This window comes from Lactuca virosa, chromosome 7, assembly GCF_052849685.1.
Source record: "Lactuca virosa cultivar CGN04683 chromosome 7, Lactuca_virosa_CGN04683_v6, whole genome shotgun sequence".
Taxonomy (NCBI): Eukaryota; Viridiplantae; Streptophyta; class Magnoliopsida; order Asterales; family Asteraceae; genus Lactuca; species Lactuca virosa.
Genome location: NC_136432.1, coordinates 121748271 through 121820359, shown reverse-complemented (window position 1 = coordinate 121820359; position 72089 = coordinate 121748271). Strand labels below are relative to the sequence as shown.

Below are 72089 nucleotides of genomic sequence, written 5' to 3'. Positions count from 1 at the left end.
ATAATTATCTTCAATTAAATACATAATAAAAATAATTCAAATTTAATCCTAATCCTTTAACCTTTCTAATTTTTGAAAAATAGGGATAAGGGTTACAAAGTTTTAATTATCCAAATTTTAAGGCATTTAATAATGTAATTAAGGAAACTAAAACACTAAGGGAAACCCTAGCATTGTCAAAATTAAGGGTGAAGGCTAGGGTCTCAAGAACCCTAGCCATTTAGGAAAATTTAAAGCCTCTAAGGTTTAATTTCCATAAACCCTAATTTTGATCAATTCACTTTTATACACAATCAAATAAAAAACTAAGGCTCTAATACAACTGATGGGATTTCTAGGTTATAAAAATTGCATATGAGCGGAAAAACACTTAACCCTTAATATCAAACACAACCTAGTTTGTATCTATATTTTCTCTATTGCTAGCAATAAACAATGAATATCAAGAAACCCTAGAGAGAGGCTATAAAAATCAAAAATTACATAAAGATTAGGGTTACATACCTCTTGACAATTATAACATATAACCAAATTGATTCCTTTTGTAGTTCCTTGGAAAGCAAGCACCAAAATCTTGGATCTAATGGCTTGTACCTACAACTCTAATAACCAAAAGACTCGAGGAGAGGGGAGGGTAGAGCAAAATTTCAGATCTTGAGAGTGTGAAGGAGTAAATGAAATTAAGAGACCCTAGGGGTCCTATTTATAGCTGATAAGGAAGCCTTGCATAACGCTAACTTGAATATAATAATAATATCTTGAATTAGGTAATTATCCAACTCCATAATTATCAAATTGGATTAATCTAGAAACCCTAAAAGCCCTATCCAAAACCGGCCATGGTTAGAAGGTTATAGAAACCCTATTGTGTTCAACTATTGAACAATTACAGCTTAGCCCCTCCACGTCCAGTTAACTCTAATTAACCTGGAATTAGTTCCAATTAATTTCAAATTAATTCTTACTTAATTATTACTATTTCTAATTATTATATTAATAAATCATTTGTTTCAATTTGCTAATCATACAAAAAAAATTAACAAATCAGTCTTCTCTTCAAAAGTCATTCTATTTAGTTACCGGTTATGAGGGTAACCTAAAAAGGACTTTGCTTCTAATTCAAGAATATATCAATTTAGTTATTGGCTTTGACACCATAATCCAACATCCATGGCATGGCCTTTAGGCTGCCATGACGTGGGGACTGGGGAGATTTTGACTGTATTGTCCTTACGTTGCTACGGTGTGGCCAATAGGAGGCCACGATGTGGCGACTCGTTGAAATGAGTTGTTGCGCTTTCTCTTTACCGTTAACTGTAGGGGTTGACTTTAAATTAGTTGACTTTTTAGTCAACTTATGGTCTAGTCTTTAGGTTGAGGCTGTGTTTCCTTTTGTCTTATAGGTGACTCATGGTGTCGATCTTGATCTTGGGGGAGCTGTTGTATTTCCAGCTAGTTTTTGTGGTGAATTTTATCACTATGCTTTTGGGTCTAAGGCACCAAGGCTGGTCCACCTGATTATGTTATGTATTTGTGTGTATAGGATGTATTATACAGTAACAATATGTTACGAAGGTAGAATTGTATAATCACCTACGTTCGCCTATTATTGTTTATATGTATATGTCGACATGTTGGGGTTGGGTGACGCAGTTAAGTTGTGTGCTGAAGGCCAAGAGGCCCTGGTGGTCAAGGTGATAATGTAGGCCCAAGGTGAGCACTCCACCTACTGTGGGCCTTATGAGGTAGGCAAGTGGACTATAGGCTCGGGAGAGCAGTCTAGGAATACTATAGGCCTTGCAAGGCTGTCCAGGCAGACTGAAGGCTCATGCTTGCGTGCATTGTGTTTGTAATGTTGTGTGTGTGGTATTTTGGGGAACTCGCTAAGAATTGGCTTATAGTTGTAGATTTTAATGTTTCGGGTACTTCTGACGATCGAGGGAAAGCGGTGACATGATCATACACATCATCCCATTGACTTTTATATTTTGAGAGATATATTAATACTCTTATTTGTCTTGATGTTTTGGAAAACAATGTATGATTGACTTACGGTTGTATGAAAATTGTTTTGAAAATCAAAAATTTTACTATGGTTTTTGAGATGTTACAAGTTGGTATCAGACCCTTGGTTTGAGAGAATTGAATGAACTCTCATGGCATTCTAGACGCAAACTAAGGATCTTAAAAATATTTTCCAAAATTGTTTTCAAATAACCAAAAAAGGAGGATGTTATGTGTATGATCAGCTGGGGCTCTATAGAAAGTCCCCCCGAATACCCACACCTGCATTATATATACATATGTGATTAGTTATATGATAGAATCGCATCCTAGTATTGAGTCTAAAGAATCTTCGGAAATTATATGCTAGAATTTCCTGATTTATGATGCCTAATAGCCTAGGGGTTACTTTGCGGGATTGTCATTATAGTTGTGGTAACTGAGTGTATGCATTATATTTGTACATGATTAGGGTTTTATAAACTTAGAATGTTTAATTTAGCCTTAGTTCTTGTTCCTTGTTTGGTTTTGAGCTTAGGGTAACATTATCTATTCGACTGTCTATCGGATTATACATTATGTAAGAAAAGCATACACATGGCGATCGTAGTTATATGCAAGGTTACACAGTGAGTAATGTGTTTGATGGAGTCGTAGGAGGAGCTAGGAGTTAGTGGTCACTCTTAGGAGTGGATAGGGAGTGTGTGCACACCTAGTTATGGTGGGCCTAGTGGTTTGAGGATCTCATGACGCTCTTGAGGTAAAGAAGGGTAGGCATGGTAGGTAGTATGGGCCCGTACTACTGAAAGCACAAGACTCGTACGCATGTCAAGGAAGTCATGAGTTATGTATAGAGTATGGTTGAGTGTTTTGAAGTTGTGTTGTCTATGATTCTGACTTGTCCCTTGTTTATTTTCAGTATGGCGATGACTAGAGGTTCTAGTTCAGGTGTTGGGGATCCCGAGAGATTCAGATTGAGCGATGATGAGATTCGAGGGTTGACCTCCACTTAAATGACTGTAGAAATATAGGAGGCGATTCCAGAGTTGTACGGGTCTATCAAGACCACAATGATCGAGCTATTTGATGAGCGCTATGCCACCGTCACTAAGACTGTTGTTGCTACAGTCACTACAGCCGTTGTTGTGGCTAGACATCAGGGAGGAGGGTTGATATAGTATTGGGAGTTCTGTAACATGAAGCCCACTGAATTTAATGGGGTCAAGGACCCAATTGTGACTATGAGGTGGATCGTTGATTTCGAAGGTTGTTTCTTTACTTGTTCTTACCCTGAGAATTTGAAGGTCAAATTTACATTGAACCTTCTTCATTGGGGAACGAAATATTGGTGGCAGTTAGCGACTCAGGCTTATTCTAATGCAGAGAAATTAGCTGTGACATGGGAGCAGTTTCTAGAGATGTTTCGAGATGAGTATATTCCATTGATAGAGAGGGAGAGGTTAGCCCAGGAGTATTTGTCGCTGAAGTAGATGACGGAATCGGTGACAAAGATCACCAAGATGTTTACTGAGAGAGCCCTTTACTGCCCTGAGTATGCTGCTTCAGACCACGTGCAAATGTCATGCTACTTGAGCATGCTCAAGACTAGGATTCATGAGTTTTTGTCGAGCCAGCAGTACCATACCCTCTACAAGCTTCAAATGGCTTCATGGAGACGCGAGATTGAGAATAAGACCTAGACAAGAAAGTGGAGGTAGGCCCCGGTTCAGACCCAGCTGGAAGCCAAACGGTTCAAACCTGTTGATTCCCGATCTGGAGGACAGAGAGGCCACACTTGTGGCAAGTGCGGGAAGGTATATTAGGGTACATGTCGATCTGCTACTGGTGCTATAAATATGGCAAAGAGGGTCATTATTGATGGGTTTTGAGCATTCTAACACTCCTATGGTGTGCATGCAACCCTATGTGCCTTGGATCTATGTTTTCACTATTATACATGCAAATAGACAAAATTCCAAAGCATCATCCTAACTAGCATATTATGGAGCAACTATACTACAAAAGTCTAGTTAGATGGCATACCTTTTGATGGAGCTTGATGTCTTGAACCTTTAAGAGCTTAGCCCCAATAGCGTGGAAGCCTCAAATGGAATCACACGACACCACCAACAAATGGAATAACTTGAGAAGAAGGTTACTTTGGTTATCCCTATGAAATCGGCCCTTGTCCTCACTATGTGTATCCACTAGTGTCATTTCATGAACCATGGGATCCTTTATATAGTGTGGCTCATTAGGGTTAAACCATGTAAACCCTAATGTGCATGACTTTTCATTTCCTTCATGATCTATGGGTTTTAACCTCAATGGAGTATCCATGGGTTACCACATGGGTTAAGCCCAACATGAAGGACAATGGATCACAAGCCCACATATATAAGAATGAATGGTTTACATAATCAATCCCCATATATTTAATTAGTCTCTTTTGATCACAAAATTAATTCCAAATTAATTCTTGATCAATACTAATTAAATAATATGATTTCATATTAATATATTAGAACCTATAATATATTAATATAAATCATAAATAACCTTTTCTCACTTGTCTATCCAATTGTTCCGATGCCATGTAACCCAAATGGACCATGCTACTCTCGGGTTGAGTACATACCAATAATAGTTATGAACTTAGACATCTAATCCAATAGTCTCCCACTTGGATAAGTCTAAAACTATTATTCAAGTATGACTCCAAGATCCCGACTAGCATTCGTAGCTCTTAAAGCCACTGTCGAACTCTGACCTAGTCAAATGACGTGTCCATTAGATAAGGGATCATATATTCCTCCATTCTAGATATCATATGGACTGAGACATGGATTATAATCATTATCTCTGTCCATTTGTTGTTTCCCGATTTCTAATTTATGACGACTGACTAATTGAACAAATCAAATCAGTCGAGGCTTGGCCAAGCACTTAGGGGTGTCATCACTAAATCATCGAGGGGCCCACATATATCGCTTTTATCCCTCCAAGGGTAAAGGAATGGATAAACTTCGACCCAAATGCTCACTTGTACTTACTCATCAAATCACACACAACGATATGTTTTATAACAACCAAGTTACTGGTTGCGTTTACATATGTCAATGTGCAACCAACTCGCAACTACAACTCACACGTCTCCGTTTGAATAATATAAGATATTATCGTCTCATGATCACTCGTGATAAAATCCATGAAGTGATTCAAATGAGCGTGGGTTGAATCCAATACTCGAGTCTCATTCCAGGAGCACTCATGAACACTGCAGCCACTTTGTCCCAGACAAACTACAGACCCATTCATGATAGTCTTTCCTCAATACCTACTTCCAAAGTATGATCGACTGTGGATGGTTTGAATAACTTAGTTATTCGGGAAGTCAAAACATGCAAAGTGAAACACAAGAATAATCAAATCCAATATGGTCTCAGAACTTATGAATATAAATAAAACACCTTTTATTTAATCACCATATTGATTACACATTATTCATTGCATAATGTTTCAAATAATCAACTTAATACTTGAACTGAAACAATAGTCATGTCATGCTCCAAGCATGCACACTATGTTTGTCCAAAGAATAGTTATGCCATACTCCAAGTATGCACACTATGTTTATCTATGATCCTTACTTTGTGAAATAGACCAATTGAACATGATTCCAATGATGCTCATTTCACAATCCCAAATCCTTACCGTAAATGTAAGAATACCAAATTCTTGTCATTTATTGTAATTTGTTAGATTTTAAACTCATATGCATTGATCCTCTTGTAATGACTGTGCACAAAAGTCACAAAGACTTGGCAACAGACATTACAAAGTATTCCAATGGAGATTAATTCCATGGAAACGAAGTCTAACATCCAAAGTACATTCCTTTAAACATCCTTCTTGCATTAAGTTTTTCTAATCTTACACAGATTTTGAAGAATAACTTCCTCCTATGGAACCATTTCCATATTCCCATTTTGACTCTTACTTCTGAACAAGAGTTGCCTTTTTTTCAGAATATGTCAATATGGTACCTCTCCAAAATTTTACACCATACTTCCAACTGTCCATGAGAAACCAATCTTAGGTAAACCTCGGATTGTCCTCGACAATTTCTTAATCATTTCAGTCATATCCGGTTCTCTTCCTTTTTCCCTCTTAATGCCCTAGGCATTTGGAAAATTTAGAACAGATAAGCATTATAGCACATGAAATCGATCCTATATCTGAAGCATACAAGACACGATTCATGATGTCTCACATAAAGACATGATACTTGACCAGCCATTTGCTACAATATTTCTTATAATTTGCCATGTTCTCATAATTCGAATTATGAAAAGGGATGCCGTAATCATAATCGAATTTTAGAACGCAAATAATGTAATCATGACTAAATTTGATTAAAATCTCACAATCTAAGCTTTTAGATTTGAAATGAAGTATAATTTCCTCTCCCTTAATTATAGCAAAACAACTTTTTCAACCCCTGCAACTTCACAAATTGAAACTTTTGTTTTCTATAATTAACATTGCTAACTTGCAATATTTACCATAATTAATTATGCTCCCACTAGCATAATAATTATTATCTTACCAGCATAACACTTATGCTCCCACTAGCTCTCACATGTACTCAGAAATCAGCTGGACTTCTAGAAATCGATGCTTCATTGACTTTCATTACCAAAGTTCAGATTTTTGATATGAGTTGCTTCGATAAAACTTTATCTAAGCTTCTCAAAATCATACACCTTTCCTTAGATAGCTCACATGTGTGTCTAAACAATTATAAAGAGGGATGTCGTAATCATAATGTTTAGACCTTTTGCCATTCTCACAATTCAAACCATGAAGAGGGATGCCGTAATCATGATCGAATTTGAGAATGAAAACATCACAATTGCTATCTCCTTAAAATCTTCTTAGTGAAAGCGTTTCCTCACCATCATTTTCATGAATCGAAGAGAAACCTTATGACACTTAGATTTTATGGTGTATGTGTTCTTATCCATGTGAATTTGTCAAAACCATAATCACAAGACAAGGTTAGTGACAAATTCAAACTCATATGGACTGAACTTGTTCAATCTTAATTTCATGCCACCTGGCAGCACAAGGGCCTACCATTGCTTCCAAGTTGTTATGCACACAATTGAGAACTCATAGAACTCGCATACATAGTCAATTTTACCAGAATAGGCACAGAAACAAGAATTATGTCAGCACGATAGGTTACAAACCTCAATTCGTGTGCTAGTGATAAACTACAGGTTTTATTCTTGATTAGTTCTTGAAACTCTTTCAGGATCTTTAAGACTCCCACTGACCTCTTGACATATAAGTTTCTCTTTGTCAAATACCATTACTTGCAACAAATATTCAAGAGTTAGTGTGGATTTTTATCAAGAAAAACATCACAACTTACCAATTTCAAATGTACAAGAGTAGGAAACATTTTACTCTTACATTTGACAAGTGTTATAAACCTTCTTTAAATATGTCACTCAAGTTACAATCTTGGAGTATGACTCTAATAATTGTTTTAGAATGAAGTATGACTCATCTTCTTGATTTAACCACTTCAATAATTCATGACTCCTCTTCTTAGCCATGCGAATGTACTAAGATGTCCTTATAGGATCAATTGTGATATGGTTTCATAATCATTAAGATGATCATAAAACATGATACTAAAGTACTCTCCCATCTATTCAGATTTGAGAAACTTTTATCTTTCTGCCTAATTTGATTCTTCTCATTCGTTCTGCCATACATTGAAACTTTTGCAATGTTTCAGAATTATACTTAAACTTGTAAGTATAACCATATTTACTAAACTTTAGTAAATCATGACGAATAGTCTTATCGATCTTTGTTGTGGACTTGACCAGTGCACATGAACGTGTACTTGATCCCTTAGTCCTTCACTTGACTCACATATATATGTGAACAAGGAATTAGTCTTAATTTTCCAAAGATGAAAATTCTCATTCATCATACAATACAACTTGCATGATTCCAAGTTTCTGTCCAATTGAAACTTGGGTGATGAGAGTCTTTCCTTATTTGGTAAATTTAGACATTGTCACAAATGAAAGAATCAAATTTATATTTCCAATATTGCTAGAAACATACAAACATCAATTTTTCATAAATGCCATTGCAAGGAGATATAAAACAAAAACAAAATTTTATTTATTTATAAAATGCGGAAAAACTTTTCATTATAATGCAATTACAAGTGAAAAACTATGCTATTACATATTTCCTAACAATCTATCATAACTCCCAAGCAGTAGCTCAAAAATCCGATCTTCGAACCATGCGATTGAAATCCATCTTCGCGATCAGATTCAACATACTCTTCTTTTAAGCTTCCTTCCCTTTGTTTGATCCTGCCAAACATCAAAATGCAACCTAGTCACATCATGTATTAAGAATCAACAATTAGAAACTTAACAGAGTTAGATAGTGTACTTACCTGAACCAAGTCAAACATTTTGTCTCTACTTTCTTTCAGATCTTTCAGGTAGTCAGGGCAGCTTCGCTTTCAATGTCCCTTCTCTTGACAGTAAAAACATATAGACTCTTTGGGAATGGTACACAGGACTATCACAGACTTAGCCTTTCTCTCTACCATTTGATAAACTGGGTTGACCATGGCCAATCCCTATCCTTTGGGAAGAGAAACTTTTTGTGGAATTCTAATGTTACCATTGTCAATGTCCATGGAAGTTTGAGAAGTAGATCTTCCACCCAAATTTACTTTTCCAATGCGCCAAAACATTGTTGATTCAGCAGCAACAAGCAAATAGGTAAGAACAATAAGGGTCATGTAGTGGTCTGTCACATAGTAGTCTTTAATGAACTCACTATATGACTCAGGAAGTGATTGAAGAACCCAGTCAACAGCCAACTTCCTTGAGACTTCGACACCCAACACTCTCGGTCTGTCGATATGTGACTTCATTTCCAAGACGTGAGTACACACATGCCTTCCATCTTCATGTTTCATTGCAAGTAGGGCTTGAGTGACCTTGAATTTTTCAAGTCTTCGAGCTTGTGGGTCAGGGAATAATTGGAGGAGGTGGAGGAAGAGAAGTATGATTTCCATGATCCAACCGCGGGACATCATCTTCATTAGGAAAGCTTGTTCCAAGGGATTTGGGAAGACCATAGTTGTCTGAACCAGACATCTACAATGGGAAAAATTCAAGTTAGTTGATTTAAGTCCTTGATATAACACCCAATATGAAATATTAAGGCTAGGACCCAACACAATATTTTATAACTTGGAAGAGGGATGCCGTAATCCAAGCTATAAAATATTTGAAGGTAGGCAAATGATGATTCACCAATTTCCACCATGAAAACGAAATAGGTATTTGGTTTTAATTGGATTGAAACTCCTAGATCTTTTGAGATTCATTGAAATTTTCAATGGCATGTTTAAATCTCGTTTGTGCCCTCTCAAGTTTGTGACTGAGATGCCGAGGATCACAAACAAGGTGTGAATAACCATGCAAGTTAACTTGGTACCCTTAACTTTATCACCTAATCGATGTGCCGGTTAACCACACACGCTCCACCAATCTATGATAAACATTAAGTTACCCTTTGCCACTCTTACTAGTCCATGTTAGTGTGTCGGTTAACCACACACGCTCCACCAACGACTTGGTAAGGTATAAAGTGTAATTTCATGGGTTAGCACCATATTCACATTTTCGTAAAGTAACTAAGATTGGGAATTTATAAGTGTTTAGTTACTTTATATTTATCATTATACTTTTAATGAAGGGAGAATTAGAGTCCTATCCTACCCGTTCGGCTAACGACCCTCCACTAGTCAAGGAAGCGGTGGGTGAGAGTGGACACCCATTAAACTGCCATTTTATAGGCAGTAACCTTATACCCCCCTTATAGACCGGCTTCGTGAATGAGGCCTACTAACGATAAGATTGACTTTTACTCTTATACATATATATATATATATATATATATATATATATATATATATATATATATATATATATATATATATATATATATATATATATATATATATATATATGTGACAACCCGAAATTTTTTTGCTTTGAAAGCTCAGTCAGTCAACTCAACTGAGTGTCAGACTCATTGGTAATGAGTTCTAGCCTAGTTAAAGGTCATTCTAAGGAGTTTTAAGCCTAATACACTCAAGGAATGAGTGTTAGGAAGTACCTGATAGAACCACAGTGTAGCATGCAAACCTTAAACTCCATCAAGAGGAGTTTACGGCCAAGTTACCAAGAGTTTACAGCCGTAAATTCAAGGGGGCCGTAAACTCACATCTATATATATAAGTCTTGGCCATTTCTTCCATTCTTTCCTTTCCTTGGCCGATTTTCTTCAAATCCTCTCAAGTATCATCCAACTTTTCATCCTAGATCTTCAAAAGTTGTAAGTGTTCTTCTTTGATTAGTTGATACATCTCTTAATCTAGCTTCATCCATTGATTTCATCCATAGAAATCAACTTTTCTTAGATCTTCAAGAAACACCAAGAGCACCAAGAACACACACTAGTGTTCTTAGCCAAAATCAACCATTTCAAGCCTCTATATCGTAATTACTCTTCCCTACACTTGATATCTAGTTAGGACTCATGCTTAGAGCCTTGAAAACATCAAAAACACAAGGACAAAAGGAGTTTACGGCCAAACCATCTCCCATGGCCGTAAACCCCTTTAAGGGTGCCATTTTGGCCATAAACCCTCCTAGATGCAAAGCTTGTGACCTAGAACCCTTCCTTGATGGAAATAGGACCTTAAACTACTCTCAAATGCATAATGACCACGATTTTACGGCTGTAAACTCCTTTTGGCCTTAAACTCATCAAAAGCATCCATTGGTTTGGTCTTTCTCATCCTTGTGTAGAGCAAAAGTCCCTCAAACTTCCCTAACCTTCAAACAAACACTTATGCATGTTTGACCATGAGTTTACGGCCGTAAACTCCCTTTGGCCGTAAACCCATGGTAGTAAACTCTTGTTAGTGCCATTCCACACTCCTTAGTCCAATCACATGTGATTCCAACACTCGGTCAAAGTGTTTCCTAGTCCCGGAAGTTTTTCCTTTCATAAAGTTGCTTATAAACACTATATTCATGCCAATATATGTCATTTAGGACTTATTGTGTCTCGGGACTTCACTCGTGGAACTTCTCATCCTTACGCGCATATTCGTTGAATCACCCACATCAGGTGAGTTCATACCCCGTAATGAATCTTTTAACTGTTTTAAATGCTTTTAAAAGGGGGGAATACAAGTTGAACACAATGATAATTGTGTAAATGTTTGTTATATATACATTGCTTATGTCTTCTATAAGTGATCAAAACATTTCAAAAACTCTTTTAAAGTTATGTTACTTCATAGTTTAACAAAACTCCATTTTTAAAGTACAAGCAGAACTTAGTAGATAAATGAGTCTTTTCAGTAACAGTTCAAGTGAAACATAAGTAAACTATAATGGGTATAGTTTAGAGATTCAGTTCATACTAGATACAATACACGATAACAGAACGAACAAACTATATGAGAAACAGAACGAACATAATAAGTTGCTATAGCATGGAACTACTACAAGATCTAATTATACCAATGAATCACTAACTCATTGTTCTAAACAAAAGGTGATAGTTATATTGGGTATACATGATCATATAACTTTAATGTGAATTACACGGCTTGCAATTGATTGCAGAGGTCGTGTTTGGTTCCCTAAATCTCCTGGCAAGGAGAGCGTATAGTAGGGGTACTAGCCTTCACATTATGACCAGTATAAAACAAACATGTTTTAAGGTCATCAGTACATCTGTATGTCATTTTAAACGACAACTGTGTACTTACATTTCTCATTACTTTCATAAAGTGACAGTACCACTTGAAAGTCAAATGCAAACTATTTTCGAGTTAAGATAGTTATAAACTAGGGAGAACTTACATTTTACAAACGACAAACAGAACAGTCGGGTCTAGTACATTCAGTAGAAAGGGACCATAATGCTAACCTTATGATTCTTTAATGTATACATCAAGGGCTATACATATATTAATAGGATCCGACAGATAATAAGATGTGTGCTTTCCGCTTCATTTCCTGTTCCTTGTTTGGTTGTGGGCTTAGAGCAGATTCACCCAGCCTATTATCTATTCGATCTTAGTTATATATAGGTTCCGTATACATTAAGTCATCATAAGGGGTACCAGGTATGGGTCAAGTCATAGGACACAAATTCAATGCACAGTTTTCTAGTACAAAGCATACTTTTCAAATCAGAACGTTTGGTATACAAAACTAGAAACTTACCACTAAAGGGTTTAATCCATTTTATTAAACTAGTATAAACTTAAAGGACTTTAGGTGATTGACTCTATAATACCTTAGTTTATACATCATGGTTATATATCATTAATACCCAACAGGTAGTTGGATGTGTGCTTTCCGCCTTACTTCCTGTTCCTTGTTTCGTTGTGGGCTTAGGGCAGATTCACCCAATTAACTATCTATTCGATATTAGATCATATATAGCCAGTATAAACTAAGTGATTATAGAAGTAATCACTGTGGTCACCATTTTATTATAAGAAATAAGGGTTTTCTTAAAGAATCTTTTTATTAAATATAAAGGAACTATTACAATTAACTCCATGAGTAACAAGTGAGTACGCCAGGGTTATATACAATAATGATCTAACAAACAATGGGATGTGTGCTATCCGCCTTACTTCCTGTTCCTTGTTTGGTTGTGGGCTTAGGGCAGATGCGCACAGTCGATTGTTTGTTTGCTCTGAGTTTTATATAACTTGTATCCATTTAGTACTCATAGAAAGGATTGTAGAATCATTTTTACGTATCTTTCATCAAAGTAGGAAATATAGGATTTTCTAGAGGAACATGCGAACTTTTCTAAAACAGAACTTATAACTTAATACATTTCAACTACATTTTTCAAACAACTTTCTGCAACTTACTTACGTCACTAAAATCTTATGAACTCACCAGCTTAATTGCTGATCAACTCTTTCAAATAACTTATATTCTCAGGAAACTAGTAGACAAGTACTCGCTCTGGGAAATCAGAAGATGGAGCAGTATAGCTTCAAGTCTTGTTTTGTTATTTGCATATGTATTCTATGTTTTATGAAAATACACATTGTAAACACTTTCTTTCTATTGAAATGGTTGTTCATTACTTGCTTACTATGATACATGTCTTGTGATACTAAACATGACGTCCTCCACCCCTGAACGTTTCCGCCGTTCCGGTTTTGGGGTGTGACAGATTGGTATCAGAGCATTGTTTATAGTGAACTAAGTATATCAACCGATAAAAGATATACAATTATAAATACAATGGGGTTTAAGTGCTCTGGATAATGATATATTTTAAGAATATAACGATAAGTTATAAAAATATACCTACTTGCTTATACATGTAGACCAGGTATCACAGGAAAAACAGAACTAAAGTATTTAAAAGTTGAACATTGTCGTCAAACCTGAACAGTTATGTAATCATAGCTAGAATCAATATATCCTGATCAACTATATTCATTGGAGATGTGACCGACATGTGTTTGGGAGTGATGTGGTGTTGCAACAGTCTTAAAACTTACCTAACACCAGTCAAGAGAATACTAGATCAAGTACATTACATTAAAGTACTATAGGAGTATGTTAGACCATGTAAACAACTTATGTGATAACTTAAAAGACCCTTATGGATAGGTCTATAATCTTGCAATGTATACTCCCAAGGTTATATATAATTGAGGTTTTATAGACTTAAAATTTGTGATCTACACTTCACTACCTGTTCCTTGTTTGGTTGTGGTTTTGGAATAGGATCACTTATTCGAAGGTCTATTTAATCTTGAATTATATACAACTTGTATACATTGTACAATTATAGAAGGACTCTGTAAGGATCACCCCATAAAGTTACCCTAACTCTCATAGATTCTCTAGTCACGTCCATTCTCGCACGACAAACCCAGATAGATGTAACCATTTCCTCAGAGTAGACAACAAAAGAGTCAGGGAGGAACAAGGGCAAGTTCATGAGAGGTTTTCAAAGAAGGATCAACCGAAGTAACCAAAACGTCATATGCGTCAAACTAATAAATAATAATATTGGTTAACTTAAGGAGTTAGTGGAAACACTGCTCGCATTACGTGTTAGGATTATTTTCTTACATGCAGCTGGTAACAGATATTCAGGTAACAGATATTCATTTGAGGATAGCCATTTCTAATTCATAAAGTTTATTTGGTATAGACTTTTTATGAATTGTTTCCAGAATCCTGTGGAAGTCAGGATCAGATACACTCAGAACTAGGATAACCTTGTCTTTCAGCTTTCAGCTTATCTCCACTGCTATAGACTTATTCCCATCTCATCTTTGTACTCTTTTAGCAAAGATGCCTCCTCGCAGATCAAACAGACGCACTACTCCGGTAACTCCAACACCTTCTCCACAAATCGATGCGACAACTCTAAATGTTGCAGTAGCTGCGGCTGTGGCAACCGCCATGGCTCAATATCATCCTACCAGTTCCAGCAGAGGTGGAACACCTGTTCATTCTACTCAAAGTGAGGTCCCTATGCGCTCGAGAGAGTGCTCCTACAAGGACTTCACCAACAGCAAACCCCTTTCCTTTAATGGAAATGGTGGAGTCATCGCTCTGATGCGATGGTTCGAGAAAACAGATTCGGTCTTCGCAATCTGTTCGTGCCTAGAAGGGAGCAAAGTGAAGTTTGCTGCCTGCACCTTCTCCAACCGAGCCCTGACATGGTGGAACAGCCATGTTAAGTCACTAACCCTATCAGTGGCTAACTCAATAGGTTGGGAAAACCTAAAAGAGTTAATGCTGGAAGAGTACTGCCCAAGGGGCGAAGTACAAAAGCTAGAACAAGAACTATGGGAGCTCAAGATGGTCGGCTCAGACTTAGTGGCCTACACTGACAGGTTTAGTGACCTGGCAGCATTATGCCCCGGGATGGTTACCCCGGAGAGCAAGAAGATAGAAATATACATTTGGGGTCTAACTGCCCCGACCCAAGGAGATGTACTGTCTTCTAACCTAGCCACATTTGATAGCGCTAAACGCCTGGCCCAGCGACTCATTGACCATGGAGTCCGCCATGGTGTAGAAGTCCTCATTCCCGAGCCATCAAAGGGAAATGTCTATAAACAGAAGTCAGGGAATAAGAGGAAGAAGAAGCGAACAACGCAGGAACCCCGCAAGAGCAACAAGCGAGTACTATGTACGCCGCTACAACGCCTGCTGCTCCAGCACCTGCCAGTCGATATGCTGGAACCCTCCCGAAGTGTGGAAAGTGCAACTATCACCACACTGGAGTATGCCGGGTAATGCAGTGTCTGAACTGCCATAGAAAGGGACATACAGTCCGTTTCTGCAGGGCACCGGCTCAATCGATCTCCCAAGTCCCCGGAGCTGAAGAAAACCAAGCCTGTTATGGCTGTGGTGAGACTGGACACTATCAGGGGGACTGCCCGATAACAAAGAATTTAGGCGCGGATGGACGCATTCTGATGATCACCGCCGGAGAGTCAACCTCAGAGTCGTCAACGAGCAGCGATACGTTTTCGAAATAGTAATTACTTTAAAAATTAATTTATATTTATATAAGATTAAAACTTGGGGGAAAACACTTAAAAGTAATTTTAATCACTCACTTATTGGAAAAGATCACAGTACCCAAGAGAACTAAAAGATTCGTTTAGAGAAGCTATGATGGCTTAGCATATACATCAGGGTTGTGCATAACTAAGATGTTGCAGACGTAGAGTGAGTGATTCCTCCTTATTTCCTGTTCCTTGTTTGGTTGTGGATTTGAGGCAGAGTTACTCAGTCGACTGTCTTATTCATCTTAAATATTCATAACTTGTATATGACAAACGATCGTAGTGGTACCGAGGAGGATCATGATATAAAGTATCATCACCAGTTATCAAAGCACTTTCATTTGTATGTATGCGCACATAGCGGTACGATACGTAGGAGTGTTAACGTCAAGGGAAAACAGAAAGCACTAGAACATGTACAAAGAGTACATTTTCGAACACACTAGGAGTACATTGTCGAACATACTAGGGGTACATCATCGTATAACAGACGTTTCTTTCAAATTGGCCAAAACTTTGTTCAGTAAAGAGTCCGTTACTATCATTCGTCATGAATTGGCATGGTCCTCACCATACTAAGTTCATATGTTCCTATCGCCTCGATCGGCAAGTTCTCGAAACTTTCTTCATTCGTATCGACAGTCCGACCTAAACCTTAGTTTTATCTTTCGTATTCTAAACCCCGAAGTACTCGTGCGAAGAGTACTTTGTCCTCCGAAGCCTTGTCGTCATATGTCCGCAGACCGTCACGAAATACCACTCGTCCAGCAGACCAAGTTCGAGCACAGAGGCTAAGGACGAATACAGCCCACCTATCACTATTCAGTGTATATGCCAGAGTGGTATATGATTATGATTACGCAGATCTAGTATGTGTGTTTCCGCCCTATCTCCTTTTCCTTGTTTGGTTGTGGACCTGGGGCAGAGTCGCACATCCGACCGTCTTATTAACCCTAATCATATACAACTTGTATACACGAGGTAATGATAGATGGACCGAGTATGAAATCCTGTGATGAACACTAAGGAAAAGTTTCCAGGTCTATGAGTGGGTATTCTGCAAATCAGAGGAGCGCAACCCCAGTAGTACTGCTAAGAAAGCTAATTTCGGGACGAAATTCCATCTAACGGGGGGATGATGTGACAACCCGAAATATTTTTGCTTTGAAAGCTCATTCACTCAAGTCAACTGAGTGTCAGACTCATTGGTAATGAGTTCTAGCCTGGTTAAAGGTCATTCTAAGGAGTTTTAAGCCTAATACACTCAAGGAATGAGTGTTAGGAAGTACCTGATAGAACCACAATATAGCATGCAAACCTTAAAATCCATCAAGAGGAGTTTACGGCCAAGTTACCAAGAGTTTACGACCGTAAACTCAAGGGGGCCGTAAACTCACCTCTATATATATAAGTCTTGGCCATTTCTTCCATTCTTTCCTTTCCTTGGCCGATTTTCTTCAAATCCTCTCAAGTATCATCCAACTTTTCATCCTAGATCTTCAAAAGTTGTAAGTGTTCTTCTTTGATTATTTGATACATCTCTTAATCTAGCTTCATCCATTGATTTCATCCATAGAAATCAACTTTTCTTAGATCTTCAAGAAACACCAAGCACACCAAGAACACACACTAGTGTTCTTGGCTAAAATCAACCATTTCAAGCCTCTATATCGTAAGTACTCTTCCCTACACTTGATATCTAGTTAGGACTCATGCTTAGAGCCTTGAAAACATCAAAAACACAAGGACAAAAGGAGTTTACGGCCAAGCCATCTCTCATGGCCGTAAACCCCTTTAAGGGTGCCATTTTGGCCATAAACCCTCCTAGATGCAAAGCTTGTGACCTAGAACCCTTCCTTGATAGAAATAGGACCTTAAACTACTCTCAAATACATAATGACCATGAGTTTACGGCTGTAAACTCCTTTGGGCCGTAAACTCATCAAAAGCCTCCATTGGTTTGGTCTTTGTCATCCTTGTGTAGAGAAAAAGTCCCTCAAACACTTATGCATGCTTGACCATGAGTTTACGGCTGTAAAATCCCTTTGCCCATAAACCCATGGTAGTAAACTCTTGTTAGTGCCATTCCACACTCCTTAGTCCAATCACATGTGATTCCAACACTTGGTCAAAGTGTTTCCTAGTCCCGGAAGGTTTTTCCTTTCATAAAGTTGCTTATAAACACTATATTCATGCCAATATATGTCATTTAGGACTTATTGTGTCTCGGGACTTCACTCGTGGAACTTCTCATCCTTACACGCATATTCGTTGAATCACCCACATCAGGTGAGTTCATACCCCGTAATGAATCTTTTAACCGTTTTAAATGATTTTAAAGGGGGGGAATACAAGTTGAACACAATGATAATTGTGTAAATGTTTGTTATATATACATTGCTTATGTCTTCTATAAGTGATCAAAACATTTCAAAAACTCTTTTAAAGTTATGTTACTTCATAGTTTAACAAAACTCCATTTTTAAAGTACAAGCATAACTTAGTAGATAAATGAGTCTTTTCAATAACAGTTCAAGTGAAACATTAGTAAAATATAATGGGTATAGTTTAGAGATTCAGTTCATACTAGATACAATATACGATAACAGAACGAACATACAATATGAGAAACAGAACGAACATAATAAGTTGCTATAGCATGGAACTACTACAAGATCTAATTATACCAATGAATCACTAACTCATTGTTCTAAACAAAAGGTGATAGTTATATTGGGTATACATGATCATATAACTTTAATGTGAATTACACGGCTTGCAATTGATTGCAGAGGTCGCGTTTGGTTCCCTAAATCTCCAGGCAAGGAGAGCGTATAGTAGGGGTACTAGCCTTCACATTATGACCAGTATAAAACAAACATGTTTTAAGGTCATCAGTACATCCGTATGTCATTTTAAACGACAATGTGTACTTACATTTCTCATTACTTTCATAAAGTGACAGTACCACTTGAAAGTCAAATGCAAACTATTTTCGAGTTAAAATAGTTATAAACTAGGGAAAACTTACATTTTACAAACGACAAATAGAACAGTCGGGTCTAGTACATTCAGTAGAAAGGGACCATAATGCTAACCTTATGATTCTTTAATGTATACATCAAGGGCTATATATATTAATAGGATCCGACAGGTAATAACATGTGTGCTTTCCGCTTCATTTCATGTTCCTTGTTTGGTTGTGGACTTAGAGCAGATTCACCCAGCCTATTATCTATTCGATCTTAGTTATATATAGGTTTCGTATATATTAAGTCATCATAAGGGGTACCAGGTATGGGTCAAGTCATAGGACACAAATTCAATGCACAGTTTTCTAGTACAAAGCATACTTTTCAAATCAGAACTTTTGGTATACAAAACTAGAAACTTACCAGTAAAGGGTTTAATCCATTTTATTAAACCAGTATAAACTTAAAGGACTTTAAGTGATTGACTCTATAATACCTTAGTTTATACATCATGGTTATATATCATTAATACTCAATAGGTAGTTGGATGTGTGCTTTCCGCCTTACTTCCTGTTCCTTGTTTCGTTGTGGGCTTAGGGCAGATTCACCCAATTAACTATCTATTCGATATTAGATCATATATAGCCAGTATAAACTAAGTGATTATAGAAGTAATCACTGTGGTCACCATTTTATTATAAGAAATAAGGGTTTTCTTAAATAATCTTTTCATTAAATATAAAGGAACTATTACAACTAACTCCATGAGTAACAAGTGAGTACACCAGGGTTATATACAACAATGATCTAACAAACAATGGGATGTGTGCTATCCGCCTTACTTCCTGTTCCTTGTTTGGTTGTGGGCTTAGGGCAGATGCGCACATTCGATTGTTTGTTTGCTCTGAGTTTTATATAACTTGTATCCATTTAGTACTCATAGAAAGGATTGTAGAATCATTTTTACGTATCTTTCATCAAAGTAGGAAATATAGGATTTGCTAGAGGAACAGGCGAACTTTTCTAAAACAGAACTTATAACTTACTACATTTCAACTACATTTTTCAAACAACTTTCTACAACTTACTTACATCACTAAAATCTTATGAACTCGCCAGCTTAATTGCTGATCAACTCTTTCAAATAACTTGTATTCTCAGGAAACTAGTAGACAGGTACTCGCTCTGGGAAATCAGAAGATGGAGCAGTATAACTTCAAGTCTTGTTTTGTTATTTGCATATGTATTCTATGTTTTGTGAACACACACATTGTAAACACTTTCTTTCTAATGAAATGGTTGTTCATTACTTGCTTACTATGATACATGTCTTGTGATACTAAACATGACGTTCTCCACCCCCGAACGTTTCCGCCGTTCCGGTTTTGGGGTGTGACAATATATATATATATATATATATATATATATATATATATATATATATATATATATATTAAACCTATAATATTATAATAGTATAAGGGTTGAACATTAAACTATTTAAAATTCTAGGGTTTGGAACTAAAGTATTCAAAAGTGTAACTTTACAAATTCCAAAACTTGAGAGCAAGTTTTAAACAATTCAAAATTTTTTGGAATCTATAACATATGAGTTTAATATGGATTTTAATGACAAGACTCTTGAAAATCCATAACTTGAGGACAAGTTATGGATGTCATAAAACAATTTATGGGAAAAAAACTCTTCAAAACCCTAACTCATGACTTTTTAAAGACTCATTAACAAGAAAGACTTTTGGTTTTCCATAACTTGAGGACAAGTTGTGGAATCCATTAAAGGCTATTTAGACGATCTAATAAACAAACAAACATGTCAAGAAAAACTATGATCTAGATTAAACTCATATGAACAAGACAATTCAAATCAAACAATTTTCATGTAATTAGCCTAACCATCAAACTAATACAAAACATGAAACTTTTGACAATTATCTTTTGAATTGGATTAGAATGATCATTATGACATCAAAAACAGGTTTATAAGTTCAAAAACGGATTAGGGTAATGATTCTAGTCCAATTCCAGCCTTAAAAGTCGAAAATCTGCGCTCTGGGCCTCTTACTCGTTGAGTGTATGAACAAACTCGGCGAGTTGGTCAGCTTTTGCCTTGGACTCGGCGAGTCCACTGTTCAGAAAGCCAGTTTTTTAATTTTTCAGCAATTGCATCAAGTATAATTGAAAACCAAGCCTAGGCTCTAATACCACTGATGGGTTTTGAGCAATCTAACACTCTTATGGTGTGCATGCAACCCTATGTGCCTTGGATGTATGTTTTCACTGTTATACATGCAAATATACAAAAGTCCAAAGCATCATCCTAACTAGCATATTATAGAGCAACTATACTACAAAAGTCTAGTTAGATGACATACCTTTTGATGGAGCTTGAAGTCTTGAACCTTTAAGAGCTTAGCCCCAATAGTGTGGAAGCCTCAAATGGAATCACACAACACCACCAACAAATGGAATAACTTGAGAAGAAGGTTACTTTGGTTCTCCCAATGAAATCGGCCCTTGCCCTCACTATGTGTATCCATAAGTGTCATTTCATGAACCATGGGATCCTTTATATAGTGTGGCTCATTAGGGTTACACCATGTAAACCCTAATGTGCATGACTTTCCATTTCCTTCATGATCCATGGGTTTTAACCTCCATGGAGTATCCATGGGTTACCACATGGGTTAAGCCCAACATGAAGGACAATGGATCACAAGCCCACATATATAAGAATAAATGATTTACGTAATCAATCCTCATATATTTAATTAGTATCTTTTGATCAGAAAATTAATTCTTAACCAATACTAATTATATAATATGATTTCATATTAATATATTAGAACTTATAATATATTAATATAAATCATAAATAACCTTTTCTCACTTGTCTATCCAATTGTTCCGATGCCATGCAACCCAAATAGACCATGCTACTCTCGGGTCGAGTAAATACCAATAATAGTTATGGGCATAAACATCTAATCCAACAATTATATGAGGGAGTGTCATCAGTAGCAGAAGGCTCCACCGCCGAGCATTTGTATACGTTATCACTCTGATTAGGTGAACCATATGAAGGCCTAATGTCCATTGCTTGCTTCTAGGCCCATGCATGCATCCACTTTGATGACTTTTTGGATCACAGATGGATGAAGTGGAGGTCTGAGGCCTAGAAGGCTAGAGGGCGTGCTTTTTAAATGATTACATAGTAGGCCAGGGCGGCGCCTGATGTCATTACTGGTATGTATTCCTTTATTTTTCTGTCTGATTATATTTTTTGCAGGCTTATATTTTGTTTTGTTAAGTTACCTTCTTAGTCAATTCAATGACTGGTCTCGTGCTTTTCGACTCAGATGTGAGTCGACCTTTATGTCTCAGTCTTTCAGTAGGGATTTCGATATAACCCTTGTAGAGTTGGAGTGTCTTTTGCAAGTTTCCACCGCTAACGAACACAAGGTTTCTGCTTCAAGTACTTTCCGTGATTATGTTTTAGAGATATTTGGGGTGCCCTACTCGATCGAACTGATTCCCATCCCTATGGGGGATGCATGTATGATATTAGGGATGGATTGGTTGAGATGATTTGGAGCTTAGATCGATTGTGAGGGGCAGTAGGTGGTGGTTCGTACCCCAAGTGAGGGAAAGCTCACTATTTATAGATAGGGTACCAGGGTTGGTTTTGCGTTTTGTTTACCTATAAGGGTTAGGTTGTACCTCCAACATGGGTGTTCGAGTTATCTTCCTTATTTGGTTGATACACGAGACGAGGGGAAAAATTCAGTTTCCGATGTGCCAGTGGTTAGGGAGTTTCCTGATGTCTTCCTGGAGGATCTACCCGGTGTGCCTTCTATGAGGAAAGTGGAGTTTCGAAACGATTTGTTTCCAGGCGTGGCCCCGGTCGCTAAGGCGTCATATCGCCTTGCACCACCTGAGATGTATGAGTTGTCCTCTTAGCTTCAGGAGCTGGTGGGCACACAGTTCATTCACCCAATTAGCTCACCTTGGGGAGCGTCGATATTATTTGTGAAAAAGAAAGATTGTTCTCTTCACATGTGTATCGATTACCGAGAGTTAAAGAAGTTGGCAGTGGAGAACCGATACCTACTCCCGAGGATTGATGGCCTATTTGATCAACTTAAGTCTATATCTTGGTTCTCCAAGATAGATTTGAGATCAAGTTACCATCAGATGAGTGTCAGAGACGAGGACATTAAAAAAACAACCTTCTAAACTCGTTATGGTTATTACAAGTTCGTGGTGATGCCATTTTGGCTCACAAATGCACCGGCAACGATCATGGATCTAATGAACCGGGTGTGCCGGCCTACGCTCGACCGGTCAATTATCGTGTTCATTGACAATATTTTGGTCTTTTCGAAGACCAAGGAGCAGCATAAGGAGCATTTGCGAGAGCTTCTGGTGTTTTGAGGAAGGAGACACTTTATGCCAAGTTCTCCAAATGTGAGTTCTGGTTGCACGAGGTTCAGTTTCTGGATCACCATGTCAACTAGTACAGGATATTAGTCGATTTTACCAAGATTGAGGTAGTGAAGCAGTGGGAGGTCCCAAAGTCTCCATCCTAGATTTGGAGTTTTCTTGGGCTTGTGGGATATTACAAGAGGTTTATCCAGGATTTCTCCAAGATAGCGGTTCATCTCACATGTTTGACAAACAAGGGTGTCGACATTCTTTGCAAACCTGAGCACCAGGCAATGTTTGAGATAGTATGGAGGAAGTTGTGTGAGGCTCCAATATTGACCCTTCCAGAGGGTGTGGAGGATTTTTTGGTTTATTGTGATGCTTCTAACATAGAGTTAGGGGCGGTACTAATGCAACAGGGTAGAATGATTGCTTATGCATCCATACAACTGAAGCCTCATGAGGCTAGCTACCCTACTCACGGTCTGGAGTTGGCTGTGGTTTTTGCCCTCAAGATTTGGCAACATTACTTTATGGGGTTTGTTGGACCATCTGCATGGATCATAAGTAGCTGAGGTATCTTATGGATCACCCAAATTTAAACATGATACAGAGGAGATGGCTTGATGTGGTGAAGGACTATCATTTTGAGATCATGTATCACCCGGGGAAGGCTAATATGGTGGCCGACATGTTAAGTTATAAGGTGGTTAATGCTTCGATTCAGGATCTATATTTGAGAATGACCTTTGTGAGCCCGATTTTGGAGATGATAAGGGACGCTCATTCAGAGAACATCAAGGAAGAGAATAGGAAGAGTAATCGAGTGGTCAGTTAGGTTTCTGCTTTTGACATTGATAGTCGAGGATTATTGAACCCACATGGCATAGTTTCGGTGCTATATTCAGGTGGGGATCATTAGGTCCTGATGGAGGAGGCTCACAAGTAAAAATTCTCCATTCATCCGGGTGCGACCAAGATGTTGTTGGAATAGGTGTCTAAGCCCATAACTATAATTGGTATGTACTTAACCCGAGAGTAACATGGTCCATTTTGGGTTGCCTTCACCAGAACAATCTGATAGGATGGATAATTGAGAAAGAGGTTATTTGTGATTTATTAATCTATTATAAGTATAATATATTAATTAAGAAATCATATTATTTAATTAGTATTGATCAAGAATTAATTTGGTGATCAAAAGAGACTAATTAAATTAACAGGGACTGATTAGGTAACTCAGTATTACATATAATTTGGACTAATGATCCATGTTGATTAGAATGGACTAATAGTTAGTCCAAAGGGCTTATCATATGGATTATTGGATTCTAGGCCCAAGGAAGTGAATTAGGTTTTACAAGTTGAAACTCTAGGAATTCCACACTATAAATGTAACCCCTAATGCACCTAAAATTGGTTGAATGATTCCTAGTTGAACCCTAGCTGATTTTAGTGCTTCATGACCTCTCTCTCATAATCCTGCATTTGTCCATGGTGTTTGTTACTTTTTTTAGGCATCACACTTAAGGTGCTAAGCTCTTGAAAGGCCAAATTCTACATGCTACAACTAAGAGGTATTCTTCTAACTAGTTCTTATGTTTCAAGTATCAAAGTTTTATGCTAGTTATAGGTTTCATGCTTTGGATAATTTGTGTTGCATGTATAACTAGAGAAAACTTAGATCCAAAGCATTAGGGTTGTATGTGCACCATAGGAGTGTTGTAGTACATAAAACCCAACAGTGGAGTCTAGACTTGTCGCACAATTATTGGTGGTCATGCATGAAGAGAGACGTCACTTGGTACGTTGAGACGTGCTTGACCTATCAGAAGGTCTAGGCCGAACATCGTCGTCCCCATGGCAAGTTACAACCTTTGGAGGTCCCTTTGTGGAAATGGGAACAGATGACCGTGGATTTCATCACGAAGCTACCACGAAAAGCTAAGGGATTAGATACTATTTGGGTTATATTTGATCGACTGACCAAGAATGTGCATTTTCTAGCCATTCATGAGAGCTCATCTGCTGAGAAATTGGCAGATATCTATGTTCGAGAGGTAGTTTCTAGTCATGGAGTGATTGCTTGGATTGTATCAGATTAAGACGTACGCTTTACTTCCAGGTTCTGGAAGAGATTTCACGAGGAGTTAGGTACAAGACTGCATTTCAGCATGGCAAAACATCCTCATACGGGCGGGCAGAATGAGCGTACCATCTAGACACTAAAGCATATGTTAAGGGCATGTATCATTGATTTTGGTGGGAGCTGGGACTCCTACCTACCGTTGGCAGAGTTTTCATACAACAACAACCATCATGCCAACATCAGTATGCCTCCTTTGAGCTTCTCTATGGGAGGAAGTGTCGGATCCCTATTTGTTGGGGAGAGGTTGGTGAGCAAGTCATGTGGTGCCTAGATATAGTGCTCGAGATGACAAAGCTCATATAGTAGGTTAGAGAGATATTGTAGACAGCTCAAAGCAGACAAAAGAGTTACGTAGATAGGTATCAATCCAAGTTGGAATTTCAGGTCGGGGATATGGTATTACTGAAGGTATCACACTGGAAGGGTGTTATACGCTTCTGGAAGCTGGGGAATTTGGGCCCCCGATTCATTGGACCTTTCCGAGTAGTGGATAGAGTAGGAAAAGTGGCCTACCAGTTTGATCTGCCTGAGGAGCTTAGCCAGATTCATAGCATTTTCCATGTTTCTCAACTTCGAAAGTTCTTAGTGGACGATATTATTGTGATGATATCTAGGTCGATGAGCGCATGAATCATGTGGAGAGGTCGGTGGCGATTTTGGAAAGGAAGACCAAGACCTCTCTTAACAAGGTAGTTCCCTAGTCAAGGTCCAATGGCAGCAACGTAAGGGTTCCGAGTGGATATGGGATCCGAAGGAGGAGATGCGTGAGTACTACCGAGACTTGTTCTTCACTAGTGGACTTTGACGGTGAAGTTTGATTCAAGTATAGGATAATTGTAACATCCGGACTTTGAGGTATATTTTAATTAAGTAAACTATGATTTTTGGGGTCACCACGATGAGGTAGAGGCACCACCATGACGTGGACAGTCAATATTAAATGTCTGTCATGTGTTGGTTCCCACGACATGATAGTGTTCTGCACAGCATGGCGACCATCTGATGAATAAACCCTAATTTTTAAAGCTTAAGCCTTAGTTAAAGGAAACTGAGGGTAGATTTTTTTCTCATCCCCAGCGTCCATCACTCTCTTAACTCAGAAACCCTAACCCAAAGTTCTTGGTCCATTTTGGTACTCTTGGTAGTTTGAGGAAAAATAAAAAGGTGCTCTAGAGTGTAGATTCAGTAAGCATGCCTCACCATTTATATCTTGTGCATTCTTTGGACCTTTGTAAGTTTCCAAGATCCACTATTTATGTTACTTTCTTCTAGATCTAAGTCTTTTGCCCGTTAGTCTTCATGTTGTGGAAGTTTGGAAGGTTGGATTCCATAAATTGGCAACTTTATGGATCCTTGTGGTCATTTTAGTATTATATGTTCTAGATCTAGAAATCTTTGGAGAATTGGTCCAATGCATAAGCTTGGAGTTCATAGTTTGCCATGTTTTTGACCTAGTATGGAAGGGCATGCATTGGACATGCATGTCCATAAAGGTACAGTTTTTATGGCCCTTTAGATGTAGGAAACCTTTCTGGAAGCTTTGGAAAAGTGGCTTTTTGTGATTAAGTGCTTAATGGGTGTGTGCATGCATTTGGTTATCATTAAAGACTTAGGGTTTGACATCTTGACTTATTGGGATTTATTAATGTATAAAGTTGGAAACTTTATCCCTCAACACCTTGGGAAGGATTGGATCTAAACTTTGGAGTTCTTGGATCTAGAAGAAAACAAGTTAATTCATTAAGTTGTTCAGACCAGTTCCCATAGTGTAGCCTTTAGGCTACCACAACATGGTGACTTGGGAGATCTCAACTATTTGTCCTTATACTGCCACCGCATGGCCAATGGGAGGCCACGATGTTGCCACTCACTAAAATGAGAGGTTGGGATTTGACTTGATTGTTGACTGTGGGGGTTGACGTTTGACTTAGTTGTCTTTTTGGTCAACTTATGGTTTGGAATTTAGGTTAAGGTTGGGTTTCCTTTTGTCTTATGTGTGACTTGTGGTGTTGATCTTGATCCCGGGGGAGCTATCGTATTTCCTGCTAGTTTGTGAGGTGAGTTTTCTCACTTTGCTTTTGGGTCTAAGGCACCAAGGCCAACCCACCTAATTATGTTATATATCCTTTCTTATATTATGTGTTATGTAGTAATGATATGCTAGGGAGGTATGATTCTATAATTACTTGTGTTTTCATGTTATTGTTTATATGCATATGTCAACATGTTGGGGTTCGGTGAGGCGGCCCAGCTGTGTGCTGAAGGCCAAGATGCACAGGTTGTCCAGTTGTTACTAAAGGCCTAAGGTGAGGTGTCACACCCTAGACCGAGGTGGCGGAACATGCTGAACTGTGCGACTTAGTTCATGGATCACATGTAAACTGAATATATAGCACAAGTACAACAATAAACAAAACAACATTTGTATTTCATCTTGATGTTTAAATACATGGTTCTTATAGATAACAGTATAGTACATGAATTGCCTGAAATGCATGACTAATTCGTCGTCTGAATTAGTTGATTACTGATTCCCTGAGAATACATGTAGTTTTGTGGGTCAACACATGCTGGTGAGAGTTACTAGTTCTCTGCTAATAGCAGTGATACTTTTAAAAAGTCTAAAAAGTATTTTCTTTGTAAGTAAAACCATACTTAAAACTATGTTTGTAATGAGTCTTTGCATAACCATTGAAAACCAAAAGATGTCTTTGCATAATTAAATCCATATTTAAAATTGTGTTTGTAAAGAGTCTTTGAATAACCATTGTAAACCAAAAGATGTCTTTGCATAAGTAAATCCATACTTAAAACTGTTTTGAGAGAAACCAAATCCATGGTTTTGTAGTGAGATAGAGAGAGAGAGAGAGAGAGAGAGAGATTCTACTTAATGTATATAGTGGGTCCTATAACCGAGCTATGTGACTGAATGTACCCCCTACAACGCTTCATTGTATGTCGTAGTAAAGATAGAAGATACTTATCACCCGTTTTGATTGATCGGCCGATGTTGTAGCTAGCAGCTGCAGGTGGGGATGTTAACCCTGTATAGATCTATACATATAAATCTCGCTCGAGGGATTAATGGTTATAGTAGTATGCATATGCTAAGTGTTTAGACTTAGCTAATGAATAGTGTCTCATTATAAAACCCTTAACTAAGGTATGTGAATAAATCTCAGCCCTAACTTATATGTGGGTAAGTAACTAGGCATAATGATTTGTATAAAGTTTATAATATATGAGTATGTTTGGTATATACGTAAAAGTGTAATGTACTCGCTTTTATAAAGAGGTATGTTTCACAAAGATGATCATAAGTACATGTATATTTTGTAAGTTATGATCTTTATAACTTATATACTTATGCGTATGTATATATATATATATATATATATATATATATATATATATATATATGCATGAAATAAGTTTGGTTTTGAATCACTACAAAGGTGGCAATGTCACATATATATATATATATATATATATATATATATATATATATATATATATATATTGTTAGGTGCATTTTACATGCATCTATTAGCATGTTTTGGTCACTATTTTCTTATAAAATGCTAACTATTTCCCTTGTTTTGTTATAGATTGTGTCTTTCTCATTATGTTTGCAGAATGTCCGTACTACTCACTTTTGTTATGATTTTCAGGGAAAATTAGCAAGGATTGAGAATACGACACATTAATGTTGCATTTGTTGGAGCTTTGGAGCTAAATTGGAGCTTGGAACTAGTGGAGGATGTTGATGAATGCTTGGAAGCTGCTTTAATCAAAGAAAAATCGACGTTTCGGTCAGAATTCAAGAAAATCGATTGAATATTTAAGAAATTCGATCAAATTAAAACTTTGAGGATTTTTTAATTCATTTTCAGTCGAAGAAAAAAAGAAAGCGGAAAAAATTAATCGAATTTCCCAATAAATTCGATAGAATTAGGTCTTCGAAGTCAGAAATTCGAGAAAAATAAGAAAAGTTGAAATTCGAGCAAAAATTCGATCGTGGCAAGAAATATCGATCGTGCCAAAATAAATTCAATCGATTTTATCACTCAAATTTTTCAGATCGTATGAATAAGCCTCCTTAATATTCCTACAACCCTAACTTTAGACAACTTGTGATTCCAGACGACTGAGAGACGACTTTCAGAGGTTTTTGGGTGCCAAACACAAACCCGGAGAACACGATTCGATTTTTATTTTCGTTTAGTAAGATTTATCAAATGGATTTCGTTTTTTACTTCTTGTAATTCGTTTTTAGCCTTGTCAGGCTAAAAACCTTAGATTTCAGTTTCGCAAACGACTCGACTTTTTGTGCAATTAATCATTAGGCACGATTTTTTACTGTGTTCACTGTTTAGTTTGATCAGTTTTATGCTTAATTGAACGTTTGATTTTGATTCAGTTTTTGTTGGCCACCTTAATTGTTAATAAATCATTCTAGTTATTTGATTCGTTTAGATCCGTAATTTTCTTTAATAATCAATAAAAGTAATAAATATTAGATTAATTTTGTGCTAGGGTTAAGTCTAATATAAATTGATCAAACTAGTGTTTATGCTTCTAAGCTTGTGAGAAATATTGGACTTCACTGAGAATTTTACACTGTGCTTAATGTTACTTTTCTAAATTAATTAAGAGTTTATTTGGTTAATTCAATAAAAAGTAATTTTTAATTCAAAGAGCTTGTTTTGGTTAAAGATTTTAGTAAAAGAAAGTTGTTAGAGCTTATTAATGATTTTCAGTACCGGTTTCAACAGTAGACAACTCAAGTATTGTGTTAAAGGTTATTTGTATGATTAGGAGAGTCACCGTGAAACTGAAATTGCTTTTACTTCCTGAATTTTATTCTAGTGTTTAAATTGCTTCTTTCTTTTATAATTTTCTATTAAAACTAGTTTTAATCAGTTAACAAATCCCCCCATTTTAATTTTTGTTAATTTAATGAATTCCTTACGTTAGAAAGGCATAGACCTTAGGACGTGTCCTTGTAGATTCGACCTTGGTTTCCTGTACTACCCCTTAGTGAATTAGAGTAGTATTTGTATTAATATTATTTGTTTGTTAGGCGTTGCGACGCACTGTTAACAAATTGGCGACGTTGTCGAAGACAAGGCTAACACTAATCATTTTAGGCTAAGACCTACACGTACAGGTACTCCACTACAATTTGATCCGGAGATAGAGAAGACAACAAGAATACTCAGAAAATAAGCACTTCAGCAGAAATATTTTAAGGGATTTTTCGCATCAACATCTTCTCCAGCTTCAGAGCAAATAAATCCACAAAGGCACTCCCTTGTAGATCGAAAAGGAAACAACCTTCTCATATTTTCCTAAAGCACCTCCATCCTCACCTTCGCATAGTCCATATAAAATTACTCACCCACATCTCCATCAAATCCGAAACACCTAAACCTTCTGATTCAGATCCTGAAATAGAGCCATCTATGAGTGAACGCGGAGATGATCCTGAATAGACTCTTCGAGAGTGGGCGACACAAGATGTTACACAACAGCCTTTGTGTATCACTTTATCTGGAGCTTGGAACTTTTAGCTGAAGTCTGGTCTGATTCATCTACTTTCGACCTTCTGAGGCCTTGAGAATGAAGATCCACATAAGTTTCTTGAGGAGTTCCTTGTAGTATGTTTTGGGATGAAGCCACATGATATAACCAAAGACCAGATCAAGTTAAGGGCATTCCCCCTTTTCTCTCCAAGATGCAGCAAAAGAATGGTGGTATGATCTCCCTTCTAGATCAATAACTACATGGAACGACTTAGCTAACCTCTTTATGGAAAAATATTTTCCAGAAGCGAAAATATTCAACCTCCGTAGAGAAATCCTTACCATAAAGCAAGGAAAAAGAGAAGCCATTCATACTTATTAGGAAAGTTCCAAGAAGTTGTGAGTCTGGTACGCACAACACAGGATCAGTGACTATCAGCCATATCAATGTTTCTGTGAAGGGTTGACTCCAATGGAAAGGCGATTGATCAACTCTTCAAGTGGTGGTTTGCTTGCAGATATGACGCTAACCGAGTTCCAAGCATTAATAGAGAAGCTAGAAATCGAATCAAAACATTCAACAAACGAAGAGGAATGGTATCCAGACCAACCGCGAGGAGTGAAAGAGATCAACAATGCCCACCTTGAGTCCCAAATTTTAGAATTAACAAAATCTTTTCTTTTACTTACAAAAGAAAAAAGTGTTAAAACCAAAGATCAGAACTTATGGGATATGTGCGAAGACTGGCCATCCAATAGACATGTGCCCAATATTACAGGAAGATATTGAAGTTGTATAGGCCATGGGAGGTTATCAATCACAACAAAGACAATTCGACCAGCCGCACAACAACCAAGATTGGGGAGGCTTCCATAACAACTTCCAGCCAAGACCCAACAAAATTTTCAACAGAGAAATCAATATCAACATCTACCTGGCATTCAACAACCTTTTCAGCAAAATCAACATCAAACCAATTTTCAACAACCACATGTTCAGCAACAACCTAGTAGTTCCAGCATGTCTCTAGAAGAAATTGTTAAAAGTATTGCTACTAGTACCCAAGCTTTCTAGAACGAGACCAACTCTATTATCAAAAATTTAGAGCACTGGGTGTCATAAATCACGAACTCTATGAGCAAGCTGGAAGCACAAGCACAAGGAAAGTTCTCATCTCATACTGAGAAAAACCCAAAGCACAACGCTTATGTTGTTACTTTTAGAAGCGGTAAAAACTAGAAGGGACCAGATCAACAAGTAGATAAGGAAGAAGAGATCGTAGTTGAGTAAGAGTCTGAGGTGACTGAAGAGGTGCAGAAAAATGACAAAACTGCTGAAGTTGAGGTAAAAATTACTTCTCTTTCTTTTCCCTCAAGACTGAAAAACACAAAAAAAAGAGGACAAAGAGATTATGGACTTCTTCAGAAAAGTTGAGGTAAATATCCCACTTCTTGATGCTAAAAAAATAGCTACCCCGATACATGAAATTTCTGAAAGAACTATTTACTTAAAAAAGAAAAATGAAAGGTAACGAAACAGTTAAGGTCAACGAAAAAGATTCAGCTGTTTTACAAAAAGGCTACCCCGAAAGTGCAAGGACCTAGGATTAGTCATTGTTCCTTGCAAGTTGGGGAATCTTTCAGTGTCCTGTGCCATGCTGGACTTTAAGGCCTCAATAAATGTTTTGCCATATTCACTTTTTAAAACTATCTGGCTAGGGCCATTAAAAAGAACAGGTTTCATCATTCAGTTGGATGATTTCTCACTGGTACACTCAAAAGGTGTGTTGGAGGACCTTCTGGTCTTAGTGATTGAGCTGATATTCCTAGCTGATTTTTACGTCTTAGATATGGGAGATGATAAATCACAGAATTCCAATTCCATTCTTTTGGGGAGACCATTTTTGAAAACTGCCAGAACTAAAATAGATGTTTATGATGGTACCCTTTCCATGGAATTCAATGGTGAAGTTATCAACTTATACTTATGATGCCATCCATTATCCAGATGATGTTTCAGCTTTTAATTTTATTGATGTAATCAAATCGTTAACTGTTGGATACTTTGAGATTACTAACAGAAAGTCACTAGCTTTAGTGCTCCACATAAAATTTTCTGTTAATACAGCCCATGTTATATTAGAAAGATATGTTCTTGACAAGCAAGTGAAAGAAATGGTAGCTCACATGGACCAGAAAAAGAAACTCAGGTATGACAATCAGATTTTGAAGTTACCTAATTCTAACTCCAAACTTTTTCCTTGTGTAGTGCAAGTAGAGGTGCACAAAACCTGAATCTGATCCGATCCGATCCGGATCCGAATCCGATCCGGTTTCGCTTACATCATCAAAAATCCGATCCGGTCAAAATTCGATCCGAATCCGGTCAAAATCCGATCCGGTTCCAACCAAAATCCAAATCCGATTCTAATCCGATTTGAAACCGGTTTAAACCGATCTTAGTGGGTTTTAATCGGATTTTGGGGCGGATTTGGATCCGGTTTTTAGCGAATCCGGTTTACGATCCGGTATCAAATCCGATTTGGAATATAGGATTAGGATCCGATTGAAAATCCGGTTTTAAATCCGATCCGATCCGGTTTGGTCAAAACCGGTTTTGACCCAATCCGGTTTCGGATTGGATCCGGTTTTGAATAGTGAAACCGGTTTTTGTGTGCATCTCTAAGTGCAAGCACCCATCTTGGAGAGGAAGACTCTTCCAGAACATCTGAAATATGCGTTTCTTGGAGAAAAAGAAACACTCTCGGTCATTATATCCAACACGATTTCAGAAAAGGAGGAATCTGAACTAATTGGGATTTTGAAGCAGTATGAGAACTCGATAGGATGGACCAGAGCTGATATAAAAGGACTCAGCCCATCTATATACATGCACAAAATACTAATGGAAGAAGATTATAATCCTTCAATGGAAGCCTAGAGAAGACTGAACCAACCAATGATGGAAGTGGTAAAGAAGGAAATTATGAAACACTTGGATGATGGAATTATATACCCGATATCTGACAACAAATGAGTCAGTCCAGTTCAAGTTCCGAAGAAAGATGGAGTGATAGTTCTGGAAAATAAAGAAGGAGAATTAGTCATGACTCGAGTTCAGAATAGATGGCGTGTCTGCATCGACTACACGAAGTTAAACGCTGCTACCCGAAAACATCACTTTCCACTTCCGTTCATCAATTAGATGTTAGAGAGACTTGTTGGAAAGTCACATTACTGCCATTTTGGATGGATTCTCAGGCTTTCAACATAATCCAGTCGCCCCAGAAGTTTAGGAGAAGACAACCTTCACCTGACCATTTGGAACTTTTGCTTACAAACGGATGCCTTTTGGACTCTGCAACGCCCCTGCCACCTTCCAAAGTTGTATGGTAAGTATTTTTTCCGAGTATGTAGAAAATATCATAGAAGTCTTCATGGATGATTTTACTGTCTATGGATATTCCTTTGATACTTGCCTTAAAAACCCCATCTAAATTCTTCAAAGATACATTGAAACTGGTATGGTCTTAAATTTTGAAAAATGTCACTTTATGGTTGGCCAAGGTGAGATTTTAGGTCATATTGTTTCAAAAAAAGGTTTACAAGTAGACAAGGCTAAAATAGATATTATCAAAAGCTTACCCTACCCGAAGAGTGTTCGGGAAGTGCGTTCTTTTCTTGGTCATGCACGTTTTTACTGGAGGTTTATTAAAGACTTCTCAAAGATCATAGTGCCCATGTGTCAACTACTACAAAAAGATGCAGAGTTTGATTTTAACGAAGGGTGCAAAAAGGCTTTCGACTTGCTGAAAAATCTACTCACTTCAGCTCCCGTTGTTCAGCCACCTGATTGGAGCTTATCTTTCGAGATTATGTGTGACGCGAGCAATGCTGATGTTGGAGCTGTGTTGGGACAAAGGAAAGATCGGTTCCCCCATGTCATTCATTATTCTTCAAAATTTTTGGACAACACACTTGCAAATTATTCTACCACAGGAAAAGAGTGGCTGTCAATCGTTTTCGCTTTGGAGAAATTCAGACAATACTTGTTGGGGACGAAAGTCATAATTTTTTCTGGCCATGCAGCCATTCGGTATCTTCTCGCCAATAAATATTCAAAGCCAAGACTAATCAGATGGATTCTGCTTTTTAAAGGAATTCAAAATAGAGACCAGAGAAAAAATTGGGAAAGAAAATTTGGTAGCTTATCATCTGAGCCGACTTATACCACCTGAAGAACTGACACCAATCCGTGCAAGATTTCCTGATGAGCATCTTTTCACTATTTAGAGTCCTCCATGGTTTGTTGATATAGTGAATGACTTGGTCTCCAGAGAACTCCCTTCAGATCTCACTCGAGCTCAGAAAGATAAAATAAGAAATGAGTCAAATTGATATGTCTAGGACAAGCCATATTTATGGAAACCATGTGCTGATCATGTTATTACTAGATGTGTGCTCCAAGATGAAGTTAAATCAATTCGGAACTTCTATCATTCTGAAGCTTGTGGATGGCATTATGGTGTACAACAAACCACGCGCAAAGTTTTGGACAGCGGTCTATATAAGCCTCATATTTTTCGCGATTCGTTCCTATTTTGCAAAACCCGTGACCGGTGCCAAATGACTGGATCTTTCGCTTCTCGGAATCAGATGCGACTCACTTTGATCTTAGTATGTGAAATTTTTTATGTTTGGGGCATAGACTTCATGGGTCCATTTCCTCCATCTTTTGGGTTTGTGTATATCTTTCTAACAGTGGATTACATCTCAAAATGGGTTAAGGTGAAAGCTACTCGGACAGATGACGCAAAGGTTGTGGTTGATTTTATTAAAACCAACATTTTTGCTACGTTCGGGACACCAAAGGCCATCATTAGTGACCAGGGCACGTATTTCTGCAACCGCACCCTTGAGGCTGTTCTGAAGAAATATGGTGTCACTCATCGGGTGTCGACTGCTTATCACCCACAAACCAATGGGTAGGCTGAAGCTTCTACCCGACAGATTAAGGTATCATTGAAAAAACGATGCATTATGGGCTCACAGGACGACGTATAAAACTTTAATTGGAATGTCACCTTATCGAATAGTCTTTAGAAAACCGTGTTGACTTCCTGTGGAGTTAGAGCACCGCATACTGGGCTGTTAAAAAACTTAATATAAGTATGGATGAAGCTGGAAAGAAAAGGAGGTTGGATATTCAAGAGCTAGAAGAAATCCGGAACAATGCTTATGAGAATGAAGCAATTTACAAGGAGAAAACGAAGCCTTTTCACAACAAGATGATCTCGCGAAAGGTATTTCCTACCGGTCAAAAGGTACTCTTGTATCACTCTCATATTAAACTTAATTCTGGTAAATTGAGGTCTCGTTGGGTGTGACCTTTTGTTGTTACTAACGTGTTTGATCATGATGCCATAGAGATTAAAAGTGAACAAACAAGTAAAATTTCCGAGTTTAATTGTCACCGGCTCAAACCTTTTTATGAAGGTTCTCAAGTCATGAACGAAGAAGTGGAGCTTGTAGAGGTCCCGACTTACCGCAAATTAAGGAACCAAGTAACAATGTCGAGCCAACGATAATAAAAACGGGCAGCTTACCGGGAGGCAACCCGAGTATATTAAGTTTTATTTCTTTTTGCAACTTTTCTTTACTTTTGGTGTGTTTTCATTTATAAGTTTATTAGGTATTTAGAAAAAAAAGAATCTTGTTAATCAAGTGAGCAAGAAGGATTCTATTTTTCTTTTCTACAAAAAAAAAATTCAAAAAAATGAATTTTTGAGAAAAAGTTCGATCGAATTTTTTAAACAATACGATCGAATAAGCTTATCGAGGTTTTGTAAGTTGAAAAAAATCGAAAAAAGAAAATCTGTAAAAAATTCGATCGAATTTGTCAAAAAATTCAATCGAATTAATGCATCGAGGTTTTTTTGTTCAGAAATAAAAGGAAAAAATAAATTCGATCGCTGCTACAGTAAATAAATTCGATCGGATTTTCGGTCGAATTTTTAGGAACTAGTATAAATTTGAGTTTTTGCCTCACTTTCTAACTCCCACCTCCTGCAACCTCTACATTGCTCTCTGAAATCTCTCTAATATTCGAAAATTATCCATAAATTCAACAAGATTCTCGCTTTTTGTCGGAATTAAACACGGAATGTATCAATCTTTTTCTTTTTACTTTCTCTACACTTCTAAGCCTCTAAAAACAACGTCGGAATGGTTGAAATATTCAAATTTTCATAAATCGACTTTTCAAAATTTTAAAAAATTTTGAACTTCTTTTATCAGATCTACACTTCGTTAGGGCGGATAAGGACCCGAGCTTTTGATCGTTTGTTCTACACTACAAATAGAAAAGGGCCATCAGACCAGTAATTGAAAAATCAAAAAAATATTCGGGTGCGATAAATTTTGCTGCTGCTCAGCGCACAATCTGGTATATTTGTTCCGATACTCAAACTACTTATCTTTTTGTCAAATATATTTGTGCGGGCATTCGCTTGGGAATAGTTAGATACTAGTTTAGCTCATTTTTCTTTCTTATCTGAAAAAAGAAAATATTCGTATCACACCGTCCCAAGCTTGACTGAATAATGTATGCCCGACCCAATGCCAAGGAAACCCCCTTCTCAAAACCCGACCTTTAATCTTGTTGTCGAGGGTTGAGTTCTTGACTTGGGTTCCGAAGCATCATGTGACATCCCGAAATTTATGGCTAAAATTATAACCGGCCAATTCACCGCGAATCTTGTGATAATCTGACTTATTGAGTTTTAGTGCATCTAAAGTAAAATAAATAATTTTATTTCAATTATTATATGATGTCAGATGATACCATACTTCCAAACGTGTAAACTACAAACCGAATCAAACCGCTTAAACGACAACGCTAATTAATGCGTTTGAAAAACTGAAATTTCGTATTAAGCAATTTTGAGCAAAGCAAATATTAAAATATTATAGTACATGTTCCCCTGTTTCCGAAAATATAAAGAACGTCCAAAACGGAGTTTGTATGCAAAAGATACGACAGTTTTAAAAAAAAACAAGTGGTAAAACATTGTTTTTCTTTAATCGTGTAAGACCGAATCGGTCCGTTGAGGCACTTACACTTTGCCGACGGGATTTCCGAGAACGTTTTTGATCTCAGGCTATAGACTATTATTTAATTTCACACTCGAAATATTTTTAACAAAAATATTTACAAAAATCGCGAAAACGGATACAGCGAGTCGTTTAGACGCGAAACTTCAAACACAATTTCCCGGAGTTCAGAAACTCCAAAATTGATTCGTTTGATGTTCCGGAATCCTTGAATTAAACTCTATCTAACGCGCCCACTTTTGTGTGTTTTTTGGCATTTAATGGGGGTATGACCACATGTGGGACCCACATATGATTCTAGAAGCTAAAAATCAGATTTTTTGGACCTTTTAGTGCTTCCCCACGTTCTTTCTTCTTCCCTCCTCTCCCCTTTGTGTGCAAGCTTCACCAAAAGGTACAAGAATGAGTTGGAGGCATGGCTCTTCAAAGCTTGTGTGTGTGCACTCTTGGCTATAAAAAGGAGGCTTGGGTGACTTCATTCAACACACCAATCTCCAGGTCTCTTCTCTATTCTCTAAGGATCACTACCTCTCTCTAAAACACCCTCCATCTCTCACTCTCGGTTACACCACAAAGCACCATTCCACCACCACTTTGCCACCCTTATACCACCCACCATTGATCAAAACTTCACTCAAATAACTTCCTCATACCTCCTATCCCTTCCTCTTACTGTTTCTGCCAAGTAAAGGGGAAGAAAGAAACAAGTGGCAGCCACCAAGCCTCGCCACCTATGCTGCCACTGCCGCCGTAGAGCTCTCCGGCCAACCATCATCAACCTCCTGTTACCTCCCTTACATCGTAAGTCCACCACCACCATGAGTCTACTTGTTATTTGGTGTATGATGTTTGATTTTTAGCCTATGGAACCAAAACTCCTTGTTATTTTAATTATTAAATCCCATGCAACACCATTTTGAGCTAACAGTGAAGCCCAAAAACAAATCTCAAATTTTCCCCATATTTATGGAATTCGACCAGTAATTAAGCAAGGACCATTCGAATTCTTATTTTAATCCCATGCACACACATTTCTTATTTTCATTCACAATAGCTCTATAACCCAAATCATGGTTTCATTTTGCTTCCTGTGATATTCGAAAATAGCCGAAGACAAAAGAAGCCATACCTTTATTTGTTTTGTTGGTAACTAAACCCATTTATTTTGCATGCCAAAAAACACTCACAGTAGGACCATTCATATTCTTATTTAAAACCCATGCACATTCGTTTGATTTCTTTGTTCACAGTAAGAAAACCAAGGCATGCGATTTTTTTTCTTTTGTTCCCATACACCCCATTCGATTTTTGTTTTCACAGTAAGTCTTTTTTTTTTTTGCCAAACCAAACTTCATTTCGTTTTAATATGACCCTCATTTATATTAATGATTTAAAGTAAAACCCTTCATTCATATGCAATTTGATCGTAGCTTTTTGAAGAAACAATTTCAAACATCAATTTAAATTAAACAAAACCCACACCTACCTTTGAAATTTTTTTTGCAAATTAAGTCCTAAAGCACCAAACTTTCATTCCAAAATAAATAAAATCCCCCCTCCATGGAATTTCATTACAAAAGAAGTCCTATATATTCAAACTTAGTTTCAAATTAAATCCAAAAGACCCTATCCAACAAATATTTTCAAAACATGTCCTAATCCTTAAACTATCATTTCTTTTATTTAGTTTAAACCCTTTCCATGAAACTTCTTGACAAAATAAATCCTAAACATATAAATCCTTATTTTAATTATTTAAAATGACCCCTCACTTGAATATACTTAACAAACTTGGTCCCATTTAACTTATTTAAATTAGTAAATTGGCCCTATAATTTAGTTAAATTACAAAAAAAAAACCCTACTTATTAATCCTGACGGTTCGTTTTAGAAGTGACACATATCGGCTTCTCGCGACAAACTCTCGAAACAAATCAAGAATGTCACGTTAAGGTGAGTGTTACGGCCTCACTTTTACATATTTTTGGGGGGAAGGGGGGAGGGCGGGAATACATGTACTACTTGTACTATATTTTATATACACATGTGTCTAAATGTTTTGTTTATACAAACAACATCATCATTTTTATGCGATATAAATCACACAAAAATATTATTTACTACTCTACTACTTACGGTACCGAGAATCTGATTTAAAGGGTCGTATTGGGTTATTGGATTTCAGAACGGTTTAAATGCTAAAATGGTCCAGCCCTCCGGTATTTCATGTCTGGCCCTCGTCTGTACATGGTAATAGGCGTACTAAATAATATTTATCATACAAAATACACATGAATTATCATTATTTTGTGTAAACATATTTCTAGCTTGTGAAATATTTGTTTAAATATTTATATATCATAAGTAAACAAAATCGTTTTAAGCATCAATATTTACATATGTTATGTTGTTAAGATAATACAAATAATAAAAACAACATATACATTCCAACTACAAATGTGTTATGACTGTATAGACGGTTATTAATGTGGTAGTTTCAATATACCTCATACATACACAAAAATATATAAGTTTATATATTTATACAAGTTATAGAACTTGTATCTTAGGCTCTTATATGTACTTGTGTACACTACCCTAAGTTTTATCAACTATTTAAACAAGTATCGTACACTACTACACGTAGGCTTATCAAATATACTTGTCGTTTATCTGTTTATCCGTATATACGGTTGTTTAGTACAATCTTGGTAGATAACTTTATTTGTATATTCGTTTGTCTGTTTATCCCTATCTGCGGTTGTTAAGTACAACCTTGGCAAATAACTTTATACGTATATCCGTATGTCTGTTTATCCGTTATCTGTACAACCATGGGCTTGGTTGCTTTCAAAACTATTGTAAGTATGGAATTACTTATGGAACATAACGTTTTGGCTTTCAAAGATTCATTACAAACACAGTTTTATGTATGGATTTACTTATACAAACTATACATTTTGGCTTTTAAAGACTCATTGCAAACACTGTTTTAAGTGTTGTTACACATACAAAGAAAATACTTTTTGGATTTTTTGAAAGTATTACTGCGGTTAGCAGAAAACCTATAACGCTCACCAACCTTTCTATTAACCCTCAAACTTACATGTATTCTCAAGAGATCATTAGATAGGCGTTCAGACAGAAGATTGGTCATGGATTACAGACGACCTAGCTATCTATTTTTTGTTATCTGCTTACCTGTTTAAGGCAACTAATGTACTATTATTATCTGTAAGAACCTTGTATTCAAACTTACTGATGAAATACAAATGTTGTTTTGTTTATCGTTGTACTTGTGCTATATATTTAGTTTATTTGTGATCCATGAACTTAGTCTCACTCCCGACATGTTCCGCCTTGGCCAGGGGTGTGACAGTATCAGAGCTTAATTGGCTATAAAGAACTCGTATCCTCGAAAGAGGAATACAACTATAGAAAACTAGCTTCTCATAAAAGTATTATTAATAATAATACTACTACTCGACTACTTACGGTACGGGGAATCTAGTTTGAAGTGTCGCATAGTGTTGTTGGATTTCAGAACAGTTTAATTGCCAAAATGGTCCTGCCCTCCGGTGCTTCATGTCTAGCCCTCGTCTGTGCTCGATAGTCGGGAAGTACAAAGCAAAAATTAATAATACTACAAACCCCACCAACCCTAATATATAAGAGTTTATATATACTCTGACCAGCGATGAGAACACTTAATAGAATTCTAAGCATCCCTTCAACAAAAGCTACCAACTCAACCCTTTAGCTCAAATGCCTCAATTAAAGGTTAGTACCATACATAAGTCATACCACAAATAAACTTGGAATGCGCGCCTATGTTATTTATGGTCGGGCCGGTGCACAACCAACCTTGAGCAGGGTGTTTGACAGACTACAATGGTTGAGAGTTTTAGAGATTGAAGAATGTTCTCCAGATTCGCTGCAGCAACCTAGTACCTTAGAATCCATATATACATTTTAAAACACTAATACAATTCAAAATCATTGGCAATTAAGATCCCCTTCTATCATTCGGAAATCTGGAGGATTTATGAACCAATCACCTTTCCCCTGTCAGTTGAAATCGATAGGATTTTAGGAATCAATCTCACTCTATGACTTGGAAATCTATAGGATTCTAGGAATGAATTATACTAATACACTATCATGCAATATAATTCATACATGCTTGTTATGATTAAGTAGTATAAACAACTAAAGTGTCTCTTTTCTAAACGTTAAGGACAACGCCTCTACGAAAGGAATCACGAGTTCATCCATCGCCAACTCCCCAAGGTAACCGAAAGAAAGCCCCACCAGTAACTCAAACATCAGTGGAAACTCCAAACCAAGGACGAGCCCCAGAAGTAACAAATGTGAACCAAACTTTTCAAATGGACCCCACCATGATGCAAAACATGCTTGCTCAAGGAATTGCTACAGCCTTGGCAGCATACGAGGCAGCTCGAAACGGAAAAACGGGGAAAAGTGGAAGTGGCACTCCAGTAACTCACCAAAACAACCCCAGACACTGTTCCTTCAAGGAATTCATGGGTTGCAAACCTCAATCCTTCTACGACACTGAAGGAGCTGTTGATCTATCCTGTTTGTTAGAGAAGACTAAGGCAGTTTTTCTCATCAGTGCGTGCCCCGATGATTGTTGGGTCAAGTACATTACATGCACGCTGATCGACTCTGCCTTGACTTGTAGGAATAACCATGCAAAGTCCATAGGAATCGTTGAAGCTTATGTCATAGGTTGTGAACAATTGAAGCAGATAATGATCAAAGAATACTACCCCGACAGGAAATCCATGCCCTAGAGCAGGAGCTTTGTAATCTAACAATATTATAGTACATGTTCCCCTATTTCCGAATATAAAAAAAACATCAAAAACGGAGTTCGTATGCAAAAGATACGACAGTTTTAAGAAAACAAGCGGTAAAACATTTTTTTCTTTAATCACGTAAAACCTAATCGATCTGTCGAGGCATTTACGCTTTGCCGACGGGGTTTACGAGAATGTTTTGGAACTCAGGCTATAGCCTATTATTTAATTTCACACTCGAAATATTTTTAACAAAAATATTTACAAAAAACGCGAAATTGGATACCGCGAGCCGTTTAGACGTGAAACTTCAAACGCAATTTCCCGAATTTCCGTAACTCCAAAAATTAATCTGTTTGATGTTCCGTAATCCTTGAATTAAACTATATCTAACCGTATTTACGAAAAAAAATCTCGATGCACGGATCCCAACACACCCGGTTTTGTGTGTTTTTGGGCATTTAATGGGGGTATGACCCTATGTGGGACTCATATGTGATTCTAGAAGCTAAAAATCAGATTTTTTGGACCTTGTACTTCTTCCCCACGTTCTTTCTTCTTCCCTTTTCTCCTTCTTTGTGTGCAAGCTTCACCAAAATGTACAAGAATAAGTTGGAGGCATGTTATTCAAAGCTTGTGTGTGTGCACTCTTGGCTATAAAAAGTAGGCTTGGGTGACTCCATTCAACACACCAATCTCCAGCTCTCTTCTCTATTCTCTAAGGATCATTACCTCTCTCTAAAACACCCTTCATCTCTCACTTTTAGTTACACCACAAACCACCATTCCACCACCACTTTCCCACCCTTATACCACCTACTGTTGATCAAAACTTCACTCAAATACCTTCCTCATACCTCTTATCCTCATACCACCTACTGGGGTGTTGTTAATGCACCCAATTTACCTAAGTTAAAACTATTTTACAAAGTCAAAACCACTTACTTAAACCCCAAATGAAATGACATCTACTCATTATATATATATATATATATATATATATATATATATATATATATATATATATATATATATATATATATATATATATAAACAAACAAACAAATGTAATATGATATACTATTTAAGTTTTATTTTTTTATTTTACTTTTATTTTTTGATCTTTTGAGTTTAAACGATCATAATATAGTATTTTTCATGTCTACGTAACTATACTAAGCAAAAACGATGAGTTTTAAATAAGTATACAAAATAACTTATTAAAATATTTTTATTCTTTTTATGTTTAAGCATATTTATAATAAAATAAAATATGACTATATTTATGATCAAACCAAAAGAAAATACAAAATATTTTTGTTTTATCATCGTTGTTGGACCTCCTTCTATAAAGGTTGGAAAAAAAATTAGTTGTATCAGCTACCAGCTTGCAGTTACTTTTGCCGCACAAGCCAAATATCTTAATTTTATTTTGTAAATATACATAATCAAATTTATTTTGTATAATTACGAAAGTATCTTTATTTTGTATAATATATCAACTTTATTATACGAATATGCATATAAAATTTCAAATTTATTTATTTATTTATTAATATTAACGATATCAATATGGTTGTAAACAAACCTCAAAAAAATGAAGAGGTTTGTTCATCTTTGATGGTTTAACTTTAAACGATAAACAAACGAACAAAAAAACTGTTAGACATTTTTTTGTGTTCGTGTTCGTTCATTAAGAAACTTAGTGTGTTCATGTTTGTTACGTCTGTTCGTTTAGTTGATAAAAGAACAAAAATAAATATAAACGAACACAAATGAATATAAATTAATGCAAGCACAAATGAAAGAGGGGAACACAAATTAACATAAAGGAACACAAATACAATTAAAATTGAAGACCTTAGCAATGGTAGAACTACTAAAAGGGGCGGGCTAGAAAGAATTATATGCACCACGTAATAATTTTAATATTTATATAAATGATGTACATGATAAGAAATAAATGATAAGTAATAAAAGTAATTTATACATTATTAAGATTACTTATTTTATTGTTAATATTAATGTTTGGATAAAAAAAACTAATTATACTTGTATTTAACAAGAGATGGTAAATGAAAAATGTATTTTTTTTATTTATTGTAGTTGTATTTTGTTAAAAATAGTTGTAATTTTGCTTTTTTAATATGTTTTTGCTTGAGGTTAATAATAATAAAAGAAAAAGAAAAAAATAGGTCTCACCGATATAACGGATATCATAATTTTACTAACTATGTATATATAAATTAATCAACTAGGTGCAGCCGAAATGACCACTTATCGTCTATGAAATAATCAAATATTAATATGATATTAATCAAATATAAAAAATAAAGACAAAAAATATTAATACGAGACTAATCAAATGGAAATAAAAAAACAACAAATAGATTATAACAAATATATATTTTATTAAAAAATATAAGAAAAATTAATTGAAATATTATAATAATATATATAGATAAAAACAATAAAATATATGAACAATAGTTAATAACTGAAATTATATTATTTTAAACATTAATATAAAAAAATATTTTAAACAAGAAAAAGTGAAAATGGGTAAAAAGTGGAGAATACCTTATAATTATTTAATTTTTTAATAGTTTTTTGTTTGACACACTTATAAGTGATATTGATTTATTTATTAGGTCATCCGTTATATCCATAACATATCATATATGTGGTGGGTGCCACACCAACACCACATTTTCCTACCACTAACATGGAATATCTACCACTAACACATCACTCCACATCATTATTTTTATTTTTATTTTAAATCAAAAATACAATAAAATTACATTTTTTATAATTAAAAAATTCATTTTTTAAAACTAGTTTTCCATTAATTATAAAAATAAAATTACAACTTCAAACTACATTACTTAGTTAATCTAGAAAAAAAAACATTACATTAATTAAAAAAAACAAACAAACATACATATAAAAAACCTAATCGTCGTTCATGCTACGTTGGTACAAATGTTCGGCGACATCTTTTCGAAGATTGAAACACGTTTCACTGTTATGAATTTCTACAACTCGCTGTAAAAACGCATTCGTTCCAGGTATGAACTCCTCAATTGGAACGACAACGTCGTTCAGATCATACGTGCAAATCACTCGACCATCATCTTCAATAATTATATTATGCATTATAATACATGCTAGGACCATTCGTTTAATTCTTTCTTTATCCCATAGTCGTGTAACATATTTCACTACATGTCATGTCTACTTAAGGACTCCAAATGCCTTCTCGATATCCTTTCTCGCCGATTCCTGTTTTTTTTAAACAACTTTGCATTTTCACTTCGAAGAACCGAGTATGCCTTCATCAATGTAGAATAATCCGGGTATATCCCATCACCAAGGTAGTAACCGTATTTGTACGCGTGCCCATTCACCGTGAACGTCATATCAGGTGCTTTGCCGGTCCAAATGTCGTTGAAAAGTGGAGACCGGCCAAGAACATTAAGGTCGTTGTTAGACCCCGCTACTCCAAAAAAGGCATGCCATATCCACAAAAAACTTGAGATGCAACAGCTTCTAGGATGATAGTTGGTTCACCTATATCTTCTCGAGTGAACTAACCACGCTATGCATTTGGATATTTTTTACAAGCTGTCACACCCCAAAACCAAGAATGGCGGAAACGTTCTGGGGTGGAGGACGTCATGTACAGTATCATAACAATGCATAATAGTAAAGACAAGCAACAACATCCATTGCATTAATATAATAGTTGTAATACAAGCGTATTCTATACAGTTTGTTAGACACCAAAAATGTAATCAAAATAAAGAGGAGTCTTGTATGGGCTCCATCTTCTCAAAAGCTGCATCTGTACCTGTCTACTGATGACCTGAGAATACAAGTTATTTTGAAAGCGAGTATCAGCATAAAGCTGGTGAGTTCATAAGTATTTAGTGTCGTTGCTTGTATAAAGATGTTTACAACAATATGACGTAATAACTGATTTTGATGTTTGAAAATAGTATATTCCCTAGAAAACCCTATGTTTTCCAGTAACAGTAGTCTTCTACCAAGACCCGGTTGTTTGTGTGTTTGATCCTTTGAAAATGTAAGAGTTTTCCCCGTGAAACTATCAGTATGAAAATATAGTTTTCAAACTTTGTTCATGTAAAGTACTTGGGAAAATAATGTTTTACCCCAGGAGTATCACTGCCGGCTAATGTAATAAAAGTGCAGGCTCCAGGTGGTATTAAATGTACAATACACCTCAGGGACTCTGCTTTGCCTTTAATTCTTAATGTGTTAATTAAAGGTCGGAATGTGAACTCGTATGTAACCATGCTGATTGACGATCGAATAACTGATGACCCTCCAGGTCACACGTAGTATGGTGACATTTTGTCACCCCTGGGCCTAGACGGCTCGGATTGTAGCTAGCAGTCGGGATGTGGGAGTCTCTGTCCCGTATAGATCTATACACATAATGCCCGCTCTCCCTCCAGGAGACTCTGGTTACACGGTGATAGCACAGTGAAGTGTCGTATCGAGAAGTAGTATGTCACATTCTATTTTACTATGTTCTCTTGTATAATGTATAATGTACTTTCTGGTATATTGTATAGAGTGTTCTCTTGTAAAGTATATAGTATTCTCTTTTTATAGTGTTTAACATGTATTGACTCATAACTGTTCTGACTCTGGTAGGTACCATTGTAATAGTAGAAACGAGTAGTAATCCTTAACTATACCTATTATAGTTAAATAGTAAGGTTGGTTGCATGCCTTTGATACACAAGGGTATTCAACTGAATTGAAGACTTTAATATTCAACACAAATATATATAACATATAACTAAGAATTCAACGACAGTCGGACAGATAACAATATACCCTAAGTCCACAATCAAACAAGAACAGGAAGTAAGGTGAGCTATCAGTCATAAGTCCTTCAAGTCTTACTTATATAAATATATTGGTGTAGATATGGTTTGGGAACAAAAGGAGTTTAAAAGAGTTTAGAAATAGTTTTATAACAATTTAACATGAAAATGAGTTTGATAAACATTTAAAACAGTTCTGTTGGTAAAGCAGGTAAAAGTATAGAAAATCCTTTTGGTTGCAAGTTATAAATCACATGTGATTGATACTATAACTTGATTGATTCAACTTGTATTCCCCCCCCCCCACAAAAGCATTTAAAAACATTTAAAAGGTTGATTAAGGGGTATGAACCCACCTGTAGTGAGTGGATTTGATGGAAGTGCCGGGTAGGATGCTAGGTGTCAAGTGAGGACTTGAACACACACACGGATCCTATGTAACATGTAGTCTTACATAAATGTGTCTAATTAGTTAATTAATCACTAATTTAGTAAGTAAAGACACTCTAATGCATGAAAACACTTTGTTTCAAGTGCTAGGAGTGCTAAGGGTTGCTTCTAAGGAGTGTATGACCTCACTATGGAGTTTACACTTCAAATGACCACCCCTATATGTGTTTACGGTTGGAGGACCATTTCCACCATGAGTTTACGGCCGTAAACTCATGGGAATGGTGTATTTGAGTGTTTCAAGGTCTCATGTCTCTCAAAGAAATGTCCTAGGGTTGAAACAAAGGCTTAGGAAGTGGTTAGGGTTCGAATTGGCACTCCCTTGGAGTTTACGGTCCTTGGACCACTCCTTGGGAGTTTACGGTCGTAAACCCTAGAGTTTACGGCCGTAAACCCTTGGCCACTTCATTCTTTTCGTGTTTTGTGGTTCTTAGTTCATGCATGCAAGTTTCTAGCCTCTTGTCCAAGCATTAGAAGGTGTTAAGGGCATCAAAACACCCTTTGGGGGTGTTTACGGTTTTGGGAGATCCCCAAACCGTAAACACATGTTCTTGGGGGTTTTTGGTGTTCAATCCATGGATTAGCAAGCACACTAAGCAAATAACTAGTTAGGAAGAGTATACTTACTTATAGGAGGCTTGTAAGAGTGTTTAGGACCCAAGAACACTAGTGTGTGTTCTTGGTGTTCTTGGTGTTTTGAAGAACACTTGAAGATCTATGTAAAAATCGAAAATCCATGGATGAAATGATGTATAAACACTAGATTAAGTGTTGTATGAACGAATTTAGGAAGGAAAACTTACACTTTTGGCGGATTTGGAAGAATGGACTTATGATACTTGAGAGAAAAGCCTTGTGTTCTTGAGGTGGGAATTGGAGAATGAGGAAAAGATGTGTAAACTCATGCTATATGCATGAGTCTTGGGGAAATTGGTGTTTACGGCCCAAACACCCCTTGTTTGGCCGTAAACACCTAACTAAGGCGTTTATTGTTTTGTTTGCTACACATCGTTAATAACGTCACTTCCTTTTATTTAATCGTTTGACGAAAATAAAATAAAACACCCAAACGGAATTAAATCCGGCCAAAAATGTACTGAAATGTTTTTGACTAATTTTTGGAGTGTTTGATTGTGGAAATTATACAAATGAAAATTTCGGGTTGTCACACAAGCCACATGCGTACAATCTAGACTGGCAAGCATACCCGAAAATCCATGCCTCTCTTAACGAGCCGAATATAATCTCTCAATATCACGTTGAGTAGGTTTGCCTAAATATTGTTCGTGAAAAACCTGATACACACATGCAGAAAACCAATTTACACATTCAACTGCGGTCCTCTCGGATATTTTCAAGTATTCGTCAGATGCATCAAATGCTATACCGTATCCCAAATACCTAAGAGCATCCGCACATTTTTGTATACTACTAAAACCCATTCTTCCTCTAGCGTCGGGTTTTTGTTTGAAAAAATCATAACGAGATTCTAAAGCGTTACTAATACGTAAAAATATAGCCTTATTCAGACGGAAACGACGTTCGAACGAGTTGTCATTATAAAGACAATTATCGGCAAAGTAATCACGTGCCAATAAGTCGTGTGCCGCTTGACAATCATGATTGAAGACCGCCCTTGTACGAGCAACATTCGAACTTTCTTCGTCGTGAATGTGTTGCGCAACGTTGAAGAATGTCTCGACGAATTCTACTTCGTCATCCGAGTCAAAAGTTTTTAAGAATTCCATGTGTTTTGTGGAATCCACATGTTTGTGTTTTGTGGTTTTAGAGAATGAAGGTTTTATGAGAGAATGAAGGTGTGTTTTGGTGAAAATAGAAGGTTTATTTATTTGTGTATTGAACTGAGTTTGAAAAAAAAGGCTCAAATGACCGTTCAACGGTCAAAAAATAAGCATCCAATCATCGATTCCGTTTCATTCGTCGTCGGGAACACGAAGAACAACGACCACGCCCGACCACGGAATGTCGGGGTGGTGTGCACGAAGTTTTCTCGTGGCCACCTGGACCACGAATCGTTTCGTTGTATGTATACCACAAGGCTTTAGTGGTTTTAGTTATGGTGCGCATTTAGAACCCCCGTCTACTGCTGCCACTGCTGCCTTAGAGCTCTCCGGCCAACCATCCTCAACCTCCTGTTACCTCCCTTACATCGTAAGTCCACCACCACCATGAGTCTACTTGTTATTTGATGTATGATGTTTGATTTTTAGCCTAAGGAACCAAAACTCCTTGTTATTTTAATTATTAAATACCATGCAACACCATTTTGAGCTAACAGTGAAGCCCAAAAACAAATCTCAAATTTTCCCCATATGTATGGAATTCGACCAGTAATTAAGCAAGGACCATTCGAATTCTTATTTTAATCCCATGCACACACATTTCTTATTTTCATTCACAATAGCTCTATAACCCAAATCATGGTTTCATTTTGCTTCCTGTGATATTCGAAAATAGCCAAAGACAAAAAAAGCCATACCTTTATTTGTTTTGTTGGTAACTAAACCCATTTATTTTGCATGCCAAAAACACTCACAGTAGGACCATTCAAATTCTTATTTAAAACCCATGCACATTCGTTTGATTTCTTTGTTCACACTAAGAAAACCAAGGCATGAGATTTTTTTTCTTTTGTTCCCATACACCCCATTCGATTTTTGTTTTCACAGTAAGTCTTTTTTTTTTTTGCCTAACCAAACTTCATTTCATTTTAATATGACCCTCATTTATGTTAATGATTTAAAGTAAACCCCTTTATTCATATTCAATTTGACGTAGCTTTTTGAAAAAACAATTTCAAACTTCAATTTAAATTAAACAAAACCCACCCCTACCTTTGAAATTTCATTGCAAATTAAGTCCTAAAGCGCCAAACTTTCATTCCAAAATAAATAAAATCCCCCCTCCATGGAATTTCATTACAAAAGAAGTCCTAAATATTCAAACTTAGTTTCAAATCAAATCCACAAGACCCTGTCCTACAAATCTTTTCAGAACAAGTGAAAACTTACTTTCAAATTAAACTATCATTTCTTTTATTTAGTTTAAACCCTTTTCATCAAACTTCTTGAGAAAATAAATCCTAAACATGTAAATCCTTATTTTAATTATTTCAAATGACCCCTCACCTGAAAATAGTTAACAAACTTGGTCCCATTTAACTTGTTTAAATTAGTAAATGGGCCCTATAATTTAGTTAAATTACAAAACAACCCCTACTTAATAATTTATATCAAAATTTTCTAGGAAACTAAATTAATCCTGACGGTTCGTTTTAGAAGCGACACATATCGACTTCTCGCGACAAACTCTCGAAACAAATCAACAAGGACACGTTAAGGTAAGTGTTACGACTTCACTTTTACATATTTTCGGGATGGGGGGGGGATACATGTACTACTTGTACTATATTTTATATATACATGTGTCTAAATATTTTTGTTTATACAAACAACATCATCATTTTTGTGCGATATAAATCACACAAAAATATTATTTATTACTCTACTACTTACGGTACCGGGAATCTGATTTGAAGAGTCGTATAAAGTTGTTGGATTTCAGAACGGCTTAAATGCTAAAATGGTTCAGCCCTCCAGTATTTCATGTCTGTCCCTCGTCTGTACATGATATTACGCGTACTAAGTAATATTTATCATACAAAATACAGATGAATTATCATTATTTTGTGTAAACACATTTCTAGCTTGTGAAATATTTGTTTAAATACTTATATATTATAAGTAAACAAAATCGTTTTAAAAATCAATATTTACATATGTTATGTTGTTAAGATAATACAACTAATAAAAATAACATATACATTCCGACTACAAATGTGATATGACTGTATAGACGGTTATCAACTTGGTAGTTTCAATATACCTCATACATACACAAAAATATATGAGTTTATATATTTATACAAGTTATAGAACTTGTATCTTAGGCTCTTATATGTGCTTGTGTATACTACCCTAAGTTTTATCAACTGTTTAAACAAGTATCGTACACTTCTACGTATAAGCTTATCAAACATACTTGTCATTTATCCGTTTATCCGTATCTGCGGTTGTTAAGTACAACCTTGGCAGATAACTTTATCCATATATATGTATGTCTGTTTATCCGTATCTGCGGTTGTTAAGTACAACATTGGCATATAACTTTATCCGTATATCCATATGCATGTTTATCCGTTATCCGTACAACCATGGGCTTGGTTGCTTTCAAAACTATTGTAAGTATGAAATTACTTATGGAGCATAACGTTTTAGCTTTCAAAGATTCATTACAAACACAGTTTTATGTATGGATTTACTTATACAAACTAAACTTTTTGTATTTTAAAGACTCATTGCAAACACTGTTTTAACTATTGTTACACATACAAAGAAAATACTTTTTGGACTTTTTAAAAGTATTACTGCGGTTAGCAGAAAACCTGTAACGCTCACCAACCTTTGTGTTGACCCTCAAACTTACATGTATTCTCAAGAGATCATTAGACAGACGTTCAGACATAAGATTGGTCATGGATTACAGACGACCTAGCTATCTAGTTTTTGTTATCTGCATACCTGTTTAAGGTAACTACTGTACTATTATTATCTGTAAGAACCTTGTATTCAAACTTAATTATGGAATACAAATGCTGTTTTGTTTATCGTTGTACTTGTACTATATATTCAGTTTATTTGTGATCCATGAACTTAGTCGCACTCCCGGCATGTTCTACCTTGGTCGGGGGTGTGACATATCAGTAACTCGACATGTTATCAGCATTTTGTCCCCACTTTTGATGTTCTTCGCGAGCTTCGTATTTTTGAGCAGGTCCATGCCCTCTTCGCCATTCTTGGCTGGGAGGGCCTTTTGGGGATTTATTATCCTACTTTTGTGCTTCTGACTCGGGAGTTTCTCGCGACTCTATCTTATCTCAATCTGGATGGCAACTTTACCTTTCATTGCTCTGGTATCACACACCATGTTTATATCACCCATGTTTGCACCATGGTTGATACGTCTACTGACCAGACTTATGGTCCCCATAACACCCGTCATCTCCGACCTCATAACTTCGATATATATAGTTTTTAGAAATCTATTTCAGGATTGGATGATTACAACCCCTCTTCATCCTTAGCGTCCAGTACCCTTCATCATGTTCTGAAGCTAACATTTCGATTGATCAACAATATCATCTTTCCTCAATATGAAACGAGCTAGAAATACTCTGGTGCATGATAACCCAGGAAGCTCGCCCTCATCTCGGTTTTTTTATAGTCCAGAAACTCATCAAAATCTATCGAGATCTAAAGAGCAATATTGTATGTGGTGGCTTAGTCACTCTTATTGCCATGCATCTTTCGGATCATATACATGAGGAGTTTCAGTTTATAAGGGGCGTTGATCAACAAAATCAACTAACTGTTCAAAATCTAGAGTCAATGATTATCTGTCGTCGAACCCTATGAGGTCACGTCCGGTTTCATAGGCATGACAAATATCTACACATTTCAGATTCTTCCACTGTTGCTCTTTTAGATCCTATCAGTTCCACGAACTGACTGCCTTTAACGAATGTTTTTGGTATTCTTGTACCACCTTTTCTGCAGTCACGCGCCACCCACCTTTCATTTTCCCGATATACTGACGTCCCCTTGTCATCTACTATTCCTCCCGACTATCAGCAAGGTGATCCTCTTTACGTCACTCATGATGAAAATTTTTTAGTAGCCCCACCCTATATACGTTGACTTTCAAGATGACTTCCACGACGACTTTCAGGATGCGCCCCATCCACCCCCACCCCACCACCTCATTTTGACCCTACCTCTCCTATAACTTACCAACACTATCTCGAGATCCGATAGGATATTACTGGCATGTGCGAGGATATTTCTAGCATTCGTCAGGATATTTCTGATATCTACATCGACATGGGCCACATGAACACCAAGTTCTAGAATTTTCAAACTTCTTTCAACTCGTACCGGCAGGAGCTGTTCTGTCGACTCCCGCCTCTACCTCCTCCTCCTTAGTAGATATTCCCTTCTTCTTCCCAACAATTGGGGACAATGCTTTATTTTAAGCTTGGGGAGGAGATTTCATCTTTTTGTACATTTTATTTATTTATTTTCCTCTACATTAGTTTTTATTATAAAAACAACAAAAAAATTTAAAAATCCAAAAATATTTTTCGTTTAAATTTTTAGTTTTCCATTTCTTTCTTAGTTTTTCTTATATATATATATATATATATATATATATATATATATATATATATATATATATATTCAATGTGTTCCCTTTAATTTTTATAACATAACAAAAAACAAAAATATTGTCTTATTTTCCGCATGTTTGCATTTGTATAAAAAAAAATTATGTTTTGTTAATTTTGATTAAAAAACATACGAGATGAGGATAATCTTTGCATTCGATAGTTCTGCGAAGATGGAAAATGAATGTCCGACACGATCGGGTCGTTATTGGAAGTGTAGAATCAGTTGTCATAACTAGGGGACCCAAACAGCGTAATCTGAGACACTGGCTTTAGAAAATAAAAAAAATGACATACTAAAACACTATGTGGATGGTAATAATAGCTTTGGGTTGATTTGATTTTGAATGTTTAAAAAGAACCTTAATCGACAAGTCTGAACCCACAAAACACGGACCTATGTATTGACATGTGTTACCCTGGCAGTAACAGAGAGCCCTAATATCATATCCACACAGTCAGGTAGAAAGGAAGGGTACAACTGTCATATCCAGTACCTAACTCTAAATTTCAAGCACTTAATCGAGGAAATCCCAAGAAATTCAGAAGATGATTAAAGAACTCATGCTAAAGAAAAAGATACAAATTCAAGTTCAATCAAATCAGAAGCCATCTCAAAGTCAAATCTGGCGAATGAAGAACTGTGTGATATGATATTTGTGGCTCTCGAAAAAGTGAAAACATAGGAGCTGGGCCCCTACGGGTGTGGCCCACTACTTCAACGAAAGTTGATTTGACGTGACGGGTTCTTAAGGATGCGTCGATTCCGGTTTTTGATTATCTTGTCTTGAGGACATGAGATTTTGAACTGTATTATTTTCACTCTCAAGGCTAATGAAGGTATAATTTTAAATAAAACTATCGTTGGATTATTGGGTTACACCGTTTCGGGTCTTCCTCATTTTAGTCTGTGATACATTAAAGGAAGTAGGATGGTTGTCTAGGAAGTGATTCCATTGGAGCTCCCTCGGTGTAGAGTCCGATCCTATAAAAAAAGAGAATTTTTTTAATTAAGGTTGTTTATTTTTCTTTTCCGTTTTGTTGTTTATTTTTCTTTTTGCACGCATATTCTTTGTTCATTTTATTTTTCTGTTGATCTTACTAGTTAGGTTTTCCTTTTAAGTTGTTAGTTTCGTCTAAGTTATTCCCTCACTACCCTTTTCCCTCACATCCATTTCCGATGCCTATCCTTTCCTTATTTGAGGAATAGTAAGGTCTAAGATTTAGGAGGTTTGTTAGATGTATTTTATAGGCATCTGTTAGCATGTTTTGGTCACTGTTTTCTTACAAAATGCTAACTATTTCTCTTGTTTTGTTATAGATTGTGTGTTTCTCATTATATTTACAGAATCCCCAAACTACTCACTTTTGTTATGATTTTAAGGGCAAATTAGCAAGGATTGAGAATACGACACATTAAGGATACATTTGATGGATCTTTGGAGCTAAATGGAGCTTGGAACTAGTGGAGGATGCTGAGGAATACTTGAAAGCTGCTTTAATCAAAGAAAAATCAACATTTCGATCAGAATTCTAGAAATTTGATCGAATTATTCAGAAATTCAATCGAATTAAAGTTTCGAGGATTTATCAGTTCATTTTCAGTTGAAGAAAAAAAGAAAGCAGAAAATTTCGATCAAATTTCCCAATAAATTCGATCGAATTAGGTCTTCGAAGTCAGAAATTCGAGAAAAATCAGAAAACTTGAAATTCGATCAAAAATTCAACGTAGCGAAAAAAATTCGATCGTGCCAAAATAAATCCGATCAAATTTATAACTCGAATTTTTTAGATCATATAAATAAGCCTCCTTAACATTCCTACAACCCTCACTTTCGTAAATTCATGATTCTAGACGACTGAGAGACGATTTTCAGAGCTTTTGAGTGCCAAACATAGATCCGAAGAACACAATTCGAGTTCTGTTTTCGTTTAGTAAGATTTATTAAATGGATTTCGTTTTTACTTCTTGTAATTCGTTTCTAGCCACATCAGGCTAAAAACATTAAATTTCGTTTTTAGCCATATCAGGCTAAAAACCTTAAATTTCATTTTTTGTAATTCGTTTTTAGCCATTATTAGGCACGATTTTTACTGTGTTCACTGTTTAGTTTGATCAGTTTTATACTTAATTGAACGTTTGATTTTGATTCAGGTTTCTTGGGTTAATGTCATAAAAATCATCAAGTTTTCAAGGTTTTGTCGGTTTTGCCCAAAGTTGAAATTTATGTCCGTTTTTACCCAAACATTTTCGAAAAAATGTTCGGCTTTACCATTTTACCTGTGATAGCTGGTTTTCCAGGTTACCTTTATATTAAATTCGCAAAAAAACCCTTAAGTTTACCATTTATTTTCACTTTTACCCTTAAGTTTATAATTTTTTTTTACACTTTTAGCCAAATTATATTTTTTTCATAATATACATATTCATGCAGAAAAATCGTATTTATATACGAAAAAATATTTAATTAAGTATTGTATTTATATTTTTTTAATGTTATATATATATATATATATATATATATATATATATATATATATATATATATATGTGTGTGTGTGTGTGTGTGTGTATTTCTTTGTTTGTGTGTATGTGTTTTTGCATGGTTATACCATTTAAAAAGATAAATAATATTTTTAGAATTATGAATATGTGTTTTATAGATATAGTTTTTAGAAGTATAAATACATATTTTTATTTTTTTATATATTAATATGTATCTATACTTCTAAAAATATATTTATGCTTTAAACAAAAACATATATCAAAATACATATTTACACTTCTAAATATATATATATATATATATATATATATATATATATATATATATATATATATACACTTATATAAACATGTTTATGAATGAACAAGTTTTTTTATTGATATGCATATTTTTAAATACATAAAAATACGTATTTGTAGTTCTAAAAACATATTAATTTGTTTTTTTCATCTTAAACGGTTTATCCAAGAAAAAAAATCCACACACACACACACACACACACACACACACATATATATATATATATATATATAATTAAAAAAATGTAAATACAATATTTAATTAAAAAAATTTCGTATATAAATATGATTTTTCTGCTTGAATACGTATAATATGAAAAAAAAAATACATAGGGTAAAAGTGTAAAAAAATTATAAACTTAAGGGTAAAAACGTAAAAAATCTATAAACTTAAGGGTTTTTTTGCGAAGTTAATATAATGGTAACCTGTTCTCACCGGTAAAAGGGTAAAACCGAACATTTTTTGAAAAATGTTAGGGTAAAAACGGACATAAAATTGAACTTTAGGCAAAACCGACAAAACCCTGAAAACTTGAGGATTTTTATGACATTAGCCCAGTTTTTTTTGGCCACTTTAATTGTTAATAAATCATTCTCATTGTCTGATTCGTTTAGATCCGTAATTGTCTTTATTAATCAGTAAAAGTAACAAATATTAGATTAATTATGTGCTAGGCTTAACTCTAATATAAACTGACTAAACAAGTCTTTAAGTTTTCGAGTTTGTGAGAAGTATTGGATTTTATTGGAAAATTTTACATTGTGTTTAATGTTACTTTTCTAAATTAATTAAGACCTTATTTGGTTAATTCAGTAAAAAGTAAAGTTTCATTCAAAGAGCTTCTTTTGGTTAAACTTTTAGTAAAAGAAAATTGTTGGAGCTTGTTAATTATTTTCAGTACCAGTTTCAATAGTATACAACTCAAGTATCACGTTGAAGGTTATTTTTTTTATTAGGATAGTTACTGCGAGAAATTGTTTTTACCTTCTGAATTTTATTCTAGTGCTTAAATTGTTTCTTTCGTTTATAAATTTCTATTAAAATTAGTTTTACTCAGTCAAGAAATACTCCCATTTTAATTTTTCTAAATTCAGTGAGTACCTTATGCAAGAGAGGCATAGACCTTAGGACGTGTCTCTGTGGATTTGACCCTGCTTTCCTGTACTACTCCTTAGTGCATTAGAGCAATATTTTTATTTATATTATTTGTTTGTTAGGCGTTGCGACACGCTCTTATATCTATACTATCTTATTATACAAACCTTATTATTTCTAAAAATAGATTTAAGACGTCCAAACCTTTAAGCTGAATGTACAAACATTTATCAACAAATTACAAAATACAATGCATTAAGTACAAATATAAAATTAATATTGAAACATTCAAACCTACATCCTTATCTTACCCAATATAGAGTATTTAAATTTTAAAAAAATTAATAAACATTTCGCTTGAAATGCTGAATTTTAAGAGGTACAAACTCAATTGCAGTATATACAATCAGTTTATGCATTATTTACCCAATAACACCCCTATACGCCCAACAATCTCCCCAGTTTATCGGCTAATACTTCTAATTCTTTCAAATCGGGCTTTGACCTAGCCTTTACTCCTTGATCGAGTCAATGTGGAATCCAGTAAATCACGTTGCATTCCTTATATATGGAATTATTACCACAAAGGTACAAACCATTCATCTCCAAACAAATTATCATTGTATCATCCATTTGTTATTTGATTTTAATAGATTGATGATCATTAGAGGTTTTCTGGACCCCATACCTCGAGTTGTGTGTACACTCATCCATCTTCGTTGCCCGTCCCCTTCCTCAAAGGCTTAGTCATCCTCTCTCTCTCTCTCTCTCTCTCTCTCTCTCTCTAACCTTAGCCATTGCGAGGTTAAATTTATCCCCAATGAAAGTCAAGAAAAGGCATAATATACCATGTCCATTATTGTCTCTCCAGAATCCCTCTTCTTTCTTTGGAGAATCAATCCTAAATCCCTATTTTTAATCTAATTCTCAAAGGAAAAAATAAAGGATTTGTTAACCGGTTTGTATACATCTTTATCGTTACTTGAATTTTCAAAATGGTCCAAGCAACTGAGGATGAACAAAATATGAGTGGAGTAGGTGAATGAAGGCGTCACAAACAATGACAACAAATGTTCAGGTAATACACAATTATAGCCACTTTTTTCCAGAGTTTATCCGGATTTCATGATTTAATGATTTTGTTGTGCCCTAAACCTGTAATTTTGTTGGATCGATTGATTAAACTGGGTAATAATTAAGTTGCAGTTTCAGATTTGGATACGGTGAAGGAAAAGTTTGCAAAAATTGCTTTTAGGAGAGGATATGTCTGGTGGTTGAAAGGGCATTCCATTAGCTCATGCTTTTTCAAATGTCATTACGAATCTAGCAGGTTCTACACTTATTATACTTCTACACATATTATACTTATAAGACATTTATCTTACTTTAATGGTGGTTTTCAGTGATTAGGATGGCTACAAGGTTGTTTAAAAAGTTGGATATGCAACATACAGTGAAGTCTTTTGTTTTCCTTTAAGAAACAACACTGTACTTCCTTATTTTTTTTGTTATTATAGAATTATACATTTTTTTCTTATTATGACATTGTATTTTGTTTATTATGATTTTTTCCAAAAAATTTCTCAAGTCAACAGATTAATCTGATTTCTACATTGTCTTTTGGAATCCTCTACATTACACACATGACAATAGTGTGTGTTATCAGTACCCTTTGAATTTGATTTCAGAACCTTGTGGGATTATTTTCTGGTCGGTAGTTGATGTTGATCAAGGGGTAGTTCTTAATTTGGTAAGGGTAAGTGTCTTATTCATTGGTTGTCTTATTATTTATGAAGAGCACGTTAAGACAAATAAATGTCTGTGAAGTTGATAAAATGGTAAGTCTTACTAATGTGAATATATTGTTTATTGCTATTTGGTTGTGTTAATTGTGTGTGTGACTGTATGTGACTATGTGTATTTGACTTTGTATAAGTGACTATAAATGTGCAGCAAAATTTGAAGTAAAGCGGCTCCTTGAGGATTTCGAGTTGATAAAGGCAAATGGACCTACCTTAAGCAGCTCTTACATAAAGGTGGAGTTTTTCTATTTGTATCAACTATCAAGCGCTTACTTGGTGGTGTTATAGCACTTATGGAAGCTGTTCTTGATGGTCCTTGTGTGGCAGTGTTGGGATGATTTGGTTTCCTTTATAACATAAAGAGGATAAAAGTCTAAATGGTCGCCTATTTATCGTTTTGTCAAAATATGGACAATTTTGCCCCTGCTGGCTTGGATTGAAAAAATCAATCTCCTCAGTAGTGTATAGATTTCATGGGTTTGTATGTTGATCCATATATAAATTTATTTCAATTTATGTTCATCCAGTTTTTGATATTTGAAGCTTGGCTCGGAACATATTTTGATTTATACAGCTTTGTGTATAAACAAGGCAGGTGTTACATAACCCTCTTTTAAGAACGTTTCTATTTTTTTCTTTTTGATTTGCTTTCTAAACTTAACGTGTAAGAATAGTTGTATGTCACCAAATATGTTAGCAAGTCTTGTATAGTTTATCTCCATATCTATCCATGATTATACATATGTTTGTTCGTTTAATTTAGTATGTTGTCGAACATTGTGTCAATTATTTCTCTTGTGGAAGCAAAGATATTTATCTAAAAAATGGAATTAGTGAATATTTCTTTCCAATAAATAAATTATATGTGTAAAAAATTGTCAAGAAAATAAATATATAAATAAAACTTGGTCTTGAGAACCCATGATGGTCACAAAAGCAACATATTCGATATTAGAAAAAAACAATAATATATTTAATCATTTTAGCATCAATTTTCAGACTAATGCATTGACTTAGTCAAATTGTCAAATCAAAAAGCTAGAATTAGTGATTTATATTGTAAGAAAATTACAATTATATCTTTTTCTTCAAAAAAGAAAAACATAACGACAAATGAAATGTCACGTATTTAAAAGTAACATAAATTAATTATAACTTCAAACATGTATTTAGTCCTTTAGAGTTCAATATTAATAATATTGAACATAACAGATACTATTTTTAAAAAAACAATTTCCCAAAAATAATATATTTTTTTTATCATTCTTTATAAATCAAAATTTTTATAATTAGTTAATAAGTAAATTAAATATAAAATTATGAATATAAAACTTAAATTTGAACCATTGGGGAAGCAAAATGAAATTTACAAATAAAAAAGCGAAATTATTTTGATAATTTACAACATTAAAAAATTATGAAATGCATTACAAAATTTTTACAATATGATTCGAAAGAAATTTAACCATTACAAACATTATAAATTAACGAATTATTATTCTCTGATAACAGTATAAAATCATATATTAATTTAAAATAAATCATTATTGTTTTGCTAAAATCAATTACAAATAAACAAACCTTTATTATTATTATTATTATTAATTAAAAATGCATTATAAAATAGATAACCTACAACTTTAGTCTCTATGTTTCCATTACTTATACAATATGATCCTTGAGGTGCATTTGTCATCGTACCACTATTCTCTTCAATCATATGCATATAGAGAGTCTTCTTCTCGAAGCAACCTATTGGTATATAATATGTTTATGAAAACTTCTGACCATAAAACATTCACCATTTGTGATCGAATCTGCATTTTCCATTATCAAATTGCAATATAACATGTTTACGAAAGAAAATTATCATCATTATCCACTTATATAACAACGTGTGTGTCGTTTTATGGTAATAATATTTTTCAAAGCATTAAATGTTCTTTGGAATATGACATCTTTCCAAAAGAAAACTAATCATCGAAAGAAATAACCGCCCAAAAAAACTATTCATCAAACGGAAACAATCGTGTGCTAATACAAAATTATTAGTAAGCCCGACGAACAATTCAAAGGCAATGAAGTATATACACATTAAATATGGTGTATAAAAAGTATTGCACGATTAATAATGTAAAATCAATCATGTGTTTGTACATATTTTTATACAATCCAAACTCTTCATTTTTTGTTCTTAGTAATTCATATTTTCTAGCATGATTTTTATTCATAATTTCTTAAATGTTGTAAACTATCTGCGCAAAGGAACTAATCGCTTCTAGATATTAATTTCTAAAAAACATATACACATCCGTCGCTTGGCGCGGGTAAACGGCTAGTATATATATATATATATATATATATATATATATATATATATATATATATATATATATATATATATATATATATATATATATATATATATATATATATATACACACACACACGTATTTGAAAGGCAAAACATAAAAATTAATCTATAAAGTTGATTATGTCCGTGTTTTCGAAAAATTCTAGAAAAATCATCGAGAGTCGGAATTAGGTTCCGTAAACTCTCAAGGTTAAGAAATTGAGTCTAATTTCTTTGTTCCTAATTTTTTTCCCTGGCCTGATATGAACCCTAACTAAGGTGAAAATGACCATTTATATTGATTGTCCTGAAAAGGGATGTAATGATATGCAGTTTTGCAAAATTCATAGTAAATTTTATAAAGATCATATGAATGTGTGCGAGTAGTCCCCAAAAAGGTATCGATCTGAACTACTTGAATACAAAACAGTTGTTCAAACCATAGGATTTCAGATGGGCAAAACAAGTCTTGAATGGACCATAATTTTTCACATAAAATCGTAGCATTTTATAGTATGTTTTTTCAAGAGTGTTTTTGTATAAACAAAATACCCCCCCCCCCCCCCCCGGAAATATAAAAAAGAATAAAAAGGGTCGTAAGTACTCACCTTAATGTGTGATTGTTTGTTTTTGACTTGAAGATGTGATTTGTTCGGGAAGCACAACTAGATAGCACCAAAATAGCAACGATTTCTAACCCGATTTGGACTTGATTTTTAACCCACAAATAACACCAAAACTTTGAGTTTTGAACTAAAAATTAACCACAAAATGTTTAGCAACACAAGGTGGTGGAATGGTGGACTAGTGGTGGTGATGTCGTGGCTTGTTCACAGTGGTGAAGTGGTGGTTCTTAGTGAGAGAGAGAGAGAGAGAGAGAGAGAGAGAGGAGTGATGGCTGGTTTTGTGTTGAAAATGAAGAGCGAAAGGCTTCTATTTATAACCTAGCACGACTCTTACAAGTTCTTGCATGCCATACTCCCAAAGTTAGTTAAATACTCTAATGCACCATGCTTTGGCCTTTGAAAGAAGTGTGTACACGAACAAGTAAGGTGAGGGAAGGGAGAAAGGGTGAGGCACATGGGTTAGGGGCAAGCAAGACCAAAAGGTGGCTGATTTTTGGAGTTTCCTACGTGGGTGGTGGAACATGGTGAATTAGTATTTGCTTAGGAATAGCGACTTAGTATTTCTTAGGAATTACAACTATAGCTTAGGCCATATACTCCGATTGGGTTTGTCCTCAAACCTATAAAAAAATTATACTATAAAATTTTCTACAGATAGATTGTGTGTTGGAAAGATGACTAGACTGGAACTGTCGCATTGGGTTGCTGGATTTCAGAACAGCTATATGCCAAAATGGTCCTGTCCACTGACTTTTCCTACATGGTTGAACCATATATAGTCTAGAAGTATAAAACAATAATAAACCGTCAATCCCAAATATATAAAAACACAAAATATAAAGATAAATATCTAGAAAAATTTCAATGTGTAGAAGTTGAGTCACTTCTAAGTGTAGCCTGATCAACTAGGCTTAGTCTTGACTGAACCAATACAGCAACTGAATTGGGATAGACAAGTAAAACATAAAAACCATAAAAATAATACCAAAACTAAGTAAAATATGTCAGAATACATCATCAAAATACAAAACAAACCCACAAATGTACTCCTTACTACTCTCCGACTCTGTCTTGGTCTCCTCGTCGGCGAAATTGTCGTCATCATTGTCAGTATCTTCGGGATGTGTGCCTGAAAAATCGACACCATCATGATCAATGCATCATGGCTGAGAAGGGGCTGGTACAATAGGATCCGCACTAGGGAAGGGCAGATGGTCCATCCCCAGATGCCGCATCATGTCATCAAGAGTAGGCTCCGAACAATCAGGCTCTGCGTGCCTAGATCTCTAACGCCTCCCACAGGCAGCCTTAGGAATGACCTCCGACTCTACCTGCCGAATCGGATCAATGAAGTCATCCTCCGGTATACTAGAAGGTTGCTCTGCCTCCATATTTAAAACTCGTATCCTTCCAAGAGCGGTAGTACTCAGATCCCGGATAGATATAGGAACCATCACATTAGTTTCAACCCCATAGGATAGGACAACCTAGGAAACCAGTGACCCTCGAAAATCCTGCTCGAGGACGTAGTACCTAGAGCCATGCCAAATAAGTAGAGAGCAAGGAAGAAAAGGAAATAAAGATAAACCTCTGTCGGAGTGAGGCACCACATGTAGAAAAGGTCGCCAAAAGGAACCTTGTCACACTCTTTTCTATGATAAATGGTGGACACGACTAGCCAGTGAAGCAACTAATAAATAAGAGAACGGAAGGCGCTCTCCTTGGTTGACCGTGAGACATAGGTCCCTCGAGCATGTACTCATACTCATGCGGAGGAGAAGTTCTATAACTATCCAAGAATGAATAAAAATGAGGACTCAGAGTCTCCTTAACAGTGTAAATCCCTAGACGTCTCCCCGGCTCTATGAGGCTGTAGGAGCGGGATACACCTCACAGGTGAAAAGAAAACACTGATCGATCAGCCCAGAGCCTCGAGTCCTTGTCGAAGCTGACTATCAAAAAGAAATCCCAGCAGAGCTCCTGGTATATCACCTCCTGAATCCCAATGACCCACCACCATCCGTGACAGATGACAAGCTCGAGACCGTTATCATCTCGCAGTGTCTGGGTGAGAAACGGCGCCATCCGAGCCGCCAAACCGGTACTATCCGCCATATTCCCAGAAAGAGCCTGAGGAATGATGACCTTCCCGGATCGAAGGGTGATAAGGCGAGAAATGAAAGTGCTCCAATCAGGAAGGTCAACAGGGAACTATATGAAGGGATGCGTTGGCCAGTTAGGAGGTAACTGACCCGCAACCTGTTGACCACTTCTTGACATATGTGCAACAAAATGCAAAGAGGCAGTTAGAAATAAGTTAAGATCAATTAAAAAGGGGATTAAGATAGGGCAAACATGCCGGATGCATGTTGCGTGTGATTGCACGCCGCGCACACACATTTGTACGATGCGCCCCAAGAACATGAAGGATAATATGCATGACAACCAGCTGTTTCGTCCAATTTCCAACCCAAAAATCATTAGGGATGTTCGGTTAGTCTCTAGAATACATATAGGCTTCTCATTTTGTCCAAAATAACATTAAATTTCGATTTTAGTTCAAAATATTCAAAATTTTAAAAACTCAAAATGAGAATTAATAGATGAATTAAACCCAAAACTGAGTATATAGGAAGCAAAATTAGAATTATAGGATGCTATATTACTCATCAATTTCACAAAATACAACCAAAATTCGTAAATCGATAAAATCCTCTAAAAAGCATAAAGACTCGAAATTTAGCCCACAATTTAGGTTAGAATTATGCATAGGAGTTACCTGGTAGTAGAGAGATCGAACGAAGTGAAGAAATCGACGAAAGGAAGCAGGCGCGCCAAGTGTGCGTTGTGCATGTGGGACTCGATAGCGACAAAGCAGATAAAGACAGAAGGAATGTTCGAATGAAGCCAAAAATCGACTTTAATGCCGATCTACTGTCTGTGCGCAACGCGCAGATCATGTGTCCGGCACGCTAAAAGCAAGATTTTTCCTTTTTGACTATTTTGACCCTCTGGATTCCCTAAAATAATAAAAGCCTTTAGGAGTCAAATTTTATAACAAGGAAGAAGGAACTTCCTTGGGATGATTAGTAAGTTTCTATGAAAGCAACAGTAAGTTGCTAGGGAAGCAACGATAACATCAGTAAGTTGCTAGCAAAGGAACAGTAAGTTACTAGGAAAGCAACGACAACATATTATGATTAGTAAGTTGCTAGGAAAGAAATAGTAAGTTGTTATGGAAGCAACGACAACATGCTATAATTAGTAAGGTGCAAGGAAAGCAACCAAAGTTATGTTACCAACAGTAAATCTAAAAATACGAAATAAAAAAGTATAATAAAAGTGATAAGTAGAAAGGTTGCTAAGAGAGAAACTGTAAGTACCCTAAATATAGGGACTAGAATTGACCCCTTAGATAAAACCCAGTAATCGTCCGTTGTTTCAAGAAAACAACCCTGTTATGTTAACCTTGTTAAACCCAAACACTATTTAAACCATGATTTAGCATCAACTCTCTGATGCATTGGAGAACCTCAAAGTTAACCATGGAGAAGGAACCAGCAAGGAAGGTAGCCAAACCTACAAAGATTTTCTTCGTAGTAAGCCAGGATCCTTTTATGGAGATGAAGGAGTAAATGGTTTGATCCAATGGATCAAAGGGATAGAGATTAGGTATAATAAGGAGGTTAGGGTAAAGTTTGCAACGTGCACACTTATAGGAAAGGCCCTCATCTGGTGGAGCATCCAGGTAAAAGCCTTAGGAGGTACAGCCTATGCAATCTCTTGGGAAGAGTTGAAAAGGCAAATGATAAGAGAATTATGTTCTACGGTAGATATGGACCGAGTAGAGCATGAATTCAGTCAGTTAAGCACTAGAAAGTCCAGTCTAGCCTTCTACACCATACGCTTTGAGGACCTAGCCACAGTATGCTTAGAACTTATTGGCTCGGAGAGCAAGAAAATCAGTGCATATCTCCAAGGACTAGCACCTCATGTCAGGACGCAGATATAAGCATACAAGTCCCAGACCTTCGAGGAAACTAAGCAGCTAGAGTTCCACTTTAGGGAAACCAAAGTCCTAGATTGTAACGTACCACAAATTAAGACTAAAAGTTTTTGTTTTTAAATTAATAAAATTGTAATCCAAACATCATCATCAAATCAAGGTAGAACAAAGTGTGTGAAATACATCATGAAACAACAGAGTAATCATAAAATATGGAACGAGGTGGTGTGTGCATTGGAATCATCCCAGCCTCTTCCTGTTCGAACCAGAAGTACATAAAACAGAAACTGAAATTCGGTCATAGTCTGGTCCAAAGAACGAGAGTCGGCTTCCTTAAGTCCGTTGTTCCTCAGTAGCTCAGTGGTAGAGTGGTCGGCTGTTAACTGAATGGTCGTAGGTTCAAATCCTACTTGGGGAGAATTTAGAGTTCTCGATTTTCTGACCTAGCGCCCCTGTCCTTCTCCTTAGTTTCTAAACTAGCAGAATCACAGGACATAAAAAGTGGGAAGTTTCTTGTTGGTTTTTCTTCCTCACTCTCGAATAGGTGAACTTGGTTCGTTCAATTCTTAGGGAGAAGAAGGATGGGAACGAATGAGAAGACTGGAGTAGTCTCTTCATTAGCCGGAAGGAATTTGTCCCCACTATCCTCCTTCGAAGAACGAACAAGAAAAGGCTTACAGTATAAGCACAAAGCTTAGTGAGTTCCCTAAAAGACCACATACCATACATAATAAACATATAATGGGCCATGCCCAACATCGGTGTAAGGGTAAATAGAGTTGTAATTAGTCGAAGGGTTTCATGTCTTCGAATGTACTGAGTCTTCGTATCTTATGTAATCTATTTTACTAGGGCATTGTATTTAAAGCTTAACGCATAGTCCTTAGTATATTTTTTGTACGCTTTCCTCTCCTATAAATAGGAGTGTTTACTAGAGTCAGGGACACGAGTCTTTACAGTATTGTCATTTGTACTCTGTAAAACTTGAGAGCGTAATAGAGCTGAAACAAGATCATATTTACATCCGTGTTCAAATCTCACAATCCTACTTTGATCATTAAACTCTGATTCATTTCATACTCGATTCATTGTTTCATCAATTGGTATCAGAGCAGGAATGATATCTCTGATCTGATTTTCATCTTTTCAAAAGTTTTTAAATCAACTTTTTGGTTTAAGAAATTCCGCACTTTTTGAAAGTGAAAAATTCATTGGATCTAAGTCTGTGATTCGATTCTGCACTTGAATCATTGAATCGAGTGTTCTGCTAGTGATTCTGATTTGAATCATATAGTTTGTTGTCAAATTCTCAAAGTTTCTTAAAAAATTCTCAAGGATTTATTCCGTACATCAATGGCGTCTTTCAATCTTAATTCCATGACTTCATTTTCTCATCTTCTAGGATCATCCACCAAAATTCCTATGCTAATCCCTGAGTATTACGATCAATGGGCTGATCGTATGCAGGATTATCTCAACGGATTGGATGAAGAACTGTGGAATTGCATTTCTGGCAATCTCAATCCACCAACGAATATTCAACTAATTGGATCATCTTCTGGAAGTTCCGAAGTTGAGAATCAGTCTGATCGTCTGAAAAAACTAGAGAAGAGATGCATGAGAGAGCTAAGAGGTGCTTTGCCTCCAGTTTTTTACAACTATGTGAGGAGTTGTACAACTGCAAAGGAGATCTGGAACATTCTCAAGGAGAAATTTCAGGGGAGTGAGAAGACAAAAGTTAACTCTGTGAAGCAATGCTTAGTGGAACTAAAGGACTTCAGACAGAAAGATGGTGAAACGATTGAAGTTTACTATGATCGTCTTAATGAATTAATCTATCGATGCAATCGATATGGTATCACCAGATCAGCCATGGAGTTCAATTTAATTTTTGTTATGGGTCTTCGTAAGGAGTGGCGTAGTGTGAGCATGATGGTTAAGAATCAACAGAGCTTTGATACGTCAACTTTGAATGACTTGTACAATCAGCTGAAGTCTCATGAAAGTGAAGTGAACGAAATTGCTGAAGAATCGAAGGCAAGTTTGGGAGGTCCACTAGCTTTGGTTTCGAAGATCTCTGAAAGGGAAGCTGAGAAAGATGTTTCCGACGAAGACGAAGGGTTCATCATGAATTCAGATGATGAGGCGATTGTTTTCTATTCAAACAATTGTGTGAAAAAGTTCTTCAAAAAGCCATTCAATCCGAAGGCAAAGTCATCTGAGACAAAAGGGAATTTTATGAGTAAAAGTGCTAAGGATGAGAAGAAGAAGGAAGATAAGAAAGATACGAAGTTTGTTGAGGGAAAAACAGAGAAGAAGTGAAAGGGAGATGCTGGGATTGATTGTCATTATTGCAACGGGGCTAATCATTTAGCTAATGATTGCATGCTGAGGAAGAAAGATGAGAAAAAGAATAAGACGAAGGATGAAGCGTACTATGTGGAAAAGTTGGAGGAGGTGCGTGCGAAGGAAAAGAATCTTTCATTAGTTGCTCGTGGTGAACAAGAAGAAGATGGAACTTATCAAATTTGGTCATCTGGATCAGATGATGAGGAGATGCGAAATCCAACCCATGGAGCAATGTTTGCAAAGATGGAAGAAGAATCAGATGAGGAGGCATACGAAGTTCATGGGAGATGCTTCGTATCAAAAGCCGCTGACAAATCTCCGATGACCACGAAGGTACGTAATATTCTTGAATCTTTCAATATTCCAGTACATGCTTATAATTCTGAATTAGTATCTTTCGATGAAACTGTTACTTATTTTGATTCAGTTGTGGTATCTGCTAGCAATGAGGCTAAGAAGCTGTCTATGCAGTTGCTAGAGACACAAAAGAAACTAGATTCGAAAATCACTAAGATAGATTGTTTAGAACTTCAAATAACTAATATCATGGTTGATAGGGATAACTTGTCTAGTGAATCTAAACTGCTGTTAGCTCAGAGGAACATTTACTGTAATTCGGCTAAAAGATTGTATGGGAAATTAACTGAACTACATAATTCGTGCGAAATCAGTAAAGAACAATATAGAAAATTGCTGCCATTTTTAGCTTATGAAAGAGCTACGGTAGATAACATTTCGTATGACTGTGAAAAAGAAATAGCTGATTTTAACAAAGTTCCGAATGATAAGTATAGATATGGAATAGTCAAAGTAGATGAATGTCTTGATTCAACTGAATTGGTTAAAATTGTAAATGGCACTTTGACTAAGTCTGAACAAATTCACATCTTGAAAAAGACTGAGAATTCAACATCTGATTCTCAATCTAATTTTGCTGATATTGAGGATAATTCTGACAATATTAGTGAAATCAGTGATATTGAGGATGTTGATTGTTCTTAGTTGTCTATTATAAATTTTGCATCATCATTTAAAGGAAAAGAAAAAGGTAAGGATTTGTTGGTTGAGATTGACACTGATCAACCCTCAACTTCGAAAGTTTGTGATGTGGACTTTGTGGAAGTCAGATACAGCCAAACAGATGATAGTGATGATGAGAAGAAGAGAAACAAACGAAGAAAATGGAAGTTACAAAGGAAAAAGAAATTCCTCGTATAGTTGTTGACCAAGTGTATGGAGATACACAAAAGTTCGAAAAAGTGCTGACTGAACAAGGTGCTCATTACCTAGAAGCGAATACGGTGGTTTATCCGATTTTCAAGTGTACTGATGATGTTGTTTTTCCAAACTAAGTTTTCGTAACTACTGGAAATGTTGAAAATATCAAACCCGAATTAAAGAAGTTAGTTGAGGAGGATAATTCAAAAACAATTGATGAAGGCTTTTTCGCAAATCAAAACACAGTTGAAAACAACTTAACAAAGAATTCATATGTGTTTCAACGACAAAAACCACAAAGCCAATGGGTTGAAAAATCAAAAATTGAAAAAGAGAATACAAAACATGTTGAAAAGGAAAATGAAAAAGTTGTCAAACTAAACTCTAAGGAATTTAAAGTTCAAATTGACAAATTTTCGAAGGAAAACAACATTTCAAAACGACAAGCAAGAAAGAAAATATTTTGGCAAAATGTTGAGTCTCAAAAGAAGTCTGAATCACAATCAACCAAAAATGTTTTCAAAGCTAAAAATTCATCTTTTTGAACAAAAACCCAACATTCATCTGAATCAACTCATACAAGGTCTGAAGTGAATAAGTAACCAAAGTTTTCGAAAGTTTTTGACACTAACAAATCAAGAGCATTTTCAAATAAATCTAATTCAAATCAACAAGTCTTTCAAAATCAATATTTTAAATCAACTGTTGATACATCATATGCTCATTCTCATCTAACAAATCCCAAAGTTAATTTTGTTCCTCAAAAGCCAAATTTTCCTAATCATACGAAGAAACAAACACTAAAGGCTTCGCATGAAAAAGGCATAACTTCAAGGAAAAATATAGATCACTGGCTCGAAGGACGAGGAAAAGTTTATCAATCCAACAAATACTCAGAAAAACAAATCAACGAAGCTTATGAAAAGTATGTCAATACTTCTTCGAATGGAAGTTCATCCTCAAAAGATTCGAACATCTCCATCAAAGCTTGGAGACCAGTCACAAAAGCGAAGACAGTTCAGTCACAAACTCAAAGTGCGAAGGGTAAAGTCAGTGTACATCCGAAACCAACAAAATCTTATGTTTCGGTTCCTACAACTGATGATGTGGACATTATTGATAGTCTCAAAACTAAAGTTTGCGACTGGGGCAAAAATTCTTCATTTAATTCCATGTTGAAATCTAATTTCCAAGGACCCAAAAAGTCTTGGGTACCTAAATTTTTCCACTGATTGTAGGTACTATGTGACGAGCAATATGATAAAAAGTGGTACATTGATAGTGGTTGCTCTCGTCACATGACTGGGAAGAAGGAAAATTTACGAGATTTTCGAAGTCTCAAAAATGCTGGAGTAGTGAAATTTGGGAACAATCAAAAATGTCAAGTTAAAGGATATGGGAAGATCACAAATGGACAATTCACAGTGAATCGTGTTGCATATGTTGAAGGTCTCCAACATAACTTGATAAGTGTTTCTCA

The 72089-nt window shown here is 35.9% G+C and overlaps 1 protein-coding gene, 1 long non-coding RNA gene and 1 other non-coding gene across 4 annotated transcripts; 2 read left to right on the top strand and 1 right to left on the bottom strand.

The window, feature by feature from the left end:
- Positions 1–49275: 49275 nt before the first annotated feature.
- LOC145127097 (uncharacterized) lies at positions 49276–49797 on the bottom strand. The gene has a single exon (XM_079062349.1). It carries the CDS (start codon positions 49795–49797, stop codon positions 49276–49278), a length of 522 nt encoding a protein of 173 aa, XP_078918475.1.
- An 8879-nt stretch (positions 49798–58676) lies between these two features.
- LOC145125354 (uncharacterized) lies at positions 58677–60694 on the top strand. 2 transcript variants are annotated; one of them, XR_013715952.1, is made up of 4 exons: positions 58677–59333; positions 59462–59585; positions 59659–60093; positions 60209–60694. It is a non-coding gene; the product is annotated as an uncharacterized LOC145125354 (long non-coding RNA). The 2 variants fall into 2 exon arrangements; XR_013715951.1 differs by having other exon boundaries at positions 58846–59333; positions 59659–60624.
- A 6694-nt stretch (positions 60695–67388) lies between these two features.
- On the top strand, positions 67389–67460 carry TRNAN-GUU (transfer RNA asparagine (anticodon GUU)). The gene has a single exon. It is a non-coding gene; the product is annotated as a tRNA-Asn (tRNA).
- Positions 67461–72089: the final 4629 nt, after the last annotated feature.

Coding starts and splice junctions, on each gene's coding strand:
- LOC145127097 (XM_079062349.1), bottom strand. CDS start 49,797: ATGGAATTCTTAAAAACTTTTGACTCGGATGACGAAGTAGAATTCGTC.